Here is a 72089-nt window from a genome sequence, read left to right as displayed (position 1 = left end):
TAGTGGCCCCCAAATATATTTGGACATGTAAGACACTTGCAAAGAAATACACCATTAACAAGTTTGTTCTGGTTTTAAATGATATATTAGTAATCAGTGTTGGGTAAAGTTACTTTTAAAAGAAATGTGTTACAATATTGCGCTACTTCCTAAAAAGTAACAAATTTCAGGCATTTGTCTGCAATTGTGCAAAAATCTGTCGGCGAGTGAAAATCGGGTCTAAAATCGTGCACTACAAACTCGGCATAAGAGGAAAAGAAGCTCAAATGTGTGTGCAATGTGCAAGAATAAGCACTTTTGTAACTAGGGTTGGGCGATGTCTACCAAATTGGTATCGGATGATGTTTACAGTGAAACATGGCAATGAACGATGGCATCTGGGTGGGGGTTAATTCATTGGAATGAATTAAAAGTGTTCGCTCTGCTCCACGTCAGTGGACATGCACCGTTAATGTGGCACGCGTCTGGAGAAAGAGAGGACACGCATGGAGCTGGAAGGGCTTGAATGAAGCGCATTTGGCTTTAGAAAAAACTACTAGAGGAAATAGCACTGAAATATCATTACCACAAATGATCCTGAGTGCTTGTGGTGTGATCCACACCGCTGTTTTGACGCGCTGCTCACTTTAACTAAAAACAGTAAAATGGTGCTACCGTTCTGTCTTGCAGTCCGGATGGAAACATGCTGCGGAGGACCGCAGTTCGCCATTTGAATATAAGTGGTTTAGTTCGAATCACGTGGAATCACGATGCCGGCTCAACAGTGTTAATTTCGTTGACGAATAATTTGTCATAATTTTCATCAACGGCATTTTTCACAGACGAAAATGAGAGGATGACTAAATAAAAATGCGTTTTGAATGACTAAAACTATGAATCGTCAACGAATAAAAATGACACGAAAATGAAAGAGAGGGACGATTTGGGAAGATATCCAGTCTGGACTGCTCTCCTGTGTGGAAGATGCGCACATTTGAAGTGTAACGTGCTGATCTAAGTGCGGGAAAAGCAGCGCTGTTGCGCGCCCTACAGGCTCGATCAGCAGCACTTCAGACTGCTTCACAATTAATGAATTGTGCACATTTATGCCAAGCGATTACTTACAAGCTAATGTTGATGAATTATGAAAATGTTTACTACACAATGTTTATATGGTAGTATGTTTTAGACAATTGTAAGAATGCATATTTTATCTCCCTCATCTGAACTTAAATGAGCAGCCTGCTACAGTGCAGACTGTAGACATTTCAGAACAAGAGTCACGGTGTATTTTGGGATGATTTCTAATTATAATTTTTTCCTGGTCATTATTGTTATTTTGTTTACAAAATAAACTGTATTTAATTTAATTTCTATTTAATTCATAGTAAACTACTGTATACTGTACTAATATTTAGTCGACTAAAACTAGACTAAAACTAAAACAATTTCCGATGACTAAAACTAAATGGCATTTTAGTCAAAAGACTATAACTAAAACTAAATCAAAATTTGCTGTCAAAATTAACACTGCTATCGGCCCAGTCCTATTTGTAACAAATCACTCAAAAGTCATTTATTTACTGTTTATTTTTATCTGCATTTGTAGGATTGAAAATATCTAAAGATATTTTAAAATGAACAAAGACATTTGCTTTACTGTTTCAACCTCCTCTCTTTTGCTCTAAGGGCCATTTGGAAGGCACAAATGTGTTGATAGTGATCAAGCCCTGTAGGCCAAGATGTATGTACATCGGGGGTCTACAAATGGTCACACCTTTAGTACAATGGGGGAAGGTTTAATCTTCTGATTGGTCAGTTTGAATGTCTCACACTTAGGTTTATGCGTTTAATTCCGTCATTGGTATAAGTAGCAGTGGGAGGTAATAGACAAGAAATGTACAGTTTTCTACCATCTTGCTGATAAAGTTTCTTTAGTCGCTCGGCAAGCTTACAGCCTGAACCCCTGTAGGAGTTCTAAGTATCTAAGACATTATTGCCATAAAGTGTTGCTATGGGTTCTGTTTTGCTTTGGACTGACAGGTTGGCATTCTGACACCGCAAGCTTCATGCTTTCTAACCTTAAATCCACTTTTTTTTTTCTTTTTTTGGCTCACGGCCCAAGCAAATGCTACACTCCCTTACTGATCACGCTCGCCAGTAAAACGACGTTCGCTCAAATCACGCTCTGATATTAAATTTTTCTGTACGATACATCTTTCTGTTTGTATTGAATTTCTTGAATAAATGTCTCAATTACAGTAGACCTATAGATAGATGATATTTGTGGCTTTAAAGCAATATTTTATAAAGTAGAAAGCTAAAAATAAATGTGACGTGACTTGATAATGCCGAATTGCAGAGCTTGTGCAAACATACATCACTATGATCAGATGATTTCTTAACTGCTGTTTTCTCACAACTGTTATTTTTATTGTATTTTTATTTTGTTATTGAGAGGAAAGCGCACAGCATATGTTAACATATTTGTCTAAACTCTTATCAGTGTGGATGTCGGGCTGTTCAACAACAGTGTTAGTGCTGCAAAGGTACTTCAGACTTCTCATATCCATAAGCAAAAAATGAAAAAGAACTTTGCTGTTATATCACAAAATGAACTTTTGCTAACTCAGTTTCTCCACACTCCATTTCAATTTTTCTTCTCCTTCTTTTAAATTTGATGTTTACTGTGCATTTAGGCTATGTATAAGGTTCGCAACTTCATTAAAACAATATTTGAACTCCACAACTTTAGACCTATTGCTTAATTTCACATATTCTCAAACCAGCATATCACAAAGAGCATACAGGGTTGAGCAAGTGGCCCTGAGCGAACTGAGGGAGCGGAGCGGAATCTTCAGAAAGGCGTTCTCTGCTCTGGAGGAAATATTACCGCTCCACTCTGGTAGTGATAGATTCCCCTTTTATACATTCGAGGCCCTGCCCCTGAGAAACTCTCTGTATGTCCCTGTATACATTGGATTGATTTTAATAACTTGAATGTACTTGAAGTGTGCACTAAGCACTAGGAAAATATCTGATTGGGACTCTGTATTTAGAAAAAAAAAAAGATATATAATTTAAAATTAAGACACAATTTTAAACATTTTTTTTTGGTGGCACATGTCCATTTATGTATTGAACTACACCTGTAGTTATTCTACTTGAAAACTTGTGTGATCTTAAGTAGGTAATGGCTTCATATAGGCCTATCTACTAAAAATAGCCCCGGGACCTATTGGTTAAAAGGATAGAATGCCTAAGACAAGAAAATTTTGTCCAGCAAAGTTCTAGCATTATTTATTTGCAAATGCCACATGATTTGATAGTGTGATTCCTACACTCTTAGAAAAAAAGGTTCTTTGGGGTTCTATATAGAACCTTTTCTTCTAAGAGTGTATGCAATAAAATTCACATATTTTCAAGTATAACAAGTTTCCTGATGCTTTTTGGGCCACTGTATATATGCTGCCCTTCCAAGAAGAAAAGCGAAACTGCCTATGCACTGGGTGTGTGAGTGACCATCAAAATCTATGCTAATGGTTGTCTATTGCTACTGTCCATTATACTTTCAGTATCCTTAGATACTTTCTAACTGAATCCTGTGAGCCTCGATAAACAGGTTACTGCAGATGTGATTTTCCGTGTATCTGGAGATCATCAGGAGACAGCACAACACCCACACCAACACCAGAAGCAAAGTTAGTACAGTAACTACAAAAAATAGGTCTTAACACTTCAACAACGGTAGGAAAATACACCTCCTTACTTTCTTTAAACATAACTCACTTGATGTCCTGCTCCTTTGAAGCCTCCCAGGCCACCCAGCCTCAGCAGCACCATATCAATCTTCACCAACATGTTTCTCTATTGGTTTTTCTCTTCATTTCTCTTCCGACTGAGCAGGCACCAACTCTGGAGTCAAGGTCTTTTGTTCCCTCCATTTCACGTGCCATAAAAACAAACAGAACTCAAGATGGCTGCCATTGCGATAAAGCAGTAAAATAAACAAATGTATGAGCGTTACCTGCTGGCTCAAGAATCTGTGAGTGGTTTAGATGTTTAATGTTCAGTGCAAGTTGCTTTATTTTACTTTCAAATGACATGACCATGTCTTTGAAGCCAGTGAAGGAAATAATGCAATCGGCTGAAGCCAACAGTGTGTGGCTGAGTGCTTGTGTGTATATCCAATTATGTGATGACTTTAAGATGACTCCAATGCAATCAAAAGTAACAGGTTTCTTCACATTCAGTATCACGGTGTTTGACAGCATCTGCTAAACCAGATGTTTAGGGCTTACTTTAAATGCTTAAAATAAAATAAAATAAAAAAATGACAGAGAAAAATACTTGACATATTTATACATATTTAAATATTTGACAATTGTCGATACTTTGGGGTCAGATGATATGCTCTTAAACCTATGATATAATGCTATTTTTACTTCATGAATGTAAAAATAGATCGAAAACTGGTTTGTGTGTGCCTGATATTCAACTTAATAATTTTTAATCTGTCATTTATTGATAATATTGTATTCATCGATTGATGGTACCATATTATGGTTCTTTAAAGGAACACTATACTTTTTTTGAAAATAGGCTCATTTTCTAACTCCCCAAGAGTTAAACAGTTGAGTTTTACCGTTTTCGAATCCATTCAGCCGATCTTCGGGTCTGGCGGTACCATTTTTAGCATAGCTTAGCTGTTATGATCACCGTCTGTTCCTGTCAGTTCCCGGACTACATTACCCATAATCCTCCCTGCCTATCACCTGCACTCACTCCACCAATCACTATCACCAATCACCACACCCAGCTGCAGTACATTAACAGGACTATAAAGGACTCATACACACACCACCTCACCGCGAAGTCTTGATTCACCCTGTGACAATTCCGAGCGTTATTTCCCTGTCTGCCTGTCTGTTACCGTTCCTGTCTGTTCCTGTGTATTGACCCGTTGCTGCCTGTCCTGACCCTTGCCTGTTATACTGTTCTGTGAGTGATATCCGCCTGTCCTGACCTCTGCCTGTACCTGGATTACGATTCTGCCTGTCCCTTGCTGTTCTCGTCTGCTCCTGTTTGACCCTGCCTGTACGACCACTCTCATTTGAATAAAAGCTGCAAATGGATCTTACCATGAGTCCCGCTACGTTACATTAGCATAGATCATTGAATCTGATTAGACCATTAGCATCTCGCTCAAAAATGACCAAAGAATTTCAATATTTTTCCTATTTAAATGATAAATTACGTAATGATATTACGCACCGCCTCTCACAAATGTCTCCATGGTTGCAAGGCACGCTCCCTGTGCAAGCAGGGGGTCACAGCCGCTGCTTAATATCATTGCGACTGCTGCACTCATGGTACAGCAGCAAAGTTCCTTGATTATTACGCCGGAATGAGAATATAGTTCCAAGACATTTTGGCCAAGAAATCGCAACTTTTCACTTTCCGTCAGTCTTAGTAAACAATGTAACTACAGAAGAGTCAAGTTTTAAATAGGAAAAATATCAAAACTCTTTGGTCATTTTTGAGTGAGATGCTAATGGTCTAATCAGATTCGATGAACTATGCTAAGCTATGCTAAAAGTGGTACCGCCAGACCCGGATATCGGCTGAATGGATTCGAAAACGGTAAAACTCAACTGTTTAACTCTAGGGGAGTTGGAAAATGAGCCTATTTTCAAAAATAGTGTCGTGTTCCTTTAAAGAAAAGCACCCAACAATGTTATTCACAGTTAAAGATAAATGAATTAAATTAAATAACAACGATTCATTATCAAGTGAGAAAGCATGCATTAGAAAGGTCAAAACAAAAACAAAAATAAAGTTTGACAGCCACTGAGATACAGGTAAGCATGTAATAATAATAAAAGTAACTAAATATAATAATATATTATTATTCAATAATATCAATAATATAAATATTTAAAAAAAAATAATTATTTAAACTCATTTTTACAATAATGTTCAATAATAATAACAATAAACAAAAAAAAAAATGTTTTGGTATCTTTCAGTGAAAATAAATATTGTTCAGTCTATACTTGTAGGCCTTAAATCAAACTGTGAAACAGTTACTGAAACAGACAGGAGGGATTTGTGGTAAGTAATATATCAGAGGTGAAAGGATGAAGAAACTACATCCATCTTTCTTGAGGGCAAAGGTTGAGAAAGCCTGAACCTCTATTGCCACAGGGGTGGCAGCTAAATTCAAATCCCAGGCGGATCAAGTCAAAGTGGTGTAAGCTGAGGTGAGGACACCCTCTCAGATCAGTCCATCAGTCTCTCAGATAGACGCCTAGAAGCTCTCAGTGGGTAACACTAGGACAAGGGTACTGATTGTGTAAATAAAGTTTCTTTATTCTCACATGTATACTGATTGGAGCGTAATGCTTTTTAATAACCTTTGGTCACATGAAAATCTTTAGGGGAAAATTAAATGTTCCATCGTATACAGTACAACAGACATTAAATCGTTATTTTGCACTATGCCACTATGCCAAAGGCTTAAAGAGTCCTCTAATTACAATAAATGCTCCCAACATGAAAAGGTGTCTCCCATTACTAGCCACGGGGAATGTTGGGTTGGCGGGATGCTTTTGTTTACAGTATGTGTTCAAGGTGAACTTCACTTCCCATAATTCAACTAAGTCGGACATGCCTCCACTTCCTCAATGTCTGTCACCAATCTGTCACCGCAGTAATAAGTGGCAATCAGTGTAAATCTGGTCAGCTAAAGTGCGACTGTGAGGGTGGCACAAGCCTGTATTCAATCATGGGGAACAAAACTGCGGCCTGCTTTCTATCAAAAAGATTTTTGCTTCATTCTGTTTTTCTTCTCTTTTTTCCTACCTCTCTCTATATTGGATATTTGATACAAAAAAAAGGCAGAGGAGGGCAGCTGAGGGAAGCAGGGCTGGATGAATGAAGAAAAATGTCAAGAATTAAAAAGAAAACCTTGAGGCTTAGCAAACTGAAAAGTCTGGATTGTCAAGGAATATAGGGAAGGGCTACATTATGGACCAAGACGACAAAGGTGATCATTTTTCATTATTACAAAAATTAAATTACATCCTCTAATGGTGGAATAAATTAGTGTAATCATGCTCGAATGGGTTGTTCATCATCTGCCCCCTGGGGGATTTTCTGATTAATAGAGGACTGGCAGTCATCACTGACATTTTACATGCACGTCACACCTTTTAAAGCTGATACCTAAAGCCTGATTTACCAAGCCGACAAACATCAGATGAAGACAAAACTGTCTGGACCAGCCCAGAAGTACAAAAAGTACTCATCAGTCTTCATCAGAACACGATGCGTTGAGATAAGTGGAGACGCATAAATTATGAAGATTGTAATATAATTGGTTCGACAATTTTAGTGATGCCCACAGAATTGTCTGGGGGGAACATCATCCAAATTCAGCAGAAAGAAATTATGATATTGTGATTATGAAAAAAAAAAAAGAAAGAAAAAGAAAAAACCAAACCATCTAAGAATTTTGTGTTATTGTGAAAAGCAGTTTACACCTCAGAAAACTCACATGTGCATTCTACAAAGAAGTTAAAGGATAAGTTCACTTTCAAATAAAAATTAGTCCAAGCTTTACTCACCCTCAAGCCATACTAGGTCTATATGACTTTCTTCTTTCTGATGAACACAATCGGAGATATATTAATTAGGGATGTCCCGATCATGTTTTTTTGCCCTCGAGTCCGAGTCCGAGTCATTTGATTTTGAGTATCTGCCGATACCGAGTCCCGATCCGATACTTCTATAATACATCAAAAAAAGAATAAAGAAGAGCGAAAAAAAACAGATCCAGGACGTTCCTTATTTTTTATTTAATTACAAACAGAGCACTTCTGTGAGGTAGCTTGAACAATCAAGTAATAAATAACATAAATTCTTCACTTCACTTTAGTGCAACAGTAAATATAAAAAAGGCTAATATAAAAACAAATATATTTGGTTTGATTTGGGTATGCTGCAGTCTGTGTAATAACTAAAATAATGTTTATATATATCATATTTTCTGGCTAGTTTACTTTAGTTTTTTATAATACACCATAACCAAACTGAATAATAAAAAACAAGTTTAAATGGGTAAATCTTCTATTATTATTTTTGATTCTTAATTTTCTTTTCTGTCATACTCAAATTCTTGTTAAAACACATTAGACATGCGTATTGTGTGCATTTTGAACACTTTTTGTGTGAAATTATATTTATTTTGTCCATCAAAAGTGTGCTTTCACTTTAATTACGCGTCAGCAGCGCAGCGTGTGTCTCAATCAGCTCCCTAGTTCAGTAGTCAGGGCACTGATCAGGGTATCAGCCACATTCACTTTCATTATATACTGATTCACGACCTAGGGAGCTAGGGAGCTGATTGAGACACAGGGATAGACTCGGTGCCGAGACGATCGCGGCACTGCTGCTTACGCGACGCTCCTGCCTGACGCTTTACGAGCTGCTCCTGCTGCCTGTGTGAATGCATCCGTTGGTTGACATGCACGCTGAAAAAAATATGCGCTACTCACGCGCCGCTTACGCTTGCAGTGTGAAACAGGCCTAACTCTGTGCCACCGCATCACTATAGATGTGTTAAAAATAATGAGAATATATATACATATATATCCGAGTCCTGATCGGGAGGTAACGTCCGATTCTGATCGAGTCTGAAACCACATGATCGGGCCCGATTTCCGATCACTGGACATCCCTAATATTAATAAATAATAATTTCACTTTCTTCAGCTCATACTCGTTGATATCGCTCATTGCCATTATAAAGCTCAGATGCGTCAGGATATTTATTAATATATCTCCGACTGTGTTCATGAGAAAGAAGAAAGTCATATACACCTAGGATGGCTTGAGGGTGAGTAAAGAAATTTTCATTTGAAAGTGAACTAATCCTTTAAAGGAGCAAATGCTTGCTGTACATGTGTCAAGTAATCAAGTTATTTTTTCGATCTGTTATTACTTCTGGAATTTTAATTACCAATAAATAAAAAAAATAAAATAAAAATAAACATTATTTTAAAGTAACTGCACAAAAAAGAATGATCTTTTGGACAGAGTGACAGACATGTTTAAAAAGAAACAAGTGTGTCAGAAGTAACTCATGGCAAAAGATCTAAGAGGAAGTCAATAGAACAATTAGTCTGTCTCATATCCTGCAGAGGATCAACTGTAGACATCCATCAGTAATTCAGCTCTGGAAGCAATGAAGTCGTTCTCTCTGAAAGGTCTGCTAGATGACCTTGGTTACGGTGGGCTTAATCAAGCACACTTCTTTAATACCTTGTACTTCTGCCTGCATTAATCATGCACTACAGACACGTGGAGTGCATGAGAGTTTAACTTTGAACATGCACAATAGTTGTGAAAAACTATATCTGAATGCACCAACTTGAAAAAAGTAGAAAATCTCAACTGAATTTATAGTCTAAATAAAAATGCACTGTATCTGAATGTGCATAGATGAGGCTATCTTAACTCAACAAGCTTACTTAAAGGCGTTTCACTGTCTGTGAGATGGAGAACGTGTCTTGCACATGAACAAAACTCATCGCTTTATTACATTAGAGCTGTTTTTAAGTGCAGCTCAAGGGCGTTTAGAGCAGGCATGAGAGAGAACAGAAAAAGATGAATGCGTCACGTTGTCACAAACTCAATGACAAGAATGGGGACACAGACAGACTTTCAGTGCACATTGCATGCACTTAAAGAGATACTTGAACTGAAACATCCTAATTTCCACATGCAAGTTCAGCATGACCACCCACATGCTTCAGTACTAAAATATCGAAACCTTCAGTATTGCAACATTGATAGAAGACTGATATGTTACATATGCAGACATTTAAACATTTTTACCCTTTAATCATTTCTCCTCTCTTTCTCTCTGTCTTTTGCTCTTTTCCAAAACCTAATAGAAAAAAGGTACAAACTAAATGTAAAACTAAATCCATACACTTGATGGAACCCCTAAAAGGTTTTATGAAGCAACTGACAGAACCCTTTAAGATTCCATATACAACCTTTTCTTCTAAGAGTGTATGGAAGCAGCATTTTAAGGCCCATTTTGCAATAGTGGGTTTTCGTTTTAAAATGCATAAGTTTTGCTACGGTTACGCCTGTTGTTTACACTATGCCGGCCAGTGATGGGAATAACGGCGTTATAAATAAACGGCGTTACTAGTCACTCTTCATAGTAGACGCGCCTTGAGAGATAATGCACATTTCTTTCGGTTTAGTCTACATAATCAGAAAATTCATTTAGCCTAGCCATAAATTCATTTAGCCTATAAGACGCGCTCAGTTCACGCGCCAGTGATCGCGTCCGCGCCTGCCATGATTATATTGTCTTCTATATTTGCTTCGTATTTATTAAATCCAGGTAATTGGTTGATGAAACATTGATTAAAATTAAGATACAATTTTTACAAAACGAAATTCACTTTAAAGAAAGGCTTTCTACAAAACAGAACTTAATGAAGTGGTCAAAATAATGTCTGACACACTCCATGTCTCCCGATATATTGCGCATCTTATGATGCATCTTAATCATGCCCTTCACTTTTCATAATCAAGTAAATTAATTTAAAACATAACATAGGACCATTTAAGCATAAATATGAAACTACATTTTCTTTAATGGCTACTAACATGTATTAGAGTACAGAGAAATTTCATAAGCAAGAGCGGATCATGAGTCACGAGTCGGATCAAGAATATCTTATTCTTATACTTAAATTTAATATTGGGGGCATTCAAGTTATTTGACATATTAAAAAAAAAAAAAAAAAGTAACGCAATAGTTACTTTCCCTGGTAATTAGTTACTTTTAAAATGATGTAACTCAGTTACTAACGCCGTTACTATTTGTGAGAAGTAATTAGTAACTATAACTAATTACTTTTTTAAAGTAATGTGCCCAACACTGATGCCGGCGTTTTCAAACCTCGAAAACTGAGACTTTCGAAAACACTGCAGAGCCCGTTTTAGGTTGAAAACTCCGGGTTGCGTTTCAGTATAAACAGACCAAAACGGAGACTTTTGAAAACGATGCTGTGGCTGCCCACGTTCGCTCTGACGACCGTGTAAACAATAACATGGAGACTGAACTGCAATCTTTGCTGGCTTTGTTGTCATTTTTAGCATTCATTGTGCAGTTAAACTCAGCATATTTTGAATACTGCAGCTGCCCACATGCGCAAGAGGCAACTGTTTACACTTGCACGCGCATGCCCAGTGTGCATGAACGGTCATGTGACACGCGTTTTCGGTCATGTAGTGTAGACGGAGATCATTTCTGAAATGCTGTGGAAACGCCAGTGTAGATGAGTATCGTTTTCATTTTAAAACGCTGTTTTAAAATAAAAACGCACTAGTGTAAACGGGGCCTAAGTAAAGATGTTCGGCACCTGCTAAGATACTTCATTTTAGCCAAATTATAGAGAAGGCAATCCCAGAATGAAAAAGAAATTGACACTCTCATTTTGCATGCACCCATATTCACAACTCTACTGTAAAATATCTTTTTAGTCACATCTTCAGACTCTTTTACTTCCTCTCTCCCTCAGTGTCTCCTTAACTACTGTTTTAGTTGTCCTCAGTATATTTTACATAGAGTTCATACAGTTTGAGCTGTCAAAATTGTATCAGAACCACATAAATAAATAGCTCCACTGGAACCAAAACAAAGTAATTACACAGATCCTAAGAGACTAACCCCTCTTCCTGAACATGAGGACCCCCCAAGGACCCCATGCAATGGGAGTTAGGTATTCCACACAGTGCCTGGAGAGGAAGACCAAAGTGCAAAGCTGGTTTTGTTTTTGGTTTTACATCTTCCTTTTCTCTTCACGTCTGCATGTTGAAGGTTAACCGTTTTGACACATAGAGCGCAGCCAGTCATCAGTCAATTCAGTTTTCATAAAAACTTGATCTGGCAATGGATCACTAGACCCCTGAGTTGTCAGCAGACGGTCCAGAAGGGGTCTTTGTCCATGATTTCAGCCCTAACCGCCCAAGGGAGTCTTACCTTTCCCATGTCCCCCTAAACTCTACATCAACCCTTCTCCCTTACAGCATGTGGTGCTGGAGCATGCTGGGCTAGCTGAGGTGCTCAAGGTGTTCTTTGCATGTTATGGAAATGTTGTGTACCCCCTAGGAAAAAGTTTGGGGTGTTGTTAGTGCAAGTAAAACACTGCAAAATATGGCCTGAGATTGCAGTTTGTCCCCCATGTGTGACCTCTGACCTCTGGGTCACTGAAAAAAAAAGCTTTGTTTTCATTTTACAGTAGGTAGAATGTGCGCAAATGTGTGTGTTTGTATGTGTGTCATGCTCATCTGGAAGAAATGAAAAGTCATTTTGAATGTTTTGACAGCTTGAGTGAGTTAGAGTGTCTGTTAATCATAACCACACTTGGTTATAATATTCACTTGATACCTCTTGAATAAACAAGCATATGCATACATATACACATACGCACAACAGGCCATGTAAGATCTCAAATTATGCATGAAGGATAGATTTGGCCACAGCCATATCTACATCAAGATAAGAATACATATGATTAAAAATGCACAAAATTCTATTTTATATATTTGGGGCAGTACATTTTTTTTGCTTGTTTTTGAAAGTCTATTACGCTCACCAGGGCTGTATTTATAAGATAAAAATGACAGGAAAAACAGTAATATTGTGAAATATTATTACAATTTAAAATAACTGGTTTCTATTTTAATATGTATTAAACTGTAATTTATTCCTGTGATGGTAAAGCTGAATTTTCAGCATCATTACTCCAGTCTTCAGTGTCACATGATCCTTCAGAAATCACTCTAATATGATGATTTGGTGCCCAAGAAACATTTATTATTATTATCAATGTTGTGCTGCTTACTGTTTTTGTGGAAACTGAGATACCTTTTCAGGATTCTTTGATGAACAGAAAGTTCATCAAAGAAGTGCTTTTATTTGAAATATAAAAGTCTATACTGTCATTTGTGTTCAATTTACTGCATCCTTGCTGAACAAACGTATTATTTTTTTTAAAAAAACACAGCTTTTGAACGCTAATGTAGTGTCCATACCTGCCAACAGATTATTTGAATTATTTTATTCACTAAGATAAGACAGGCATCTACAGAATATTCAAGGTGTAACAATGTGTTCTTTCCTGCATCCTGTGGGCATTGCTGCATATATAGGTTTATGCTATTTAATGTGGTCAAAAACTTGTCTTGTCTTATTCATGCTCTTGTGTTTCACTTTCTACATGATATTTCTAGAAGCAAAAACAAATAAAGAAATAACAAAAATAATGCAAATTAAGTACAATGAGGATTAAGTGAAAACAAATGTTGGAGGAAGGAAGAAAAAACAGATCTTCCAGCACAGGATGTAATAAGAACAAACATGAAACTCCCGCAGCAGTCTACAGATGAGAGCAGCCAAAGAGGACAGGTCAAGCAGAGGTGCTTCTGGTATTGATGAGACAAGAAAGCCAACAGATTTCTTTGGATTGACAGAACATTTATGCTTTGTGTGTGAACAACTTTATAGTTGGAGCACGTACAAGGTTAAGGTATCAAAGAGTTTGAGCCAAAGTCACAATTCTGAAGGAGATTAAACAAACAAACAAACAAACAAACAACAAAATACATTTAACACAGTTTACTTGTAAGCCTATGTGGTGTGGGCACTGAAAATCAGTTATCTTGATTTAATGTAAGATAGCATCCCACTAGTCTACTCAAAACAACATCTGCTGACTGTTTTTGCTGAAATCTCACTCTCTTCTCTCAGAGGTCTGCCACACTCACCAATTAAGAACAGAAGAGGGATGACAGATTAAATGACTGCCTCTGACATTTCTCTCCGACATTCAACATGTAGAGCCCCATTTTGGCATGCAAATGGAATAACGTTACCCTGTCAATGTGTTTGTTCCTTGAGGGATTGTCAAAGAAAGGTGCAGGTTCAGTGGAAAAAGATTTACATTGAATATACACTGAATGATATTCTATCCTTGCATTCATATTTTGTTAGTGATTAAAGAATGAGAACCCCAGTAAAATGCCTGGGAACACAATAACAATGGTCAGCAACAGCAAAAGTAACGTAATGCAAGTCAGTTCATTCAGTGGCTTTATTGGAAACAGCAACCTTTGGCGCACAAAGGGAAACCCAGGCTCATTAGAAAAACGTATACTTGTGGCAACATTTCTGCAAAATTACATTACGTTGAGTTGTGCATGCTTCGCAACAGTTTCAAACTGAAATGTCCAGTGAGTGTTGCTAGAAGCATGTTCAGTTTTATACAAAACAGATAAACGTGAATCTGGCGTTTTATTACATTGTTTTTTTGTACGCAGTTCTGAATTGAAACGTCCTGTGAGTAGTGCTAAAAGGTTAATCCTCCATCGCATTTTAAAATAACACACACCTACAATTACCTACAATTACCCAACCGTGTTAACAAAAGCAAATGTGACATAAAAACACAATTGCTGAAGCAACCTTGCCATTTTAGCTTGTTTCTACAAGTCTTTGAGCTCTTTTGTCGTAATTCGTGTTTCACAGGACTCATACTCGAGCACTCTGCTGCACCAGCTGAGCTACCGAGCAAGCTTAGTATACCAGAAAAGCCATATGGAGCTGGTTATGTGATGCAAACTCCAAAATGTATTCGTTTACAAATCATACACTATGGTAAAAAGTGTTTTGAGATCATAATATAATATTTTGTTATCCATAATCTGTAATCACAATTTTGTATAAAAAGGATTAAAAGTGCTTGCTGTTTTACTGCCTGTAATGTTTATTTCTGTTGGAAACTGCAGTAATATGTATGGGTACTTATTTTGCGTTTTGCAAAAATGTTGTCACAGGTACGCATTTCCAACAAGACTGTGTGTTACAGAAGGGACATGCACATGCATCACCTAAAAAAATTTTTTTTTCTGTTAATCAGTCCTATTAGGCCAAAAAATGATCAATAGCACAATTTTATTCTATAAAAATGTAATTAATTTAGTTAATTTTATTTATTATTTATTTTTCTCAACTTTGGCCCTTAAGGTCCACATTCCTGAGTTTAGCTCCAAACTTGATCAAACTCGCCTGCCTGTAGCTTTCTACATGAAGTCCTTGGGTGCATCTAAATCAGCTCCGTAGCTTCCTAGGCTGTGAATCAGTATATCGCGAACATGAATTCGGGCAATGGTAAGGACATTAAGGACCCTGGCTCACATGACAATGTCCTTATTGTACAACATCACTACTAGTATTTATGAACAACAGCATAACTAATATCATTATTTGTTTGTTATTTAAAGTACATTATGATAAATACTTTGCTTGTTACATATTCGTGCAGCAGCTGTAAATAAATTATAAATGTTAGCTAGATTATGTTCATTACCTACCTAGCGATGTATGTTTATGATGAAATATAATTAAACAATGGTTTGTATTTTTTTTAAAAACAACAACAACAACAACTGTTGGTTCACGTGATTTCTGTTCTGCACTTCAGAGCTTCCACTAAGGGAACATACACTCTAAAAAATGCTGGGTTAAATATGGACAAAACCAGGGATTGGGTTGTTTTCACCCAGCCATTTTTTTCAACCAATTTTGGATATATGTATTTTAGCCAGCAATATAGTAATATAGTAAAAGGCATGTTTTTGCTCACCCCCAAATAGGGGCAAATTTGTGGGGTATTTTAAGCTGAAACTTGACAAGACCAGAGACTTATATTACATCTTGTGAAAGAGGGCATAATAGGTGCCCTTTAACCCAACCTGCTGGATTTGTCCATATTTAACCCAGCATTTTTTAGAGTGTAGTGAGAATTGATGTTCCCTGGATTTCACAGTGCACTGTGGGACTTTTTATGGTGCGAACAAGTCAGTTCACTAGTAGGATTTTGCAGTTGAGACAGCCCTTAAAGTGGCCGACTCCCTGTTCAGTGCCCTCCCTGACTACTGAATTGGGGAGGTGATTTGAGACGCACCCCTTGATTTGCTTGCCTTGTTCAGATGTGTTTGATTAGAATTGGAGCTAAACACTGCAGAAAAATTAGCCTCGAGGGCCAGAGTTGAGTATTTTTTTGCAAACTTTAGGACACAAGCCTAGATTTTTTTAAACTAAAATGTTTTAGTGTATAAAGTTCATCAACATTGGCAACAATGGTTTCATACACTTTAACAAATAATGACCTTGATGCAGCCTATTCTCCTGCTTAAATGGGGGAAGCCCAAAATCTCCAAAACTCTTTGAAACAATTCTGTTTCAATATGATATTTCAAATCAGCACTAACATTTGACAACAATGGCACCATCATTTTTTTCTTTAGCAGGAAATTAAGCTGCTTTGGCTGTTAACGCTCTCCCACTGTTATTGTGTACTGTAACTCCTGATTCTCTAATGATTTTGCAAATGATGCTTACAGCTGAAAATTGGATGGAAAATCAGGTAGTGAGACTTAGCCAAGTCACTGAACACATGCTTAAACATCCTCAAACATCCATGTATTCATCTTCAAATAAACAGTGCCTCTTCATTAGTAGGCTAATATACTTCTGGTTAATGACATTCAGGAGTTATAACAAAATCTATTAGGTAAATAGTAGGTACATGTACTATATAAGGCATGAAAAGCTGCTCCTTGCACGTATGTGTTACTTTTTTTTCTTTTTTTTTTGCTGGAAAAGGTCAGCTTGGTAAAGACTACAGTCTACCAGGCATCTGAAGATGTATTGTTACAAAAAAAGAACAAACCTATTCACAACCAACAGCATGATAAATATTTACATTTTCCACAGTCTGTTTTTGCAGTCTCATTGGGGCCACAATGAAAAGCTGTAAAGAATTACATTGTGCATATGGAAATAATGTACTTGACACTTTGTAAACAATTTATGGCCAACATGCTAAACTGACTGTTGAAATTACAGACTGTATAGACAAAATGGTAATTTTAGCTTTTTATGGTCATGATACACAGCTCCTATGCCAGAGTGAGGACGAACAACAACAAAATCATACAAGACTAAAGCTACCACACCCCAAAATGCATCTGTATAGAGTTGCCACCCATCCCGTAAAATACAGGTCCAGTACTTGATGCGAATGATAGGCCTACACATAGCTGAATAAACACATAAGGATTTTGCAGTGTGGCTAACACTAATAGCAAATTTAAAGAAATTTAATTTCACAATAAGTAGTAGAGAAGTGCTTTTGCATGTGATTGCATTTTAGTGTCTTTGTTTCCCTAGCGATGGAGTCTGGAGATCATGCGCATCTATTAATATAATATTATCAATTAATATAATAATCCATACATTATCAGAGATTTGTAGACAGATAATTATTATATTTTTTTAGACTTTATTAGATAGAGAATTAATTAATATTAATGTTATTTAGATTGGTATTAAGATTATACATGTTTTATTTTAATGTTATTAAGATTATAAATAATGATATTTTATTTTATATTGCCATTGCTAGCATAAACCAGATGAAACAAAAGCAAATATAACCCAACATAATCAGTAAAGCTGTCTACAACACAACAAATATCTATAAAATGGTAAAAGTAAGGGCAATTATACAAATATCTGTGATATAAAAGATTATAATTAAATGAACAGCAAAACTCCATTTTGTTCGTGTACCCCCTCTGTCATCTCACGTACCCCCAGGGGTACGCATAACCCAGTTTGGGAACCACTGGTGTAAGGGATAATCTGGGTATGTTTTAGTTCTGTCCAAGTTTTCAGTTTGTTTGTACGATTTTTCATGGTTTGATTAATTTGCGCACCTGTTAATCATTTTGTTGATTGGTATGTCGGTGAATTCAAGCTCTGGTTTCTTTCTGATCATCATCTGTTCTCGTTGCGTTTCAATCAGTGGTTCTGTTTCTTAGTTTTCTAGTGTTCTGATTTTTTTGTTTAATATATCTATAACTGCTGTGAATAGATCCTGCTCTTCTCATCGTTGTTGCAACCGTTCATGACACACAAAAAAACTACAAACTTTTTATTGCTAAAATCATAATCAGTTATTCAAAATACTGAATTAGCCCTGCATATCCAGTGCTTGGATGCTTATATTCAAAGCCAGGATGAGTGATGCGAGCAAGTGTGCGCGTGAAACGGCTTTGCTCTGATCATTCAACCTCAGTGGACCTCCCTGCACTAAAAGCTTTTTTTAATTATGAATTCCATTAGTCTTTCTATCTCTCTCTTTCCCCACCCTCTACACCCCACCACGAAAGATGCATAGACCTAAACCTGACTGTGCATACTAACCAATTTGAAACACACAAGTACACAAATATACAAAAAAAAATAATAATTCAATATAACAAAACAAAACAAACAAAAATGCTTATATATGTCATATGGAGCATTTATACAAAAATGCTCCATATGTCAGTGAAGATGCTCCTTTCCAAAGTACCCATCTTTAAATAAACAAAAAACTGCATTATTAGAGATAACATCAGAACAGGCTCCATAGCCCTTAACGGCATGAGTCACATCAGATGGAGATAAGTAGCCGGCATTATTGATTTTTATATGAAGTGTATTCACTCGCCTTTAACCAAAGTCTCTTAAAGCCATTTATCCTCATCGACAGACATTAAACATGCAGCACTGTTGTATTAATGAGGACTACTGTGTCTGGTTCCACATCTTTGACAGTATAACAGAGTCAGAAAACGAAGAACAGAGATGACCTTCATGCTTAAAGGATCTTGGTCAAATTTCCTGAGAAAATTACTGGGGTCTGGACTTTTGGATGGGTTTTGAACATATATGTAAAAAAAAAAAAAAAAAAAAAAAAAACTATCACAAGCGCCATGGTTTCTGCTTTCTCAGACATATGAAAACACTAATTCAATTGTCAGCATTTAGGTTGCGTCTAACCCTTTTTAGAAGGTCATGGCTGCTTCCTGTTTTGACCTGATCATGGCAAAAGGGCGATGCGGGAGCAATACACACAAACACACATACACAGAGATCTCTCCAATTACACTTCCACAGAGGCCCGGAGTGCATGTGTGCATGTCTGTGGCAGGGGTCAGAACTATTTCAATAGGCTCCCCATTCACCTTTATCAAAGGATTCTCATCCTCTTTCAACAGAGCAAAGCATATCTAAAGGCTACTCTGCATGTGTGCATCTCTGTCAGTAAAAGACCTGTGGTCTGCCTCTCTCTCATGAGATCCTATTACTTTTGTCAAAAACGCTAACAGAACAAAATGTTAGCAGAATAGTTTCAACTTGTGCCTAAAACTGAAAATTCTCATAAAAAAAATCATTTACTCACCCTCATGTTCAAAACCCATAGGACTATCTTCTGCAAAACACAAAAGGAGAACATTAGCATGCAATTACAATGAATAAGGACTGAAGCTTTTAGATATCAAACAAAAAGCTAAAGGATGGTAAAGGCCATAAAAGTGTCAGGAGAAATCTTTTTAATGCTGAAGGGATGATAAAATGATATAAAAGGCCCCAAGTTCATTTGAAGAAGGGAGAGGACAGATGACAGGCATCACTGTTAGAGAACTCAAAGACTTTTTAAACAAGAGAATGTATTTAAACAGAAAGGTGATGCTGTTAGGCTCTAAATAAGATGGTATAATCTTTAATTAGCCTGGAAGAACTATGATCTTTACTTATGAGCTGTATAATAAACAAAACAGCAAGAGAATGACAGAGACAGGCAGAAACAGACAGACACAAATGAAATAACTATGGCGACATTGCAGTTTTATCTCTATGTTTTTATGTCTTCTGTGGGCATCTGTGCTTATATTTAGCATGCTGATGCAGTTTATTGAAGTCCATTTAAGGCTCAGATCAATAGAAGCCATAGAGGACAGACCTGCCTGGCCCTCTGGCCCCATCTCATGATCTAACCCACAGTTGGATTCAGATTCAACCAACAGAATATTTGCTGGAGGCTACTGGTTCATTGTCATATTGATTAAGTTGTTTGGTGCTCTTTAAATGACAGCCACCAGAGAAACTAACAGAAGGATTTGAAGAAGAGACAGAAAGAGAGCAAGAGAGAGAGAGAAATGTGATGTGGTTGAAGTGAATGAGTGAGGACAGTGTTAACACCACTGCTGAGTTGTGGGCTTGGCTTTGACAAAGTCTGGAAATAATTTCTTCAAAATGAGAGAAAAAGGCAAAATACACACCCATTTCATGCTGGTCCCCTATAGTCTTCACTGGCTAAGTTGGTCAGGTTTCTGATATTCTGTATGTATTAAAAGAAAAAAATTAATTGCATGCAATATTATTCAAACAAAGTAATTCTGAGAACTAAAATTTGCAGCTTTATTGTATTAAAACAAGGATATAGGCTATTCAGTGGTGTTTATGTTAAACACATCTTTGGGTCACTACTAAAAAGCTATCTAATGATGCCAGACAAGCTGATTTGCTGCTGAAGAAACATTTTCTTATTATTATCAATGTTGAAAACAGTTGTGCTGATTATAATTTCTGTGGAAACCTTGATAAATTTATTCCTATTTGAAATCGATTTGAAACAGAAAATCAATTTGCTGAATAAAAGTATTATTATTATTATTATTTAGAGATACACAGATACTACATTTCTCTGCCCATACCTATAGCCAATTATTAAGAATGATATCGGCCGATGCTGATGCAGATACTGATCGTTTTTTCTTAAGGAAATAAAATCTCTTGCAAATAATGCTGCAAACTATACAGGGAACCCTCATGTATTACTCTATATTATTATAGATAACAATTAACAACAAAGGTATTCAATTCAGCTGCTATTTATTTTCAGATAAAATAATTACAAAACATTCCTGGGGTAAATGTGACGTTATCTGACATATTGTTCACAACCTGTTTTATTGACGCCTTTCTGTGGTTCAAATACAGTTTAACTGATTACAAGATCAGTTACTAGACATGACTAGACATGATACATTCCAGTAAGCTGTACTGTATCTTTCACCATACCTTCTGATGTTCATTTTGTTTTTCGAGATATAACTTGTATTCGTGTGGAAGAAAAAACTTGCGCTCCGCACTGCTGCATGAACTGAGGCGATGCAGCGATCTGTCACGTCACATTTAAGAGCGTCATTTATTGTTTGAATTTTGTGATAAAATGGACAGAATTTGAAAACTGAGACTTTGTTTCTTATCAGAACTAACAAAGCACAAAGCTCTTTGTGATTACTGGATAGGAGGTGCTATTAATAATGCTTGATATACCAAAAAAAAAAAAAAAAAAAGCGTTATTGTCAAGTTAACAAAATTTAACACAAGAGAGATTTTTTTCACACACAGTATGAGTTGCAGTCTGAACAAGTTTTTCTGCACCCTTTTGATTGACAAGATATAATCAGCCTTGATCATCGGCTGTTTTTTAAACAATCGGTCAATGGCCAATAGTGATAATAATAGCTTTTATCGGCCGATACCAATTGAATTATTATTATTTAAAAAAATCCTTTTTAATGTCCTTTTTAATGAGCAATAATGTGTCAAGATCATAATGCATTTTAGTGCATTTTGTTTTTAGAATGCATTTAAAGGTGCTAAAGAGGATGTTTTGTTTTATACATTTTTGCAATATTACTTGAAACTGTCTTTACTAACTGATAAAAGACTATTTATTAGGTGCACTGAAAGTAATAATATTAATATACATCATCTGTGCACGAGGTAGGGCCTTAAAAACATCAGCCAATCGTTTACGTGATCATCGCGTAAACGATTGGCCCTCTGGCTTGTCAATCACTGCCGTGACGTTCCTTGCGAGAGACGAGCGCGGCTGCGCGCTCCAGTAACTTTCCACACTCCACAGGCGCCGCATGCAATGTTTTTGTCAGGAGACAGGAGTAACAACTGCAGATTATGAGTTACCTGCGGTGAGTCCAACATAATGAATCCACTAACACGACACAGCGAATGCCGGTGGTAAACACTCGTGTTCCAATACTCGTGCACGAGTTTTAGGAGGCGTTCCTTTGAAATTAGCTGTGAAGGAGGGGGGCTGTTCTTACGCATGCACTCATTTCAAAAACTCAGTAACAGTCTTTGGCTTCTCAGTCGACGAAAAAATCCTCTCTATCACCTTTAAATGCAGCCAGACAGGACAGATTATTCCTACAGTTGTTTCCATCTGACAATCATCCCTCTCACACCTACACCTGTAATGAGCCTGCCAATTAAAAGCAGCCAAATGGATCAAACTCAGTAGAACTTTTATCATCAAAAAACTGGAATCTTGCATTTCTTTTCATTCTGTGCCCTCCTTCAGAAAAGGGGCAGCAGAAGAAACAAAGAAAAAAAGGATGAATAAGGTACTGATGAAGCCTGATCCTCCAGAACTCAAAGAGAAATGAACTCGACCTCTGCAGGCCAGCTCTCTAGTACCTTCATCCCTGCTCTCCTTTTACTGAAAGTGCAGCTCTTTCATCCTTCATCTGCACTTTTCTCACGTCTTTCACGCAGGCTTTTCTTTGCTGAGAGTTTGCTTATGTTTCTTTTTTTGTCCCATCTGTCCCCTGCTTGATGTTATCTTTTTCATCCCACATTCCTCTGAAGTCTTAAGTGTAATTTTGACATTTTACAAAAGCTGAGTATGGGTAAATGCTGGCCTTATGTAGAATTGGGGGGTTGGGGGATTGTATCGTATGTTTCAGCATAATTTGTCACAGCCCAAAACAAACACCAATCATATGCATTTTTTCCCCACTGATTATGTTTACATTTGTGATCTACATTTTTTCCTCTCCTCATCTTCTATTGTTTACATTCATAATGAGTGTGTACCACTGTAGATTTAGCCAAGTCAAATTGAACTTGCCTGAACATTAAGAGGCAGCTGTGATTATATTTCTGGCACTGATGGTTCGGCCACTTCGATTCTCTCAGACAGGTTGCCTATCTCATTTATATCCTGTTTCTCTGTGCTTTGGTCCCTCGTTCTTTTTCTCTCTCAATCTTTCCCCCTGGAAAAACAAAACATAACCATGGGGGACACATCAGTGTAAGTGAAATCATATCATTCACAACTCACTGGTAAGGATCATTTGAGCTGGAATAAGTGAACTGAAGTTTGATGTCAAACCACCTTTTAAAAAAACCCATGCTGTGTCAACTGCTGAGAATAGAATTAAAGAAAACTTTCAAGTCACTTATATTGATATTGGTATATTTTCCTCAAGGCAATGGTGCCCTCTTCAGTTGCTATAGGTAAAACACACCCTCAGATCAGAAGTGGATCAGGATGTACAGGATGAATACATATGTTATGTAAAATAAATAAATAAATCTTATCACTTTACTAAAATGAAAACTTAAACCAAACCTGAGAAAGGAAAACTGAAAAATGCTCCCTTCCCAACAAGTATATGGAAGAAGGAAGACCTCAAGGCACATCTGAATGTAATGTTCACACAACATCCTGTCTATTAAGATGCCTCCATCTGGATGCTGTTTGTAGGCAGCACGAGGTTGTAGGGAAAAGAAAGATACACAGAGGACAATTCTGAGTGCATTCTTGGTTGAATGCAATAAAAATGGCATTTGATAAAATGGTTGAAAGTAGTAATTATGATTAAATTTCTATAGATACATAAGCATTCATGAAATATTTTCTAGTCTCACCGCTAAAGCTCAAATTTTTTCTAGACATTCAACATGACATTATCATGAGCACCAAGGCAGCAAGACAGTTGTTAGTATTTCAAACAGTCATTGACAATCAGTTGGACCATTTTCTCCAGCATGCCTGTAGTAACAAAAATCAACACAAGATGGAGGTAAATACCTTTCTATTTTACATAATTTGCAGGCACAGTGTCTCCTTCAGTGGATTGCCCACTGTCTCCAACACAGCACACTCAAATGACATTAGCATTGTGAAACCAGATAAAGCCACTAACGCCCTCAGTCCTGATCCCTACACTAATGCAGGCTCACAGACATGCTATCGCTTTCAATCACAGATACACACACTCTGCATGGCTTGTAACATCATCCTTATGCATCATTTCTTTTGAATACTGCAGAAGAAATTGAATTGGATGAATTTTATAATTTCCCCACATGTATATAGATGTATAATCTATGTAAATGTATATACTGAATAACAAAAATGAAGCCTGATTTTATGACCAATAAGATTTATTGAAAATTTAGCATTTTATAATATAGAAATAAAAATTTTATAGTAAAACAGAGGCATGAATCTGAGACCATTTTAGTGATGTAGTTTGTCAAGTTAATTGCATTATTTTACATTAAAACTAACTACTGAATGAAAATATTTCAGGCCTGCAGATTAACGGGTTATATTTATATTACAGTGATGCATTTGGATGTTTGACGTTTACATTTTTTGTAATTACCATTATTTTCATTAGTCAGAATGTAAAACAGCGTTATTATTTAACTCAACATAAAGGCATATACAATGAATACCATGATGTAAATAACTACATAATTTATTTAGTTCTTTGATTTTGGGGTGAAATATAACCTGGACATGTTCTTGTCAGTTTTCATGAGAGTCAGACAAAAGTATCTCACTATGAATAGCAATACACACATTTTGATGGACGAAAGCATGTGTGTGTTTTATCACTCTCTATTAAAAGTTATGTTAGTGGAAACAGCTGATTTGGAGAAGAAATGGCTTAATCAGTCTATTGCTTTGATCTTGATCTTGTGTGTTTTTTCCTTTTCTTTCTTTGCATTTTCTCTGATTCATTGCTTTTCGATCTTTACATTTTGTGTCTCAATCTCCAGGGTTTCAATCAGAGAATCTGACCCTTTGCCCTCTCGCCATTCCATTACCAAGCCAACACACGCTGCTTTAATGCCCAATATTAATATTTGACAAGGGATGCACAGTGACCTTAGAGGGTCAAAGGTCACTTTTCAAGTATGCACACACAGAGGGAGGGAAAAGCAATAACATTTAAAAAGAGGGAAATTATCACCCCGGTCCCAAAAAAGACACAGACAAGAAAATAAATTATCTCAGTTGGCTCTATAGTGCAAGTGATCTGATTTCATATTAGACTCACATAGTAAGGCAGAGGATACCGGGGCTGTTTCAAATCAATAAGGCTAAACAAATCGCATCCCAACACACACAGTATGCCTCTCCCAGGGCCAATTACCAGTTAGGTGGAGGGCAGAGTATCTTGGATGGCAAACAGAGCCAAATAACCCAAAACAGATAACAGAGGTATGCTGATGCTGACAAACCAATAAGAATGACTTGTTCCTTGTGTCAAAGTACCGCTGGCATCAGGTTTAATAACCTGTGACGCTCCTTCTGTCAGCACAACGAGAGAAGGACATGTTCCTAGACAAAGGTGCATGTTAGTCACTTATCAATAGGTTATCCAATAACATTCAATATAACACCTTAATGTTGTTCCAAAACCATATACTATTTTCTTTTTCTGAGGAAAACATATATATTAGGCAGAACGAAAGCATCACTATTGGCTTTCATTGCATGGGGGGAAAAAGATGCAATGAAAGCCAATTGTGACTGAGGGTGAAATAAAGTTTGAAATTATATGAAGGTAACTAAATGGAAATATACTGTGTGAACTATCCTTTTAGTTAATGGGTAATGATTGGATAACAGGAATGTTGTTCCTGGAAGAACAAAGAATTCATATCCAGGGATATGTATTGATACATTTACCAAGCAATGCATCATTGCGGATTTTGTCATATAAAAGACTGAAGCTGAGTATTGTGATTTAGGTTTAGAAAAGAGAAGGAATGAAGGGGTTGACAGGGTGAAGGAAGAAAGGAAGGAAGACAGAGAGGTTGGGGAGAGAGAGAGAGAGAGAGAGAGAAGGGGAAGAAGAGAAAGAGTGAAAAAGGATGATTGGGGCTCTGACGAGGGAGAGAGAAAGAGAGAGGGGGGTTTAAAACGTCAGCGTATGTAGGAGCCCTGCTGCCAGTCTGCATGTACTGATATGCGCGACGCTCGAGGAGTTTGCGCTCCGGTCAGGCTCGCGCACTGGGATCCTAACCGTCACCAGCACATAAAAGCGCGGATAACGGAGATGATTCCCTTCACACAGCAACACGAAACGGAGCAAAGTGTACGCAGATTGCAGCGATGAAGTGCCCTGTCAGTTTCCACACACCTTTGGATGTGACGAGCTCCAAGTAGCGGGAGTTTATCGTGACAGACAGCAGGTGGGATTCCACTCAGAGGAGAGCTCGCGCTTGACTTTTTGTTGGACATGGGACCGGGTCTCGGCTGTTTTGGATACGGTACCGGAGGAACCGCGTCTTCTTGAACGAAGAGCTGTCGACAGCAGGACAACGACGAGATGCGCTCCGACCACAGCTTCATCCTGCTGCTCCTCAACGGGACAGCGTGCTTGGTGAGCGGCTACGGGGGTGATTTGAGGTCTAAAGGGTTATATTAAGTTTCAGTATTGTGTTTATTGAACCGAACGGGGTCTCTGTCAATGGTTGAGTGGTGCGCTTCACGTGGCCGTCACCTGTGCGTCAAGGGGTGGTCGTTATCGTCTTCCCGCCGTGCGCTCGAGGGCGGGAGTTGAGGGCGCGAGCTCTGGATGGACTCGCTCGAGCGCGTATTGACTCTTTCTTGAACGTCATGGTTCGCTTCGCGCGCAAGGGGTCCCATGCCTATTCTGCGTAGTTTGTGTGAGTTTGTGTTGGAGGAAAAGGATGGGGAAAAGAAAGATACGGTGAGAAAATTCAGGGGCGTCATGATCCTAATTTTTCGAGGGAGCGTCAGTGACCGAACATGACATGACCAAAAATGTATATATTTATAAAAAATAAAGAAAGAAAAGAAGAAAAGAATAAAGAGAGAGATGAAAAGAAAACACAACGTAACAATGCTAAAAACTTTTTTTGTAGAAAATATTTAAGCAATATCACACGATCAAGTGTGCTGAATCATTTATTTACACAGCTCAGTTGTGAGTGTGATAGTGCTTTTGTACAGTTTTAAAAGTAATTCAAATGAAGTAACTTGAGTTTCAGACCAAAATCATCTTCTTCTTCTTCTGTCAACGAAAATATTTCCAATAGAAGTTAAAGTCACCATGAAATCAAAATTGACAGTTCTTGTTTTTCTTATGGATTATTGCAGCATTTATTACAAATTATTTTTGAATCAAAATAACTTCCCCTCCAATTGCAGTGACATATCTTCTCTTCTCTGATTACGTGTTTACTGGCGCGAGGGCGGGACAACCTGTCACTCATATGAGATCACTGCAATAGCAAACAACAACAACAATCTAACAATCCAATCAATTCCCGATGGCCCTACATTTGTTCTTGTCTAGTAAGTGTTTAACTAGGATATACATCACAATAGGGAATATTCTATCACTAAGAAAAGCACAGCCTGAAGCCGGTCTAGAATATTCTACTCCAGGTTTTCCATTTTTCCATTTCACAAATAGTGAAATAAAATAGTAAATAGTAAATAAAAATTCACTTTGCACCACTCACATACTCTAGTCTGCAAGACCATGAACACACTCAAGCATTCTGCTACATACTGATATAAACTGAAAGTATAAATATAGTTGTATATAGTTGTTTTTCTCAGTGCGAAGAGACCAAGTTTCAAATTCCTGACCTAAAATTTGATCAGTCAAGTCATCTACATTTATATAGCGCTTTTTTTTTCTCTTTTTTTTACAGTACAGATTGATTCAAAGCAGCTTCCCAGTGATAACAGGAAAATTATCATTTGGACATTTGCAAAAATTTTGTTTCCATTGCAAAAAAGTGTTAAAATGGTTGCATGACAGTTAATAATGATTTATTATTATTATTATTTAGGTGAGGGCAAACAATTTGTGAAAGGTATGACTCAATTGAACTAAAATTGATTTCTGTAACAGCATATTTAGACATTTTTTTTCTGACATGACTTGTGAAACTAATAATAATAATTATTATTACTATTATTTAGCAGCTCTCAAAATCCACTTTGCGCAACAGTCTGAGGGCGGCATGTGCCTCCTTTAAATAGGCATGGCACTTCTGAGAATAAGAGCTCTGAGAAAATCTCCACCGCTAACATTTTAATGAAAAATTCCTGTAGGGGTTGGAGTCAGTTGTTGTCTTGACACACTGTACAGAGTCTTACGCTGCTCTTGGTGTCCCTATGGCTGATATCAATGAGCAAAATATCCATAATTTAACTTTAGAGCAAAGGTTGTGTACGGTGCCTGTTTTTTATGCACCTGCTGTGAGGGTGTTATAGCTTAACACCCGCAGTCTAAATTTAATCCCCCTCTGGCAGTCTCTGTGTTACAATTATCTGCTGTGTAGCTGGAATAATTCATGACTTCTTCTTTGACACGTTTTAATCCTCTTGTATTCTGCAGGGATACAAAATTATGTCATTAAAGTGGAAAAACAGAAGCATATCAGAATTAGGAATCTAAACAGCAAACAAGCATTGCTTTATTTGTAGAGTTTAATTATGCCACATACAGGGTCTTTTTTAGGATGTTGCATTAGTACAAATCCAGCTTCCTGCTGTAAAGCCTCCCATTTGGCTACTTACATTTGTCTATTCGGAAGGGGGCGGACAACTAATAACCATGACAAATCTTCCTTAGAATAATTACAAAACACCTACGTGTAATTAACTGAGCGGGGATGCCAGTGAGAGGAAATTTAATAAGGTCACATTCCCTTAAATATGTAACCCAAGTTTGGATTTGATGGGGGGAAGTCCTGAGAGAAATACGTAGCATACATACCAGGGCATCACCAATCTTCTGGGCTTGACAGTTTTAATAAAGAAAAAACACAGTCTTATAGAAATGGTTCATATTTTACTTCATGATTTGAAACATATATATATATATATATATTGTCAAGAAAAGAAACAGACTGAAAAGAGCAGACTCATAAAATTACAGGTGAAGGTTATAAGGAATTTAATTAAAATGCCATACTTGGTTTTCTTCGTGTGGCCTGCAGAATGCTGTCAGTGAATACCTTCAGATAAATAACCATACTTTACATCAGGAAGACACTAATAATGTAATTATCCAATTTAGCTTACGGCGTTAGGTCATTTATCTGCCACATTACTTAAAACCTGAGGGGAGTCAGACGCAAGAAAATGGCTTGTGTGTTCGCACACCTAAATTGGGCATCATGGGTAATTCATTTACCATGTGACAGTGATAAATTATAGAGCAATCTGTGAATTATCCCTTATTAAACACTATTATGCCATTATTATTAATAGACATGTAGAGCACATTAATAATCAACCCTAATTTTCAGCGGATTTATTGAAACTAAAGGGCCTGCTTTAATAAAGCCTTTAAGCGTTCACCTAGTTAAACTCAGGAGCTTTTATTAAATCTGTGCCCTTTGCCATGAGCTGACTGAATTTAGCAACTAAGAAAATCAACTGATGCTTATAAGGTTAGAAACATCTAAAACCTGGCCACATACACATTACAAGTTATGGGAGCGAATCCACAAAATTATCATTTTGTCTGAATACAGAAACCAATCTCGAAATCCTGACAGCTGACATATACTGTTGAAAACCATAGCAGTGTTTTTGCTATTTTGACCTGTTTGATGTTTTCTATATTTTAATTACAGTAGTTGTTCAGTTTGATTCTGTACACAGTACATAGACTGAAAGTCGTTATGAAATACCTATACCTAATGCATCTTATTGATCTGTTTGTGAATGATTCATCTATCCATGTTTCTTTTTTTTTTTTTAAACTTAATCTTGCAGTGAAAAGGCAGACTTCTCAATGGCAACATCTCCAGACTTCTCCAATCATTTAGTCTGCTTAATCCCTGCCTTTTTCTTACAAATGACTGCAAGCTTGCATTCAGATCTGCCTCTGTACAATCAACAACCGTTGGATAGAATTAAAGGGTGAAATCTTAATCTTAACCCTCTTCGAGGGTGTTCTTCGAGTGTTGGTCAAAAATGACAGATTTTTTATTTCTATTTTTAATGAAATGAATGTACTATATTTTAGTTTATTTAATATTTTGTAATAATTTTATGGTAATAAATTATATTTACGCTGTAGTTATAATCCATTTATTCACTTTTTGAGCATAGACCGGAAAATTAAATTTCCTGTCATAAATTTTGAATGCTTTTAGAGCACAGACTTAAATTTGATCTCTTTTCAGAGGTAACACATGTTATCTCTTTGTTAATTTTTGCTAAAGTGAAAAAAGTTTTAAATAATAGTTTTAAATACTATTTTCAATTTTTAGATGAAATATATATTTTAAAAGCATGTTTTACTCTAAAATTGCAAGAAAATCAAAGCCATAAATCTAAACAAGTTGTATTCCAAATTTCAGCTTGATATCTCAAAAAATTAGCTTTCAGTAAGATTTTGTTTGGCTGCATTACCAAAACTTTTCACAAGATGAAATTTGTCTCTCATTAATTTTAAACGCAGTCATTTTTGACCACGAGGAGTACAAGTGTGACCTTCTCGAATCATGTCCTTGATTTGTGTGCGTGTTCACATAGCAAGTGCCAAAACTTTACCAATTTTCGTACCATACCAATTAAGTAAAATATTTGAAAAAAAAAACAAAGCGTAAAATTTTTCAGTCAAAAATGACTGAAGAGCACCAGAAGGTTAATAATGAAATCTGAGAGATGTCTGTCCATCCATAGACTGCCTTTGCAACAACCACTTTGATGCTTCAAAAAGTTAATAAAGAGATCATAAAACTAATCCATTTGAATCGAGCGGTTTAGTCCAAAAAATATTTAATTTAGGCTTTTACTCGCATGTAAACATTGATCAGCGAACATAAGCAGAAGCTCAACCTAACCTGAATGATGCACAAGAACCTCTTCCGGAAGCTCAAATGTGCTCCACAACCAATGAGGTTCATTCTCGTGTGTTACGCAGCTCATTTGAGCTTCCAGAAGAGGTTTGTTCTTGTGCGTCATACAGGTTCGTTTGAGCTTCTGCTTATGTTTGCTGATCAATGTTTACATGTGAGTAAAAGCTTAAATTAAATCTGTTGGTCATAAAAAGAGATCAAGTCTCTTCAGAAAATTTGGACTAAACCATTCATATGGATTTTTTTTACGATCTCTTTATGAACTTTTTGAAGCTTCAAAGTGGTCGCTGCAAAGGCAGTCAGTGGACGGACAGACATCTCTCAGATTTATCAAATATGAACAAAAGTATTATGAGTTTGTAATAACATGAGGGTGAGTAATTAAGGACAGAATTTTAATTTTGAGGTGAACTAAGCCTTTAAGTCTCCACCCTACTTTTTTTTTTTTTCTTTTTCCATAATCCATATCACTCGGGTATACTTCACAATGTGGAAAGAAGATCTGCTGCTTCTTGACTTGACAACGAACCGAAATAAGCACTCAGATAGGAAGTGACAACAATATTTTGCTGCAGTGTGAACATACACTGAACAGATCTATACTGCACACATCTCACTAAACACACCAAAATATAAAAACAACAAAAACATTTTAAATAACAATACACAACAGTATAAAATAAAAAAATGTCCATACTTGCACATTAAGGTAGCCAACTCCTTTCTCTTCTTTAAATATTCACATAATCAACAGTCATCCTTTTCACCCTCTTTCATTCTTTTCACTTTCACTGATTGTGATGATTTAAGTGATTTCTCCACAGAACAATGTCATGCAGTCAAGAGCTTATTGCAGGCAATTACCGCGTTAAACGCGTTTATGCTGATGATATTGGCCTAGCATCATTCTCATTATGAGCTCATTAAATTAATACAGTTACAAGATGTCATTTTTCAGTGCCGGCAGTCCACTTTCTACACAGTCATGAGGGAAAATAAACTAAACACTGACATTAAAATCAGACAACTCCAGTCCATCTGTCTGGGTGAGTGCAGTAAGCTTTGGTTTTTGGCATACACAGAAAAGATTAAAAGACTGTGTGTTAATGTGTATGCATGTGTGTGTGTGTACAAAACATCAAATCACACACTGTTTGTTTAATGCATGTGATCAATATGAGTGAAAGCTGTTTGTGTTTTCAGACCCATTCAGTTTACAGGGACATTTCTTATTGGACCGACATACTCCTAAAACTAAATTACTGAAAAAAGCCAAGTACACAACAGACCCAAAGAGAGAGTGTTTGAAGTCTGACAGTGTCCAATTTTGATGTTTCTTAAACAGCTCTTAAAAATCTGTTTGCATGCCATAAACCGTCAGATATTCTGTGACTCACCTGTTCAACGAGGCCTCTCTTGTCCCTCACGGTCTGCTGCCTTGTCTGGCCAGATTTACTGTACAAAAAAATTCTGAGACTGTCCCCTAGATCGACCCACAGTTCATCTTGAGACAGTAAGTTAGTCACTCAAAGACAAACAAGTCAGACAATGCATAGTACCAAAGGTACTGTGAGATACAGTTTCATTAAACACTGCTGTTTATCTGTGTGATGTGTGTTGAACACTGCTTTTTACGCATTAGCACAGACTGGCTGACCCCTGGTGAAGCCCTAGTAGGTTTCCAATCCACCTCCTTCCCAGAGATGGGCATCATTGGCATGGCTCTCCCTTTTCAAGATAAGCTACAGGACAACTAAATGGCACAGCTTCTATGTATAGATTATTAAGCCCTACTGTCAACATCCAATTATATCTCAGTTAAATGCCACTGTATAAATATTAAAACACTGCTTAATTGAAACTAACGCTATGGTAGTTATCATGCTTACATTATACTAAGCAAGAAAGGCAAGATGTGGACTTTGTAACGTTCTCTTGTCATTGTGATTAGGACCATTTTCTTAAGACCAGAAACACTCTGTGCAAACACAGACACAATGCATCGCAAGTGCATATTCTCTAGGGTTACTGTGGTAAAAAAAAAACCCAGAAAACTCAGTACTCAAGGGGGCGACAGAGTTACCTTTGTCATGTCATGTCATGTCTGTGATATTAAACCAGATGTGTTGTTCAGGCAAACAGCTATACTATGACAGTAGCTGACATGATATACCATACTGACTGTAGAATGACACCGTTTATGGTCAAATGTATGTCAGGACAGAAGGCAAAGTAAAAGGGCCATCAAACTAGACTTTGAGCATGTGAAATTTTCTTTGGACACTGCAATGATCGCGACGTGACGGTCATGAAGCATCTTTAAAAAAAAAAAAAAAAAAAAAGAAAAACTACATACATTCAACATAAACAAATAATAATACATCCAAAATGTAAAAATATAAAATCGACTCCACTTTCCTGCAACATTGCTAACCTGCATCTTTAAAGTTAGTGTTCTTTTAATTTACCAAAGAAGTGGTGCCTTGTTAATTTATTCCCTGTTGTTAAATGTTGATGTTAGTTCAAAATGTGTACATTTTAATGTTAACTTATATGCAGAAAATGAGAGTAGCAGTCTATGGAAGCCATGGAAAAAAAGAATAAAAAAGTTTGTGAGACTTTTATTTCTCACAAATCTGAGTTTATATCTCACATTTCTTAGAAGGAAAAACAGAATTGTGAGATATACTCATTATTCTGACTTTTTCCCCTCAGAGATATGAAATAAACTCACAATTGCGAGTTATAAAGTCTGAACTGGGAGATATAAACATGTAAATGCAAGAAAAAAGTCAGAATTGTGAAATAAAAATGTTATAGGCTGTGTTTAAAAGTGATCTATGTAAAATGTTATAGGTTTAAATATTATTATATGCTGTAACTACTATGTACGTATGTCCCCTATGAACTGCATATGTGAATATTATGTAGACTTACTGTTTACATCAAATTCATGCTGTAATAGTAGACTAATAATTGCAGGTTTTATCAGTCCAGTCTGTGACTTGCAACATAAACGTCTGCGTTTAGTTTCAAAGGGCGTTTTCAGCGATGGTATTCTATAAAAATGAAGACTATCTTCATTTGACATCCAGAGGCACAACAAAATATTTTTCTTTTATTCTGTGGATTTTGCACATTTTCCTCCACTTGCTACCACTATACACGCACAGCTGCAAGTGACGTAACTGTGACGTCTGCTCCAAATGGGTCTATACAATTTTAAATGTTAAAAATGTATGTGTATGTTCATACATTAACCAACATTGCTAATTTACATGAACCTGACAGAGTTTATAAATGTGTCTGTTTTTGCATTTACATACATTAAGGAAAATAACTAGTACTTTTGAGTCTTTTAACATTTTTGCTATTCAAAAACGCGTTCAAATTATGCTTAAGGTTTACCTCTAGTTTGGATTTTAATCAATCCATTTTCATCGAAAGCAAATGATCTGCTGGACCAATTATGATTTGGAAAGCAGGACATATTTGTTTATGTCTGAGGAGGTTCTGGACTTCAAATAGACTTGTAGAGAGGGGCAAAGATGAGTTTCTTCATGGATGCAGTGCTACATCCAGTTTATTTGAAGCATGGACATCTGTCACCATCTGTGAAAGTAGACAGATGGTTATTGTACTACCAGAGCATTGCAGTGACCTCATCAGGGTGTGACAAAGGCATCTGCTGACATCATTAGGGTGTGACACAGGCATCTGCTGGCGAAACCTTCAAGGCTGGATGAAAACAGAGTTATATTGCTTTTCTTATTCCTCCCCCATGGTGTCCACTTAATTTTTAATTCTTGAAATTTTAAAGTCTTTAATTACTAAGCGAGTTGTCAGTTCAAGGATTAGCTCTGAGCCTGGTAACAAATACTGTTTGAAAACATTAAGAATAGTATGTGTTTTAAAGAAAAGTGTATACTTATGGCTTAAATAAATAATGTCAATACGTAAAACACAAATAATTAATATTTTAATATACAGTGCTCAGTGTAAATGTGTACACCCCCTTTGAAAAGTAACATTTTAAACAATATCTCAATGAACACAAAAACAATTTCCAAAATGTTGACAAGACTAAGTTTACTATAACATCTATTTAACTTATAACATGAAAGTAAGGTTAATAATATAACTTGGATTACACATTTTTCAGTTTTACTCAAATTAGAGTGATGCAAAAATGAGTACACCCCACAACAAAAACTACTACATCTAGTACTTTGTATGGTGTCCATGATTTTTAATGACAGCACCAAGTCTTCTAGGCATGGAATGAACAAGTTGGCGACATTTTGCAACATCTATCTTTTTCCATTCTTCAAGAATGACCTCTTTTAGAGAGGATGGAGAGTGATGCTCAGAATTCCCCATAGGTGTTCGATTGGGTTCAGATCAGGAGACAGTGAATCACTTTCACCCTGTTCTTCTTCAGAAATCCAACAGTGGCCTTAGATGTGTGTTTAGGATCATTGTCATGTTGGAAAAGTGCATGACGACCAGGGGCACGGAGTGATGGTGCATTTTCTCTTTCAGTATAGAGCAGTACATCTGTGAATTCATGATGCCATCAATGAAATGCAGCTCCCGACACCAGCAGCACTCATGCAGCCCCACATAAGGACACTGCCACCACCATGTTTCGCTGTAGGCACCATGCATTTTTCTTTGTATTCCTCACCTTTGCGACGGCATACAGTTTTGAAGCCATCAGTTCCAAAAACATTTATCTTGGTCTCATCACTCCAGAGTATAGAGTCCCAGTAGTCTTCATCTTTGTCAGCATGGGCCCTCGCAAACTCTAGATGGGCTTTTTTGCGCCTGGGCTTTAGGAGAGGCTTCTTTCGTGGACGGCACCCATGCATGCCATTCCTCTGCAGTGTACGCCGTATTGTGTCACAGGAAATAGTCACCCAGTTTGGCTTTCTACTTCTTTAGATAACTGCAGTGAACTTGCATGCTGATTTTCTTCAACCGTTCTCATCAGAAGACGCTCCTGTCGAGGTGTTAACTTCCGTGGATGACCTGGACGTCTCTGTGAGATGGTTGCAGTTCCTTCTTTTTTAAATTTTTGTACCACTTTTGCTACAGTATTCTGACTGATAAGTAAAGCTTTGCTGATCTTCTTGTAGCCTTCACCTTTCTGGTGTAAAGAAATAATTTTCTTGTGACATTTCTCTTCCATGTGGTGCCATTGCTGACAGCATGAAATGGGAAGGGGTTTTAACACCCTTTTATAATCAACTGTCTGCTGGACACCTGTGTAATGAATAATTACACTAACCTGTAGTTAAATTAAACATTTGTAGTCTAAAGTTAAGCTTTGCTCCAGAGACTTTCAGTGGGGTGTACTCATTTTTGCATCACCCTAATTTGAGTAAAACTGAATTTTTAGTTCTCTAAGTTATATTATTAACCTTACTTTCATGTTATAAGTTAAACAGGTGTTATATAAAACATAGTCTTGTCAACATTTTGGAAATTGTTTTTGTGTTCATAAAAACAATTTCCTGTATAATAAAAAATTGAAATGTTGTTAAACTGATGTACTGGGGACATAGAGAGTTTAAATTCAGCCTTGATTTTTGCTATATCAGATGTGAAGAACATCCCGTTCAGGCCTAGAATGGAGCAAAAAGTGGTTAGTGATCTTCAGACATTCCTGAATGATGTAAAACATTGGTGTAACAGCACTGAAATTATCATGTTCATGATACTTTACCTTTGAAATGTTATCACTTCAAGAGTCATCCCTTAATACCAGACATTTCTTACTAGAGAATTTATCAAAGGAGTGCACAATTTCATTTCCCCACCCTTCTTTTTCTCCTGCTCTCTGCATCTCTCTCTCTCTCTCTCTCTCTGATTCTCAGTGCGTTCCATGAATGATCCTAACAAGTGCAAATGGGGTCAAATAGATGAGATCTAAACTGCCTGTTAGAGCCTGTCCTATAGTGTTATGGAGAATCCCATTACTTTGCGCATCAGCTGTGCTCTCGGCCGTGGAAGAAGGGAGAGAGAACAGATGTAGTTTAGGATGGTGTTTGTGTCGATGACATAAAATCAAACCTCTTCCGTTAGACTGTCTTGCACTGCTGCCACACATAGCCTTGTTGGATCTTACTGTGTCACCCAGCCCACCCAGCCTCACCCTACCTCACTCACAGATCCATCACTAAAATTCACAGGGCCCAGGACAACATGTTTATGGGTACAATGAACAGTGGTTCTGAACTGGCTTTGTTTCAGAAATCAGACTAAATAGGCCCAACAATGTGCACAGTTAACATATAGTTCATATTGTTGTAAATATAACCAATATGTCAACATAGTTTTGATTATGCATTTGGCTCTCGGCAAGAAAAAAAAAAATCATAAAACACAATATGGTCTGTTTTTACACATTGCAAGTGAATGCACACTTAATTTACATTATATTTTCTTTCTTGTTTAGTTTTGTTCGTGATTTTCTGAAGATGTCACACAACACGTTTGAGTTTAATTGGATGCACAGCCTTTGGCATCAAGAACAAAAGATATGGAAAGCGTTTTCCCTCCCTTTTAAAAGTTAATTATACACTACCTTTTAAAAGTTTGGGGTCGGTAAGAAGTCCCTTATGCTCACCAAGTCTGCATTTGCTTGATTAAAATACAGTAAAAACAGTAATATTATGAATTGTTCGTCAAATTTAAAATAACCGTTTTCTATTTTAAGAAAAAAAAAAAAAAATCTATTTTATTCTTGTGATGGCAAGGCTGACTTTTCAGCATCATGACTCCAGACTTCAGTGTCACATAATCCTTCAGAAATCATTATAATATGATGATTTTCTGCTCAAGAAATAGTTTTTTTTGTGCTGCTTAATATTTTTGTGGAACCTGTCACATTTTTTTTCAGGAATTTTTGATGAATAGAAAGTTTAAAAGAACAGTGTTCATTTAAATTCAAATCACTTTTGATCAATTTAAGGCATACCTGCTGAATGAAAGTATTAATTAAAAAAAAAAAATCTTGTTGATCCTGGAAAAACATTCCAATCAACCAATCAGATTTGAGGGAGTTAATGTCAAGATTAGGCTTACAACAAGGTTAAGGGTTTTCTTCACAATTCTTTTTCACCTATAATTTCCCTCTGATTTTAGAGATAAGTTATGGGTAAGGTTAGATTTATGGGTAGGGATAGGGTTATGAATATGTTTTTGGACAGGAATGTTGCTCTGGGATCAACAAAAGATTCACACACACACACACACACACACACACACACACACACACACACACACACACACACACACACACACAGGTTTGTTTTGCTATCTTTGTGAGGACATTCAATAGGTGTAATGGTTTTTATACTGTACAGACTGTACATTTTATCCCCCTACGCTACCCCTACCTCTAAACCTACCCATCACAGAAAACATTCTGCATTTTTAAATTTTTAATAAAACATTGTTTTTAAAGCTGTTTTAAATATGAGGAGTCATGAAATGTCCTCATATTTCATGTTTACGTCGTAATACCAGTGTAATACCCATGTCATTATACAAATTTGTGTCCTCATAAATCACAAAAACAAGTACTCTCTCTCTCTCTCTCTCCATACCCAGCCCACCTCTCTCTTCCTGGCCTGTATATACTTGCCTCACCTTGCACAGAACAGATTGTGCTGATTTGCACCCAAATGCACATTCTCTCTGTCAATATAACATAATGCAAAAAAAATTGACAGCCAATTCATGCGCCGCCATCTCACCATGAATACTGAATTAGCCCTGGATCCAGCGAGCATCACTGAACTGAACCCATCCAAATAATTTCAGATGGTCAATTCAAGTGAGATGGGCCATGTAAAGGGGCACGTAGACAGAGGTGAGGAGGAGCAAGGAAGAGACTGATGTTTTTGGCTGGGACTGAGGTCATAGGTGGGTGTAAGGGTCTGCTTATTGGGCTCTTGTGACCCCCTTGAAGCCGGCATAAATTATTCATTAAGAGTCAAACGGCTTGTTTCTTGTGAAATTACCTTTCTCTCCCCTTTGTGTTCTCTCCCTCCCTTGCGCCTCTTGTCTTGGTGTGGAATAATTAGTTCTAAGGGCAGAGCCGTTTGCAGATTTTAATCATGTAACAGAAGGAGAAATCTCCCAGTGTGAGCGGATGAGGTCTGTTGCAAAGAGTGAGAGAAATAAATGTGTCGGCGAACACTCAGGAATCTGAGTGGGATCTGGGGCCTTTAATTAAAAATTGATGTCATATTAGAGATGGAGATTTCAATCCAACAGCCTGAGGAAACACAGGAGCGCACGGCTCTTATTGAGAGACAGAGAGACGGAGAGTAAGAGCGCGAGAGAGAGCGAGAGAGGTAGTTTTCATTGCACCCTGTCTGCTTCCCATCCTCTCCCTCAATTATAGGGAGTGATTTAGAAAATGAAAATCTCATCTCATACATATTGTTTTCTGCATAATATTCAAACTTAATTTGACACTCAGGTTAACAGCACAGTGTCTTTCCACTGGGACATAATACAGTGTGTGTTTGTCGGTGTGCAGTACCTTGAGTACTCAGAGGAGGTTATCATCTGAATCATACCACCAAATTAAAGACACATTGTCAGACTTATTGACATGCACTTGTCAGGTACCTTGATTCATTTTCGACTTTCCTCTTTGGAGACTTGTAAAGATCACGAGTCTGGCAATATATTTCTTTCATGGATTCATATGCAGTGGCTGGTGTTATTTACTTCTTTCTGGCTGACAGTAGCGCTTAACTTTTTAAGCTCGGCCCATAGTGGAGGAAATGTACTGGAATAGGGACCTGTATTTTGTAAATACACAGTAAATAGTTACTGTTTTAAATTGTAATAATATTTCACAGTATTATTATTATTACTGTATTTTTGATGCAGCCTTGGAGAGCATAAGAGACTTTGTGATGCGATTGGGGTATATTTGGGCTAGTTTTGAGTAGCAATTGGGCAACAATTGTTGTGAAAACCTGGCAACGCTGCTGCAAAGGTACTTATAGTTAGTAGAATGTCTAAAGTGGACTGTCGAAATAAAGTGTAACTGGGACTTCTTTCAAAAACATTTTAAAAATCTTACTGACCCTAAAAATTTGAACAGTATGTTCATTTGTATTTGTATTTGTTTCTATGTTGTATTACTGATTTTTCATGTATTAACTGGCAATTATAAAGAATAAAATTAATTTTTATTTACATGTTAATTTTTCGGGACAACCACTAGGGGCTGGGCTTATATGACAGACAATATAAAATGACAATCACAATACATTTGACTTCCATAATGTGATGCATTTTTTTAAACAGACCCAGTGGAAAATAGTGTCTGGTGAACCTTGAACCTTTTTTTTTTTTCGGAGTGTCTATTTACATTAAGTGCAAATAGCGTCCCATGATGGCAAGTGCTATTTACACTAGCTCCACCCGCCAATGTCTGGTTGGGCCCCTCAAGTTTTAAAAAAGATGCATGGAATTCAACGTCTTCAGTGGCGAGTAAAGCTTACATACCTGGCTTTTAACGCGATCAACGCGGGTTCGAATCTACCTTTTTCCGAGCTCGTTCTTCTCCATTTTCCCATCACATATCACATCAGAAAGGCAATTATTTAATAAAAAAAAAAAAAAAAAAAAATGAAAATAATGTTCTAAAAGTTGAAATAAACTGCCTAACAAGTGTTTAATAATATTAAAAGTATTTATTGGGTAGGGTTAGGGAAGGTGTAGAGAGGCAGCATCCTTTTAATAATTTTAATAAATATAATCATTTACTCTCCTGTTAATGTACAAAAATACTGAGGTGCAAATATTAGCATCTAATTAAAATGTACTCATATATTGAAAAGAACTTTTACACTTTTACAATAGAGTATATTGCTATTTTTACTTAGTGTAAATAGCATCTAAATTCTATTTGCACTTAGTGTGAAATTATTGGTGAATATTATTCTTCCTCAGCATTGGTTAAATTAGTAGAAAAGAAAGGTTTCAGAGAGAGAGAAAGATATTGCATTTTGATTTAAAGATTGTGAAAACATACCTTTAGAATAACATTCTGTGATATACTGGACTGTAAGATCTCTACACTAAATTTTGATTCATGTTGCTGTTCAAGTCTAGTCTGGGTAAACCCAGCCTGATCTGCCGGCGATTTGATTTTGCTCGGCAACTCAGTCTGGAAACCCGTGCATTCATTTCTGCTGCGCTTTTAAACTTTTGCGGGAACCAATCACAGACTGGCTTATCCACCTTGCTCGCTATTGGCGGGTATAACACGATGACGATAGAGAAGCGACGGCAAGCAGCTTTCAAACTCTATCTGATCTACCCGTCTCTCGCACGACCGTCACTCCAAAATAACAATTCACAATCACATTGACGCCGATTGTGTTAAGCATTTGCCTTATCTGAGAGAAATGTAGCAGAGCGTTGATCCGACAGTCTCTTCATAGGAAGATTACAAACGGCGATTAATGACACACAATGATTCTCTGCTGTTATTTTGGTGGTTTGCTTGGCGATGTGAGTACAGGACTCTTTTACTTCAATGCCCCTTGATGGTAGACAATATTTTTATTATTTGCTCTATATGTTTCGTCTCCCTGCTTCTTGAATCTCGTGCCGCCTGAGCTGACTGGAATTCTTTTTGATTGTCATGACAATGACGTAGTTTAGGGCGGCTATATTCCGCGTTCATTTACACTGAACCAGAACAGTATCAGAGTCGCCTTTTAACCTCTCGACGATGCTGAATGATTTCTTTAGTTAGCAAACAAATCGAGTTGGTGTAAATACCGATCACTTTCATGTTTTTTTGCACAACCTGCAAAAATCGCTTGATGCCATTACTGGTTCTGCAAACCGCGGATCAATGCTACAAAACAAAACAAACTAACCCTGCGTCTCAATCAGCTCCCTAGTTCCCTAGGTCGTGAATCAGTATATCATGCAAGTGAATGTGGCTGATTCCCTGATCAGTGCTCTGACTACTGAACTAGGGAGCTGATTGAGACACACGGTAAACCTGTCTGGAGTTTTCGCGTCGCTCTGCAAAGTACGTCACCCGGATCGTTGATCTGATTGGTTGAAGGACTATCCAATTGCGTGACTAATGCTCGTTGATCACGCCTCTTGTGCAGTAGGAAATACATAGCAAACTCCCCAGACCAATGTTCAATTTTAAATTGAGCTTGGTCTGGTGATAGCCAGACTAGTTCAAGTCTGAAAAAGGTATATAACAAAATTGCAAAGCTCTTTTATAGGACATTGGAACAAACTGGCATATTCTTTGTTTCAGAAAGGAATTTGAGTTAGGGAACATCGCCTCTCCCCTTCAGGAAGGTTTACATTAATTGCAGTGCCTGTTTCTTTAAACGACTAGGCAAAAACATGTACCTCTTTCTCCAGTGCTATCAGTCTGAAACTCTGTAATAGTGTATCTGTCTGTTCTACTATTGCCAGGGGAGATGTGATTCAAAGAGCCAGAGCTGGCTACACACTCTCACACACTCGTTATGGAATATTTCAGCCCTCTGAGGCCAAAAGGTTGCTGTTTTAAAAGGTTACCCACAGCAGCTTGCAATCCTACCTCTGATAGGAGCTTAATTTAAATCCATATTGAAAAATTCACTTCAAAGACGACAAGTTATTATATGCAAAGTGTTTTTTTCCTTGAACAAAGATTTTTCATAACAATATGATAATAAGCACACATATTTAATTAACAACTGCTTCAGTATTTTGCAATAAAAACTGAAAGTGCATGCAGTATTGAGAAAATCAGACCCTACAGCATTATTATTATAATTAATATTGGGAAAAAATGAAAAACAGTTTGCATATTTGTTGCTTAGAATTTCTTTTTTCATGGCTGACGGGACTCTTTTCATTTATGACACCTTAGTCTGCGACAACATATATTTAATTAGAAAGCTACAATAAGCCCCATTACTCAATTGTAAAACATTTATGAAAGCGTTATTCAACGTTTTCAGACAAGAGCCCATGGAATACAGATCCTCATGGCACTGAGAACAGTCACAGATTCTCCTATACGGATAAATCAGCAGAATCAGTGGTATTCCCAGATGCAGTCGCTTGAGCTCTGCTGAGTAAAATGATGCTGTCGTCTCTTTAATTGGCCTCGGTAGAGCACTGTAGCTGTCCCTTTAAAAGACTCAGGTAGATTGTTGTGCCAGTCTGTTTTTAATTGGCTGGGGTGAAACTGTGTACCTGTCGCTTTAAATGCCTGTTTATTGCCTCTGGAGCTGACAGGCCCACACCGGTCATCTCCCTACTCTTCTCTAAACTGCTTGCATTGTTCTCTTTCTCCCAGCTCCCACTCTCTCTTCTTCACTTTACTGTCTCATTCCGGCTTTGAATGTCATCTGCCTGCTCTCCGGATGCCTTCTTCATTATCGGAGATGCTGTTCCTCCAGCTCTTCCCACCTTCTCTCTCCTCAGGCTATGTTTGGAAAGCCATACTATACTGTTTTTGCAGTGTGTATACAGTATACAAGTTTTCAGATGTGCAAACTGTGCAGTATAAAACTAGAGTAAACTATTTGCAATACTTTTTCCTCACTATATATATATATATATATATATATATATATATATATATATATATATATATATATATATATATATATATATATATTACAATTATTCATCTAACAGACAACAAAGCGATTTATCTACTTTTAATCAGATCACTTTTAACTTAACCAATTTTATTTAATAAAAAAATTGAGCACCAAATCAGCATATTAGACTGATTTCTGAAGGATCGTGTGACACTGAAGACTGGAGTGTAATGATGCTGAAAATACAGCTTTGACATCAGGAATAAATTACATTTTAAAATATATTAACACAGAATACAGTTATTTTAAATGGCAATAAAGTTTCATATTATTACAGTTTTTGCTGTATTTTTTAATCTAATAAATAATTTGGTGAGCACTATCAAAACATTAAAATATCTTATCGACCCCAAGCTTTTCAACACTAGTTTACATACTGTAGAGTGCAGTACTATAGTATACTATTCTCTCTGTCAACGCATCCATTTTTGCTCCTTCAACACCTCCTTCATCCCTGCTTCCAAAACATGAAACCCTAAAAATCATCTTCTCTTTCTGTCGCCTGGAGAAACACCTAAGGCTAGTTGTCAATAACTCTAAATGAGTCACATTTACCACAATGACAAATACCCCCACCCCCATTGCATTCTCTATGACTCACATGACACACACCAGACGGCAAAAACACAATTTCATTATTTATATAGCATGTACTGTTTAAGGCCTTGTAAAATTGTTCAATGAGTGTTTTTCATTCCTGGTGTTTTCCACTGAAACAGAACGTTGAGGTGGGACAGATGGTTTATTCTTTTACAGTAGTTTATTTCTAGTAAATTTTCTCAACTTCTAGGTGTACACTAGCACATAGATGATGGACTAATAGCCACAAAACTTAAATTATGTTTTTTTGTGGAATCTAATCCAATCCTCTATTTAGATGTTACATCATATCCTGAACTGCTGGCCTCTGTGTTTGTATTTTCTGTGAAATAAGATTCTGAGGTGTTACCTGTCCTGATCTGGCTCTGCACTCGTCAACATCATAGCAGATCTTTTCAAATTGTAAAGCCCACATGGGCTCACCTCTAAAGAAGCTTTCGCATTCACTCACTACTTCTCTTTCCCTTTCGCCCCCCTCTTATGCAACCTTTAGCTCCGTGACTCAGTTGCTCAGCTCTTTCTTTAGTTCTTTTTTCCTTCTTCTGCTCAGCTATTTACCATCTGCTGCCTAAAGCAGTGCTCTTGTCCTTTTTTTGTTTTATCACCCAGCTAATCATCCATTAGGTCTCTTTAAACACACCGACCGGCCAGATGCTTACATTGCTAACGGCACAAAAGGAAAGAAACCCCTCCATGGTGCAGTTACAGAATGTACCAGCAGGGGCTATCTGGACCCTAACCCCCTGAAAAACATGAATTCATTATAATCATTCGTTCATTATAATCATTCATCTTACACATTATAATTTATACTGTATACGATCACTTTCCTTTTTGCACTGCTTCAAAAATTGTACTCCTTGTTAAACATCATATTTACTGAGAATAGGTAGCATTTGTGATTGAATTTTCAAAAGTAATTTTTTCATAAGTTATTTAGGCTTATTCACTGTTAAAACTATTCAAACCATTTATGTTTTGGTCCCTGAGCGTATATATATATATATATATATATATATACACACACATACACACACACACACAAAACATTGTATATATATATTTTGTTTTTCTGTTGGTCATATTTAATTCACAGTAATACTAGAGGAAAAACAGAAAATAATAGGAAGGACATGATGTGAGCTGGACTCAAAAAGGTTGAAAATCTCAAAAAATGAAAATTCTGCCATACTTTACTCACCATCATGTCATTTCCAATCTTGTACTGTAAGCATTTCTTTCTCCTGTAGAACACACACACACAAAGATATTTTGAATAATGTTCCAGCTGTTTTTGTCCACATATACATATTGTAAAGGTAGAATGAAGCAACGCAATTGACACTTGTGATAAACAGTTCAAAGTGTATGCCTATTTTTTAGATTGACATGCACTAACCACAAGGCTCAAGCAATTTTGTTTTAACACTTTCCTATTCCTGGCATCAGTGCTCATTATGGGCTGTATCATACACCTGGCACAATGTGGCGGCAGGCACGACACAAGTGCTTTTTGCTAGTTTCAGCCCGACGCAGATATAATTTTCACACCACATGGGCGAGCTGGTCTGAAAACGAGATGTGTTCAGGTGCATTGTTGGCGCATTGCTATTTTGAGCCAACTGAAATTGACCAACAAATACCTGGTCTAAAGTCAAGTAGTAGTGCAGTATTTTTTTATTATTTAAAGGGTGCATTATTAATATGCGGCTATAGGCGGGTACACAACGTGCGTACACTCTTGTTGCACACACAGGGACGTGCAGCAGCACACAAACATTTTTAAATATTAAAAATAAAAGGATTCCTCTCTGGAGAAGTGTTCAGTCTTTCCGCTTGCAAATCCCGCCATGTAAATAGCGAATCCACCATGGTGTAAGCGCAACTGGATTTTAAAGGGAATGAGAGATGGGACTCTGATTGTTTTACTGCACGTTATGCCTGAAAAAAACTCATGACTCATTAAGAGACTAGGAACAACCCTTTGGACCATGCGCCTGGTGCGCCGACCATTTTTTTCTGTCATTAAACTAGCAAAAGTCAAAATAGGACCCTATATGTTATCATTTGTTTTGGCGTTTATGCTTTTTGTCCTTGTGTGTAACAACAGAGGTTTTGAATTCTTAGAAAACAAGTTTTGCGACTCAAAGCAAGTATAATCGCCATAAACTCATTAAAGTCCAGATTTATTTGGGATCCCATAAACAAGTCACTGGTGCGTAAAGACTTCATACAAATTAATACTCAATGAATAAATGGGATTTACTGTGCTTTTTATTACAGAGAACCTCTCTCCCCTAATTGAGCCTGCACCACAGAGCTATTTTTCATCCTTGTCTTTCCTTTTCCCTCCTCTGTTTATCACATCTAGCCTTTTCTTTCTTTCTCAACCCACCGTAATTCACATGAAAGCTGAGTGTAGGATTAGAGAGCTGGTCAATCTAGACAGCATTACACTTTCAGTACCAATGCCTCCAGCTGCGTTCCTCCCCTCCCATGAGAGTTTCATCTGGCAAAAAAAACATATTGTGTTATTCCACCCGCAGTGTTTAGCATGCTGCGCTGTCTTGCACTGCTCACTTTAAGTGGTTGAAGGAAGCGAATGTAGTCAAAACCACATCAAGTCTGTAGGATGATGAAATGGTTGATTTAGTTACAGATCTTATTAATAACAGGCGGAGGAACATCCCTGTCAAGAGGTGCAGAAAATTACAGTGATATTGGATGAATCATGTCCTTAATTTCTCATGGAGGGCAAAGAAGTTATAAAATCCAATTCATCTCATTCAGAGATGCTTTCATTTTGTCACTTGATTCGTAGTGTGGATTATAATATCCTGTCAATTCCCTACCGTCCCCTCCTTGTTATTTATGGTTGGACATTTCTCAACAGAACCCTTGAAATGAAGTTTCCTTTACCAAAAATAATCAAGGATGTCTCCATTTTAGGACTCGGAAGTGCTTTCAGTGTCTCTTCACTAAACACTTATGTGCAGTAACCATCCACCAAAAAATAAGAAAATGTATCTCTTTCTCCTTTTTTCATTTAATTTCGTCTTTAGCATGTGAAGTAATCTAGTATTCTAAACCTGGCATTGTGTACTGCAAATAGTGTGGCTCTTATTGTGGCTATAAATATTGACAATAAGTACATTTATTAGCCATCAAAGTTACAGCTTTTAAAACAAGGAAAGTTCAGCTTTTTTACTTGCTCTTGATGAGGTCAAGGCTTGTAAGCTTGTTGGAGAAAACTGGCCGCAGATCAATATGCGAAGTCAACTTTTTTCCCAACATATTGGGAGTAAAGGAGAGAGAGATAGCAAGAGAGAAAGCGAGAGAGAGAGATGAAGACTGAAATTGAGATCAGGTTATAGGAACAGGAGGTAATGGTTGCTCCTCACCCCTCCTCCATTGAATCTTCTTCACATTCATCCTCTTTTCTGTGAGGAAAAAAGAAAGAGAAAGAAAATGAGAGTGAAGTCTGAATAGATTAAAATCAATATGTCTACCTGCTTTTTATTTTTGTTCATTATTAATCTGGGACTGAGATGCTTCTCCAGGGAGATATGGGAGAAATGGGATTTACTTGCAGGGCCTCCCTGTGTGCCATTTCTGAAGGTGGTTTGAGCGGCACAAGTGAAATAAGCTCTGGAAAAGAAAAGGATGCAAAGAGATGAAGAATTGCGACATTCCAAAATCTTAACTTTACTTGAAAAAGGACATGATTGATTGATTAACTGATCATACAATACATTATAGAATTACTTCTGCCTTCTGGAAGAAACATCACTCGAATCAGAAAAGTGTATCCAGACTGGAGTGTTTACTCCTCAGAGAAGTATGGGATGAAGAACAAAGCTTTTAGTTGGTGAAAACAACATTGCATCATTCAGCAGAGGGACGCAGAAAAGAATGTGTGTGACTGTAGAGCACTCATAAGCAGTAGTATTTGTCAGTTGTTTTTAATTAAATAATGAATTAGAAATAAAAGAATTTAGAGTTTTAAGCAAATCTTACAAACCGTTTTGAGATTTGTTTGTAAGACAGGACGCCACAAAACAGACTGTGATATAAATCATTTTCACACTGCAGTCTATTATGTCAATGCAATCCACAATCAATGCCATAAAACCTTTCGGTCACACTGACAACATGGGATAATGTACAGTACAGTCAGCTGGTCATCATCACAAAATAAACCTTGACAGAGTGATTAGGGCATGCTGAAATAAAATAAAATATACTGAAATAATTTTAATATGTCAGAAAAATTGGCCACAAAGTGGTGCGCGAGACTAGCACAGCACTGTAGGAAATCATTTACCTGGGATAGCAGTAATTTATAAAAGTGATCATTATACAAAAATATTTGTATAATATATAATATGTCTGATAATACTTGAACACTTTCATAAGATTTAGGCAGAATTTGACAAAACTTTCAGCACATATCAATATGCATGTCGAATACAATGTCTCATCAAGACAGGTGTTTCCAAGCAGAATAATGCAATTTAATATTTATACTTCCAATTAGCCAGCATGACATTGATGCAAGACCTGCTCTGCATAGCTGCTGAGCAGATTAGCAGCTCTGCAACGGAGCTAATGTAGAATTATTCAGTCTGTAGAGGCGTTACACGCTCGTCAAGGCCGGTTATTAATCCACACGTTCTTTTATAGAGACCTCTTTTATAGAGCACAAAGAAGTCCACGCAAGATCCAAGCAAAGTGACTGAGAACCTGAAGAAAAACGGGCACGACCACAGAAGACTGAATTAGCCAGAGCGTGTTGCGCTAATCCGTACTGTATAAAACTGAGTCTGTCTTATCAAGATTGGAGATAGGCACTTAGAGTAAAGTAAAATGAGTAACAGGCATGAGTAAGCTTGATTAAGCCGGAATAAGCCTGCGTAAGACGAGATGAGATGGGCGGGAAGCATCAGAGTGGGCTGAGGGATCAGGGTTGAAACAGGGCAGCATACATTATGGAAGAGAGAGATCCTTAAGCTCAGTGGATCAGGCCTTCCCTGACAGTGAGAACAGACTCATACACACACACATACACACATCAGACAGTTACACACAGTCTGAATATACATGCTTATATAGTCTGGCAGCGGGATCTCTCTCACACACACAAAGATAGGCAGAATTCTCAAACACTGACTATGACTGCATACATTTACTGTGAGGGTGGACTGGCATATATTCTGGTTGGAATATATAAGTCCAACCTGCTGAGAAATAAATGTGGGTTTCAAATAAGGTCTCTAAAAGTCCGTATTCTGATCTTTCTTCCCTTCCTTCCTTGTTTTTTCCTTTGTATACTCGGCATTCAAAACCACCATCATATACCTACTCATAGGAAAATTCACTTTTCTCTTTAATATCTCAGTTGTTTTTTTGGAGAAAACAAGAATAAATGTGAGAGCATAATGGTTATATGTTTTTGTCCAGAGAAAAATACTCCAGTAATTTCATAATCACAACAATGTCCCAAACTGTACTCAGATTTGCTGAAAGATTCCAATTAAAAAGCCACAGATTTCAATATGAACCCAAACTTTTCACATCAAAGTTTTCGCAAAACATGATTATCTGAGATATGCTATCCACAACAATTTTATAGCTTGTCTACACTTACTATCAGTCATCTCATTCATGTCTGTTTATCATGCCTGGCTTGTCTGTCAGGACATTGTCTGTTAAGTTTACAAACATTTCCTTTAACCCTTAAACACAACACAATGCGTAATTTAAAATATGGGTGAAACACCTGTGAAAAATCTATGCAATAATTTCTTTCATATGACATGTTGGAACCAAACAACACTTTGCACAATCTATGTAACTTATTAAAAAACATAAATGCTAACATTAACTATAGTGTTTATTTTGCTACAAAAAGAGCATTTAAAGTGGAACTAAAGGTTCCTTCAGTGAATCACACTGTCGTAAATACTCCAAGCGCAGCTCTGGACTACAACGACTACAACGCTCACCAGCGCAGTAGTTTTGCAAATACATTAAAAGAAATCTCGATGGAGGTGGGTAATTTTCAAAATTGTCTTATAAAGTCATAATATATACATTGTTTTTGAATTACCGTAAAGCATTTTGTCACTCTCGCGTGAACGTGAACATGAGGCGAGATTGTGTCGGGTCGATGCAGCTCAACTTGCAAGTGCTGTTTTCTGGCGTAGACGTGCCAGAGGGGGTTAGTGCTCGCCTCAAACACACCACTACAAGTCAATTAACCATCGTCAGGACTTAGAAAATTATTTATGAAGGTAAAAAAAGTTACTTAGCTCTGCTTTAAAACAAGTGATTACTGTTAAAACGATCAATCATTTTTCAAGTAGTACACTGAAATACACCATCCAAACACATACACCGTCCAAATACACTGTTGGTTTGCTAAAATGTTCACCTTGGTGAATCAAACTAAAACTGTGTCCTCCCTTTGAACCTACCTCAAGCTCAGAGACACTTGGCACTCCAGAGGCAAGTCTCAGTTATATTTTTATGCTCTGGAACAGATGGAGGTGAAGACAGAGGTCACAAGACTATAGGTAGTGTGAGATGGCATCAGTTGACTTGGACACCATTGGAAGTGGGAATTAATTTTCTTGGTTGCGATCCATGTCGCCACAACTCGCAAGGTCTCTGCAACCCATAAACCTCGAAGTGAGTTCTGTCTCTGGTGAAGTTAGAAAGCTTCTGTACAGCATGAGACTGTTTCCTAGAAATGAATGTGTCTTTTGGGGAAGTTTTCGCTTTGAACCTGACCATGCGGATACAATGCAGCTCAGGCCCATGGCTCAGAGAAACAGACCAAACAGAATTTACAGATCATCAGATAATAAACAATACATCAAAGCATCATTGTTCTCTGACACGCTGTAACACACACACACATAAACTTGTGAAGTGTTACATCCAACTATTTGATCCAAGGTATAAGAGCTCTTGTTGGATAATCTGTGTATGAGGTGTTTCAAATAGATCATTACCAACCCGTAATTACCAGTTACACCCACTCTGGGGCTCTTCAGCCATCCATGAGCCCACATAACGAGGCATCTCTTCCACCTCCACAACTCTCTATAATACAGTAAAAACACAGAGACACACACACAATTTTATCTAAGAACACACTAACACCCTTCTCTCCTCTTGGACTACTTCCATCCAACCCCAACCCCTGTTCATGGCTTTGCTTTATAAATAAAATGTTAAAATATATTAAAATTAATTTTAAAATGAATATTAATTTGAATACAAATGCCCTCTCTTCAACACTGTGTTTCTTGAGGATGGCGTTAAAATCTAATGATCTCTCTTTCTCTCTCTCTCTCTCTAAGTTAAATTAACTCTGGGAGTCCTAGAGATCTCCTGTAAAACAGATAAGCCATAAAGGGATCGAATCATTCCCACGCAATATCTAAAGCAATATCGTGAACCAGTGAGAGTAGAGGACAGGTCAGACTGCAGAGATTAATTCCTGTTGACGGGAGTCTAATGTGTCCTGGACATTTGTGTGAGGTGTCAGTGACGCTTTGCCGTGGGTGAATGTTGATTCAAGTGCTAATGATGTTTCCCTTTTAGCAGCTCTTTTTCCTTCATTCAATTCAGTCATTCAAATCATGCTATATTGCAAGGCAAGCACTGCATTCAAATTCCTCTTCCTTGTATCACAGTGTTTAAGGCAGCCCTGCACTGATATTTCTCAAACATTCTATTATTCTTCATCTTCTCGACAATTTTCTGCAATCAATTCAGCTTGAACAGATCAACATACATTCAATAATTTCACTCTATTCAGACTTTGTTTTTGCAAATTTCAGCCTTAGGTGCGCAACCTGTTTTGGCTTTAATAAACTTCACATCTCACTTTTGTGAGTCTAAACCCTAAGCATACGTAAACTTCAACACTATTCGTTTGCTGCCGTGCAAACAGCACTATTTCCTTTGAGAAATGCAAATCTAGTTTATATTGAAATTCCTGTCTGTATAACCTCCTCTGTCTTTAAATGTCATCATCTCTATAACACTTTCACTCACCGGCTCACTCCTGTTTTCTTTCCTCCAGCTGGCTCTAGGACAGGAAGATACCCACTTGTCATCTTCTTCCTTCCCCTCATCTACGTCAAAGTCCTCCTCCCCAGCAGAATCCTCCAAAACTCTAGGAGTTCTGGGATCTCAGGGTTCGATTTCACCCCTGAGTCGCTGGGTGATGCACAGCCGTGGCCGAGCCGCCAACACTTCCACAATGGAGCTACCCTATCGTTCTCCGGTGCCCTTTTCCAAACAGGAATTTTGGGAAATGCTGGGTAGCGACCTCCTCAAAACGGACACGGATGCGTCGGGGAACTCCCGTGTCAAGCGCCGTCCCCCGATCGTCAAAACAGGCAAATTTAAAAAGATGTTCGGCTGGGGCGACTTCTACTCTAACATCAAGACGGTGCGCCTCAACTTGCTCATCACGGGTAAGATCGTGGATCATGGGAACGGCACCTTCAGCGTCTACTTCCGTCACAATTCCACCGGCCAGGGGAACATCTCAGTCAGCCTGGTACCTCCGGTGAAGGCCGTGGAGTTCGATTTGGAGCGCCAGAGCGTGGTCTACCCTAAAGACTCAAAGATCTTCAACTGCCGCATAGACTACGAGAAGGTGGACCGCAGCAAACGCACCTCGCTCTGCAACTACGATCCCTCCAAGACCTGCTTCCAGGAGCAGACACAAAGCCACGTGTCCTGGATCTGCTCCAAACCCTTTAAGGTCATTTGTATCTACATTTCATTCTACAGCACAGACTACCGACTGGTGCAGAAGGTCTGTCCAGACTATAACTATCACAACGAGATGCCCTACCTACCTTCAGGGTAGAGCTGTGGGGAGCAGTTGTCTAGAGGGACAAGGAGGGCTGGATGGGGGAAGGAGCTAGAATATGAGGGTTCGGTTCTAATACGGATGTGAAGATGAATGTGAAATGTTAATTTGGGATGGGGGCTTTAAAGAACACATAGGTCTTCAGCTAAAGACTCTTCAGAAACTTATAACTGAGATGTTATGGAACACCCCCTCATGACCTGAACATCACAGGTGGTTCAAAGGGTGAATGTACAGTATTTAATGTGCTGCGGTTTATGTCTTGAAGAACCTCTTAAGCAACCTGGCAAATGTGACCTGCAAAAACAAATATATGCAAAACCAAATGGTCAGGCCCAGGTGCTCAGTGTGGGAGGATCTGCTACATCAATTCGAGTCCCTGATTGGCTGTGCTCATCAGTGCCCAGTGTTACGATCTTGTAATTAATACCTATGAACAACAAATCATACAGAATCATACTGGTCACGACAGGCTGATAAGTGTTCGCTGATTTGGTATACACTCTTAAAAATAATGGTTCTTTTTTTAGCAACTATGGTTCTTTAACATCAATGGAACCATTGCACAAAAGGTTGTTTAAAATGGAATGTTCTTCACGCTAATAAAAAATGGTTCTTTTAAGAACTGTTAATCGAAAGGTTTTTTAGTGAACCAGAAATGTTGGTTTCAATGGCAAACAACCTTTTAGAATCTTTGTTTTTTAAGAGTGTAGCTTATTTTTCCAAAAAATAATAGCTTACACAACCCAACACAAGACATTAACATACAACATGCCTCATTGACACCTTTTTCCAACTCTGAAAACAGTAAAGAATGTCAGAAAGAAAAAAAGTTAGTGCTGTAGGAATGCAGTGTAGCAAGTAAGAAAGAGCAAAATTACCAGATTTAACAAAAAGATAAAAGCCTCCCCCCTTAATATCAATGAGAAAGAACGAAAGCAGGACAGAAAGCACTTTAATTGAAAATACAGCACCAAAAAAGAGATGTTGAGTCTGCATTGAGCCCAATCGCTCTATTGTTCTGACTGTTACAGAAGAGCAGAAAAGAGGTTTTGTTTGCTCAGGATTCCTGACTTTGTGCTGTGATAACTGTTCTGCTGAACGCACGATTGCTTCGTCCTTGTCTGAACATTCCCTCACAGTCAGCTGGTTTATCGTTGAGGAAAAAAAAAAAACAAGTTAATTTTGCATAATTTAATCACACTGCTAAATGGGAGATCTTGTAGTACATTTTGAGAATTACCTGGCCAAGGTCTTCTCTGGATGTAAAATGACCACATTAGATGAACAAAATTCAAGCTGACCTTCAATGAACACACTGTTTATTGAAAATTATTGTGAAGGAAAATCATTCATATAAACTTCAAGTGGATTTAGATAAAACAAGGGCAGACCTTTTATGTTACTGGCCAAATCAAGACCAAGTGAAAACAGACCAGACGAACTGAACTCATCAGGGGGAGAAATGAGGGAAGAGAGAGGACAGAGAGGAAGGATGGAAGGTAAAAGAGAGCAGTGGGTGTTATGACGTCTGCAGTGACGAGCAGGTGTACATGACAGAGTGAAGAGGAGAAAAAGAGGATATGAAAGGGGAAAAAGGTGACACACAACATGAGCAAACTAACAGGAGATGGACCAGGAACAAACAGAAGAGGAAGGGACAGAATGAATGTAGAGGAGTGGAAAAGGAAAGAATCATGAAAAAGGACTGAAAAACAAACTCAGGATGCTAAACAGAGTAACATAAAAGCACAATATGGAACATCAAAGTGTCGTCTCACCGAGAGAGTTGGGGGGAAGAAGCTTTTTATGAGCCCACGAAGAAAAAAAAAAACCCTCTTTGCCTGAAGTTAAATTCAGTATGGTGAATATATCCCTGTGGGTTTCCACGCAATTTAGAGCGTTACAAAGACGGAAATATCCTGCTGGATAGATCAGTTTAACCATGTTCTTAAAAGACATACTATTTATCTCCATCTATTCTGAAATTTATTGTTTTACATACAAGGAAAGAGGCAGTAAAATACAGTGACAATAGCCTATGTACCAGTGTCATTGTGTGAAGAGTCCTACTCTAATGACAAGTGCTCAGGGTCCAAAATTACACATGAAGTTGAATAAAAACGTTAGACATCATAGATAAAGCTGTGATAGTCATTATAAGACATTAAACTTAGTTCATTTTTACATCACTTACATCTACAATCCGACTTAAACCAATTCCTGCAACTCCTTCTCAGTGTTTATTTTGTACCAAGTAATTGCTAAAGCAGGCAGAAGAAGAGTCACCCGTGACTCCTCTAACAGGTCTGTGTCTGATCTGTGTAACTGAACGTTTGATCCAGACTGTGATGGTTTGATCTCTCTCGGTTGCTTCTTAAACATGCAGCCATGTCGAAATGTTGGGCCAGTCTAGTCATATCAGATTTGCCTCCGTCTAATTCTCAGAACAGACACGTGAAAATAAAACACCTCTGTCAGTGCTCCAGGCTTTGCCCAGTGCAGCATGTCTTGCCTGCCCTGCTGGTGAACTGAGCACTGGGGCTCACAGTGTCTGCTCTCTTCTCCCTCAGGCGCTGGTCTGGACTGAGCTTCCTAATCTCCTGCAGCTTAACTACACTACCGCCTGCACAGAAGTGCGCACACACACACACACACTCACACGGACACGCGCACACACACACGCAATAGTGTAATTGCTCAACTTTGCAGGAATATTTCGCTTTCTTTTTTCATTAGTTCTTTTTTGTTCATTCTTTTTCAATTGTTTGACTTCATTGTTTGTTTCATTCATTTTCGTTTCTTTCAGTCTTACTCTTTCGTTTGTTCATTCTTGAATCTTTTTCATTTGTTAGTTCTATTTCAATCGTTCAACTTCATTTTGTTTGTTTCAATTTTCATTCGTTAGTCTCTAATTCTTTTCCTGTTGTTTGCTCTTTGACATTTGTTTTCACATTCATTTGTTCTCTTTCATTTGTTCGTTCCTTCTTTTGTTAAAGTACTTTTCTTTGTTTGTTCATTTTCATTTTTCTTCCTTCCATCTTTTTTCCTGTTCCTTCTTTCACTTTCTTTTCTATCTTCTTTCCTTCTTTCCTACTGTTCCCTATCTCTCTTTCTGTCTGAAACAGAAAGAATATTACTTTTTCATTCATTCATTCATTCATTCTTTCTCTTTTTGTTTTTTGTTTGTTCACTTCTTTTCATTTGTTTGCCTCAATTTTCATTCATTCTTTCTTTTGTTTTTACTTTCTTACATTCAATCTTCCTTCCTTCTCCTTTCCTACTCTCTCTCTCTTTCTGTCTGATCCTCAAGAAACATCTTCAGCAATCCCCCAGTGGTTCCCTTCACTCTTCTCATGGCCACAGAGTGCTGTGGATCCCTCCTTTATACTGCACTCACACATAGGTAATAACAGAACATTAAGTGTTCCCCTGGTGCTCTCGTACGAGAGTTCGCTGACTATTGTGTGTCTATATTAAACCGCTGAACATGAGCACAACAGTGCTGCACAAAAACGTACAGTTTAGTAATCAATTTTAATTTGCTTCTAATTGCTTTCAGGTAATAGCCCCACTTTGAATGCTACTTACCCACAAAGCGGGCTACAAATCTGTTTATACCCATACATTACACAGTCTCCTACAGGACTAGATACCACTATATCCAAGGGAAATGCCTCCAAAACAACTCAGAATCTCCCTCTGACTACAGAAGAGGGATAAGAAGGCTACACTGTCACGCACTGCTGGGCGTTGCCAAGACAAGGATAAAAGTTGAAGTGGAGGAACTCTTCAGTTGTCATAGCGACAGGCTCCTTGGCTGGCCTGTCGGGCTTGGATGGAGCATCGGACACCTGGTCAATCCATAGAACCAGAACTGAGCTAGCAGCCTCTGCAAGCAAGAAATTGTATAATGAAATGTGGTACAAAATGTACTGAACAGACATATACTGCACATACATATATAAATAAATGAATATTTATAAATATATATATGTATATATATATATATGAAAATATATATATATATATATATATATATGAATTCAGATACTATATACAATCTATATACACTCCCGGGAACTGGATGAAGCTGTATTACATGTCAGACATACAGTGGACTTTTCTCTGGTTCATTTCAGGTTTATCGTTTATTTCTCTATTTTTACATTGTTTATTTTCCGTGTGTGTCATATTGATATAGTGTATGGATGACAATGGTGGCATTTATTGTGGTTTTCTGACATCTGACAAAAAAAAAAAAAAAAAAAAAAACTGAATAAATTAGAAGGAAAGCACTGAGTTTGGCTCCTGAGCTCAGAGGGCTAAAGTGACTGTCGTCTCAGGTCTCATCTTGTTTTGACTGCTGATTGACAGAGGGGATGACATGAGTATGACATGAAAGTCTATGTTATCACTCTATTTGCATACTTGTATTCAGTGCCCATGGCAAGAAGCGGGGAAAACAGGAGGCAATATTCCACAGGGACACGGAGAAAGAGATGGAATGAGAGAGAAAGAGGTGACAGAATTACTGAAACAGTGTAACTATACAATAAATTGCACTTAAATGGTGTCAGTGTGAACTTTAAATGTCTACTGCTACAAAGTTTTTTTCTCACTTTCTCTCTGAAAATGTGGACATAATTGGTATTAAATCTGTCCAGAATCACAATTAAACCTGACATTCCATAACATGCAAATGAGCTGAAATGATCGTCGTAAAGCAGAACGATTACAATGTCGTATCTGACAGCAACGTCCGCTCCCCCTTTTGTTCTCTTTGTCTTTATATATATTATTTCACGTCCCTAACCACCCTCCACTCTCTTCTTTTTTTCTCTCTTTCCTCTCATCTCCCAATCCGGCCTCTTGCACAGCCTGCCTGAGGATAACCTTGGAGAGAGTGATGAAACCGCTCTAATTTCGGCTGTGAGCTCCCGCTCAACCCAACGTTAATAACATAATTCAAAACAAACCAGCGGTGGCGCCCCACAGCACATCAGACAGCAAAGGGAGAACATAACAGAGAGAAAAGCAGAAAGAAAATGACAAAAAGAGTGAAACATAAGAGGGCATATAAACATGCTAAAGAGGGCAGGAGTACAGGAGGTCAATAAAAAAGTAAAGAGAAAAAAGAAGAAGATAGTTTAAATTTCTGAAATGTATGCAATGAATAAATAACAGAACATCAGACCACTAGTTTGAATTATTTCCTTGGATCATGTCACGGCCTACGGTCACTTAAAAGCTGGCCTGTATTATTAAACGAATATGCATGTAATCTGATGATAAGAGGGCAACTATGCATTATTATTTGTTTCTGTCTTCATTTTGTTATTTTGTGACCTCGGGAGAGCTGTTTTCTCCAGATCTCAGCAAAACTTTTTTCTTTTGTGAATTCGACCTAAAGTTGTTATTCTTCACGATCTTGTTTTAGTTTGTTCTGGAGGTCACAAAAGCCATTTCTAAGTGCAATATAAAAGCTGCTCAATGTCTGTCAGTGATAAACCAGTTCAAGTTCAGTGTCTGCCACTTGCGAAGGAGGCAAGACTATAGAGACTCTGAATATGTGGTCAGTTTTACTGCCAGTCAAATCAAGAGACTGTGAACGACCAGACAGATTGGTAAAAGAAAATCATGAAAAATCAGTTAAACAGCTTTGTAATACAGTGATCACAAGAAAAAAAAAAGACAAAAATAATAATGTATGGCCTCTTCGGGCTTCGGTATATTGTATATACATATTTTTTGATGAAATACATTTTTTGCATGCAACATATAAATTAACACAATTAATATTCTTGAGCACACCTTATATGTCTTATAGTTTAAAAAAAAAGATGTCTGCCAAAGTCACGTGAACCATTGAAATTTCAAAACACTTATGATGTAACAAAGCCTCATTTACTGAAATCATGTGACTTTGTCAGTTTGATACGCGCTCCGAACCACTGATTCGAAACAAAAGATTCGTAAAGCTTCGTAGCTTCATGAAGCAGTGTTTTGAAATCATCCATCACTAGATATTGTTGAATTAAGTCGTTATTTTGTCTTTTTGGTGTACAAAAAGTATTCTCGTCGCTTCATAACATTAAGGTTGAACCACTGTAGTCACATGAACTTTTTTAATTATGTCTTTAGCACCTTTATCTTGCTGTCAATGCAGGCCTCACTGAGCCATCGGATTTTGTCAAAAATATCTTAATTTGTGTTCTGAAGATGAATGAAGGTCTTACGGGTGTAGAATGACATGAGGGTGAGTAATTAATGACAGAATTTTCATTTTTGGGTGAACAAACCCTTGAAGTTTATCTAGAAACTTTAAAAATTCTGATATTTAAATAAACAATACCACAAACAAACCATGAAATCTGTCCATGCAGCATGAAGCCAAACACTAACCCTTCTTTTGGGAGTTTTAATAAACACGCGGTGAGGTGTGAAATCAGGAATAACACTACAGCCTCAGGAGCGCAATGAGAGGAAGCCCACAACAACAATTACAGACCGGCGTTATTTAGGATACACACGCTGTTCATTAAAGTGAATAACTAGCACAGATTATTATGCGCAAATTTGTTGGATGGGACTTTGGGTTGAGAACGGCACACAGAGGAAGATAATGGATGGTATGTCCACTTCCTAAAGGAATCTTCTAGGTTAAAAGCTCTATTGGCTTGTTCTTTGTTTTTTTGTTATTAAAAAATAAATAAATATGTTTAATATGACAATATAGAGAAAATAAACTGCATAATAAATTGCAAATAAATCAACTGCAAAATAAAAAGGTGCAAACTAATTACATAGTTAAATATAAAGGCTAAATAAAAAGGTGCATAAAATGGCAACAAAAAAGCTAAATAAATAAATCACAATTAAAGTAAGTCACTTAGGTGTATACATTAAAATACAGTGTGAAAAGTATAATCACAAGATTAATATTATGCATGTTGGCATTAGACAGAGTTGCTTCCTGTCAAGCTTCACATTTCTGCTTTCAAACCTTCTATCGTAAGAATCTTTACAGTTTGGATGGATGTGTCTACAATCTGGGAGATTGCTTCCTGTTGTAACAGACATTATGCCACAAATTCCGTCTGTTTATGAACTGTGACGTGATGGAATAGATTGACAAATCTGGGAATAACAGTGGGCAGAATTCAGCACTGTTGGGCTGAGAGCTATTTTTCCTTTGCCATGAGCCGCTGGCCTGATTTTCATAACGAATCATCAATATTGATGTGCTCTCTCTAGTTTATGATCCAACCTGAAGGATCCACAAAAAGGTTCTCGAATGCTCAAAGGAAAAAAAAAAGGCATCAAACGAAACGGTCCAATGCAGGAGAAAAGAAAGGCGAAGAGAGTGAGCAAGAAAGAGGATGAGTACGACGACGAAGACCTCCATGCCTATGAAAACCAATTAGGATAGCAGTTACCTGGAAACCAAAAGAGTCCAGAGGCTAGTCATTAGCATAGCTCTGCTCATCAAATTCAAATATGTCTGAATATATTTTTTTCTGTCTTGTACTTTCTGTAACGATATTTTGCCTCAGAACTGTGAACAACGCAGAATTCTTGTGCACTAACACATTCGAAGTGTTTCCATGTATAGGCATTTATAATAGCTTCTCCAGATCGGCGTGACACTGGGAAAGGGCCGAGGCAGGGATAGGTGAATGTGACGTCAACAACAGAGATTAGCACAGCCTGGGTTTACAAAGATAAAGTTACTAGCACACAATCCAACAGCTACTTAAAACCCTTCCTCAATACTCAATATTTACTCAAACACATACTGAAAGATTGAGAAAGAGAGAGAGAAAGTAAAGGCTGATTTTTAGTTGGCCAGAAAGCGAAATGGAAGGAGAGAAAAACCAACGGCCTGATGAAAAAATATGAGAGAGCGTGAGAGAGAGAGAGAGATCTGGCGTAAAGTAAAAAAAAAATAAAAAAAAATGAAAGAGCATCTGTGAGGCTGATAGGAGTAAAAGAAGAAAAACAGCCCCAGGGGCCAGAATAAGATGACATGAATAAACTAATCAGTCTAATTTAATTAGAATAATCTCCCACAGACCTTGCAAATTCAATTAATGGCTGGATTATACAGTGAGAGTACAATATACCATTGCTCTGAAAACTCAACCTCACAATGGTTGTAATAAGATGACTCAAATTGTAATGATGAAGATTTTAATTTTGCTGTCAAAAGATCTGAAACCATTTAAAACCTACCAGAGACTTGAATCTTTTGACAGATGGTTTGGAACAGCTCGTCTTTCGGTGAAATAGAAAATTAGTTTCTTCCGACAGCTTCATTAATGGATAATTTCTATTTTTAAATACATTTTAGTGAATTTTGATGGGTACAATAATAATCTCATTAGACCTTCTTATGTATTTATTACCATTATACTGGCCATAAGACCTATGTTTCTAGATATTGCATTAGCCATTAAAATCCTTTGACCATCGGAAGAAACATAGATTAAGATTATATAGCTTTTCTTTTTTTTTTCTTGTGTGTTTGTCTCCACAGTGTTACACTACCTTTCACCTTGAATCAATGACTTGGTCTGTTTTTAATGATCTGGCTTGACAAAATCTCCTCTAGAGACTACAGAGGAGGCCAACCAAACACATAACAAAGCCTTGAACAATTCCTGTACCCAACTCGGAAACTTTAAAATAACTAAGGGCTTGTTTTGGTCTACTTCAGATGCTGAAAAGACAATTAATGTGAGCTGACAAATCATTAGAATCATAAAAAAAAAAAAAAAACATGCAGTGATTTTACAACAGGTAACGGATGTTTCTTGGGCATGATTCACATTGGAGTGCCTAAAACCCCTTTAATAGTGGTAAAATCATTATACAGTAACTCACAGAATCTCATGGCATATTTATTACAGAACTCCAGTAATACATTTCCCTCTAAGTAATACAGTTCATTAGCATAACTGTAGGATCTTGATGGCTTCCAATCAAAGTAACAACTTGCCAATTTAATGTAGAATGTGCGATCACAGGTGAGTGTTAATTACGATTTAGGGTTGGAATGATCCACTTTGAAAGTGTTTTCTGATGCTGAATTCCCTACACTGTTAAATGTCGCTGTAGATTTAGCAGCACATTACTGTAAAAACCTACAGTACAATACTGCATTTTTATATAACAGTACAATACTGTAATTTGTATTGCATTCTGGGTAATTTTGTTTGAGCGGGAACATTTTACAGTATATTTTAGTGTTGCTGTAACCTAGCTGTAACTTGGCTGTAATATGCCAGGCAATAATACAGGATTGCTGTAAACAGCGCCCCCTGACTGACGTCAGAACACAACTGCAGCAGCTCACTCACGGATATCTGGATGCCTCACTCGGTCGATATCTGGAAGTTCGGTAAGTTAATTTTACATTTTATAATTAGGTTTTAGGATTTTATGCTATAGTGTACATAACTTGTGAAATGACAGTGGAAGTTCAGCCAGCAAACGTTGCAAAAACACTGTTAGAATTAACTAGGTGTCAGTTTCCCGCTTGTCCCGACATTTTCAATTAACTCGGTGAATTACATCTGGTTTATTTCGACCAAACCAGACCTTGCGATTGTTGAAACGCTGAAAAGACAAGACGGTTTCCGTCAGTTTTATTTTGTTTCTGTCAAGTCAATTGACGGCACCCATTGACTCCCATAGTACTTTTTTCCCCCACTATGGAAGTCAATGGTTACCATCAACTGTCTGGTTACCAACATTCTTCAAAATATCTTCTTTTGTGTTTAGCAGAAGAAAGAAACTTATACAGGTTTGGAATAACTTGAAGGTGAGTAAATGATGACAGAATTTTCATTTTTGGGTAAACTGTCCCTTTAACAGTCGTTAATACCTGTAAATTGCTGATTCACTGAACATGCAATGGTTTTAAATAAAATGGTTTTAATAGTTCAATTGATTGAATAAAACATATTTTTGACAAGAACATTGTTTGGATTGTCTTTTGATTTGCAGGTATTCTGTCATCATTAATATTACTTCCTATAAATTTAGATACTGTAATAACTACATATTATATAATTATAATATTAACATTATTAGTTATTTTGAAAATTGCAGTAATATTTAGCAGTAATATATCAATATTGATATCACAGTACAATATTGTATTATTAATTACAGCAAAAGCAAACTAAAAGTAGAAAATGCAGTAAAAATACAGTACAGTACTGTTTTGTCGAATTACAGTACGGTTCTTGTGTACTGTAAATTGAATTACAGTACAATTACTGTAAATCAAATTACAGTAACTTGCTGGCAACCCTGCTGCCAGTACTGTACTGTAAAAATACAAGAAAATCGTTAACAGTGTAATTTAACCTTTATACACACATGGACAAACTTTACATTCTGTCAGACAGACCCTATGATAGCACTGCGATCTCACACCACACCTACATGCCTCCAGACATACAAAGCTAAAAGAGGCATCGTGAGTCGATCATTGTGACAGCAGTAGAGATCTCTCTGTCTCTCTCTCTCTGTGGGGCAGCTGTAAAGGACATCTCCACTTCAGAGTGAGGTGCCGTGAATCAGAGGAAGTGATTTAAATTCACTGACGGGACTTTAAATACCAGCCAGGGATCATAGCTGTGCCCTTTGGCAAAGTAATTATTCACTCGACTAAAAGAAGCCTAGGTGTGTGTGTGTGTGTGTGTGTGTGTGTGTGTGTGCATGCAAAGAGACATTCTATGAATTCTGTATCTGAGTGAAGGGATTTCTATCAAGTATGTGCTTATTTATAGGAGTGGTTTATGTGCAGAGGTGAGTGGGTATATAGTGCTCTACAATAAATGAAGGTTTGTAAGTAAATAAATAAGTTTGTAAGTGAATCACTCTATAGAGTATAAAGCTCCTGCAGTACAATACGTTGTACTACAGACTTCCCTAGACTGAAGAATGGCAGGAAGAGAAAAACTGCACTATTTTTCAAAGGTTTAGGGTTCTGCAAGATTTTTATAATGTTTATAAGTATAAAGTATAAGTCTCCTACACTTACTAAGATTGCATTTATTTGATAAAAATACACCAAAAACAGTAATATTGTAAAATATGATTACAATTTAAAAATATAGCTGCAAACATCGATGGCGGGTCCAAGCCCCCCACCCCCAACCTTAATTTAATTTAAACCAAACAATGATTTTGCGCAATATGAGACACTTCCTGTTTCCTTTTTTTGTCATGACTTTAATCCCTTGTCATGGCAGCACTTTTCGAGATATCTTATAATTTTTCACAGTTAGTATCTTCAGTGTCTTTGTTTCATGTTGACTGAGTTGGGTGGCAATTGCTTGAATCTCCTACGAGGAGTACTTAAAAAAAAAAAAAAATCAGAGCCTGATTATTCAAACAATACCAATTAAAACCAAAATATCTGACTTCTTGTTGGTCTGAGCTGTTCCTACATGTGAGCACACGATTCCTACATGTGTGCAAAGTTTCAAGAGTTTTTGAGCATGTTAAAGGATTAGTCCACTTTTAAATACACTTTTACTGATAAATTTACTCACCCCCATGTCATCCAAGATGTTCATGTCTTTCTTTCGTCAGTCGAAAAGAAATGAAGGTTTTTGAAAATCCTGGAATGTTTTCCTCAAAAACCTTCATTTCTTTTCGACTGACGAAAGAAAGACATGAACATCTTGGATGACATGGGGGTAAGTAAATTTATCCGGAAAAGTGTATTAAAAAGTGGACTAATCCTTTAAGGGACCCAAAAGTGCCCGAAAGGTTGATTTTTTTTATTTATTTTTTTTTACCTAAGGAAAACAATAGGGCCTTCGCCCTTTACCTAATAATATTCAGTATTTTTCAGTGTCATGTGATCCTTCACAAATCATTCTAATTTGCTGATTAACAGTTGTGCTGCTTAATATTTTTGTGGAAACTGTGATACATTTTTTCCCAGGATTCTTTGATAAATAGAAAGTTCAAAAGATCAATGAATAAAAGTATTAATATATTTTAATAACTTATCTTTTAGTAAATTCTGAACAGTAGTGTACCACTGCAAACAGTAGTAAGAAAGAAAGAAAGAAAGAAAGACAAAAGAGAAAAAAACAATGCAATGAAGAGAATGAATAACTGAATTTCAGAGAACAAACAAAATGCCAAAAAGAACGAACAAATAAATGGATGAAATGAAACTAATAAATAAATGAAATCAAAAATGATGGAAGAGAGGGAGGGAAAGAGGGAGGGAAGGAAGGAAGGCAGGAAGAAGAGAGGAAAAAAGACAGGTCATTAATAAGATTGAAAAAGAAGGAAATAATTACTATGAGGAAAGAGGCAGAAAGCAGAGAAAGTCAGACAACGTCTGCCTCCTCATCCCTCTATCTATATACTTTATTTGATCATTTCATCATCAATCCGTCCATCTCTCCGTCTTGTAAGATAATTGTCTCTTTGAATAAACATCTGTAGAAAGACTACACATTCACAATGACCCTTCATCTCTTTCTTTCATTCTCTTCTATCTGTCAGCCACATTTTGTTCCTTTTGTGTTATTCTCCCCCACCCTCCTCAGGACACCGCATTTTTATTTACCTCTCTTTTGTTCCTTTCTCTCTATCTCTATCTCTCTTTTATGAAGTAAAGCGGCATAGTTTTGGTAATAGTCAGAAAGAGTGACAGCCTCACTGCCTGATGGGAAGTGACATTTATTGGGAAGCCATCCTTCAGAGAGACACATGTGACAGTTCCTTGGGCCACACTTTCTCCACTCATGTCTCTCTCTTTCCATGCTGTCTTTCTCTACTGTATGTGTGTGTACTGATGGATACGACTGCTTCTGGTGAACACACTGACTGTGTATGTACAGTAAAGTCAGAGATAAGACACATACATACATAGTACATTAAACTTTCATTCAAAAGGTTGGGGTTGGTCTGATTTTTGTAATGTTTTTGACTTATGCTCACCAAGGCTGAACAAAAATGAAATTAAAACAGTAATGTTGTGAAATATTATTACAATTCAAAATCACAATCAGTGTCACATGATCCTTCAGAAATCATTGTAATATACTGATTTGGTGCTCAAGAAACATTTCTTATTATTATCAGTGTTGAAAACAGTTGTGCTGCTTAATACTTTAGTGGAAACTGTATATTCAGAGCTTTTTGAAGAGAAAGTATTTATTTGGAATAGAAATAGAGTATCCCTCCTGAATAAATGTAAATTGGATTAGGGCTGTCAAACGATTAATCGTGATTAATCGCATACAAAATAAAAGTTTGAGTTTGCCTAATATGGTAACACTTTAGATTACAGCCCGGAAAGTACTGTGTAATTACAACAAATTTACAGCGTAACTTTCAATAATTATAGTGTAACTATACAGTAAGTATGTGTAAGTATAGGGGAACAATATGTGAAGTATTGGGAATAAAGGGGTAACAACCAGGAAAATAACAAATTATTTTATACTGTAAATATTTTATAACTAAGGGGTACTTATGACATTACGGGCCGTAAATTAAAGTGGAGCTTGTTACCCTCTTGTTTCATGTAGTTACAGGGTAAGTAATTAATAAAAAATAAATAAATAAATAAAAACGCAAACAGTCACTTGGAAAACTTTATTTGAAAAACAACTTATTTCAAAACAGATTTAAAGTTACAACACTTCTTATTCGTTTCTCTTGCTTGGCTTCCTCCTCCTCTTGTTCCTCTTTTTCTTTCTTTCCACTGATGAATCTTAAGAGGGAATCCCATTTGCTATTCTGTATTATAAGAAAATACAGTACACCCGGAAATGTGTTCACCGTTTACTCATGTTTTACCCTCATGCCATCTGAGATGTATACGACTTCTTAAGATGAACATAAAAAGGATTTTAGGAAAAAAAATAAATCATCTGGGAACGCTTTATAATGCAAGCTCACGTGTTCCTAAAAGTCGAAGCATCAAACAGCACAAACAGCAATAACTACAGTAATCCATACGACCCCAATGGATGAATCGATGTCTTCTGAAGTGAAACGATACGTATTTGTAAGAAAAATACCATATATTTTAATATTTTTTAAAACTTTCGACCAGCTGTCTTCTGCGCGTGCATGCGAGGGTTGAGAGTTCATGCTTGACGTAACTTGAAGCGTGACGTAGCGTAAACTCACGCAGATGTTGGATGCCGTCAGTTTTTTTTTTTTGTTGTTTTTTTTTAGTTTTTTAGTTTTTAATTTTATTTTTTTGCTCACAACAAAATATACAGAATAACAGATAATGAGAATGAGAAACAAACAAGACAGAATAACAGAGACGGCAGTTCTCGTCATGAAAGCTTCACGTTGCTCATTTCAATGTGCTTCATCGAACGCGAAGTCGACTCTCATGCAGGCGCTGGTGACAGCTGGTCGGAAGCGAAAAGATGAATAGCCTAAACCATGAATTTCTGGGTGTACTGTATTTTCTTATAATACAGAATAGCAACGGGATTATTTCTTAAGATTCATCAGCTGAGAAACAAGAGCAGGAGGAAGCCAAGCGAGAAACAACAACAACCAAAAAATAGACAAAACTTGTTACTTTCTGTCAGGACTTTAGAGTTTGAAATGAAAAGTTGATTTAAAAAAATGAATAATAAGTGTTGTAGACCTGTTTTTAATAAAGTTGTTTTTCAAATAAAGGTTTCAGAGTCAGTGATATCAGATTGTTTGCATTTTATTAATTACTTACCCTGTAACTACATGAAATAAGAGGGTAACAAGCTCCACTTCAATTTACGGCCCGTAATGTTATACTTACCCTGTAACTACATAAGAGGGTAACAAGCTCCACTTTAATTTACGGCCCGTAATGTCATATTTACCCCTTAGTTATATGTCATAAGTACCCCTTAGTTATAAAATATTTACAGTATAAATAATTTGTTATTTTCCTGGTTGTTACCCCTTTATTCCCAATACTTTACATATGGTTCCCCTATACTTACTGTATAGTTACACTATAATTATTGAAAGTTATGCTGTAAATTCATTGTAATTACGCAGTACTTTCCGGGCTGTAATCTAAAGTGTTACCGAAATATGTTATTTATGTACAAAATATTTTTATTTATATATAATATAAATTAAATATAAAATATAAATAAATACATATACTTGTAAATATTTCTCAAATATATACAAATAATTACACACAGTACACCCACATATATTAGGCAAACTCAAACTTTTATTTTGTATGCAATTAATCGCGATTAATCGTTTGACAGCCCTAAATTGGATCATTAACATAGGGCCCTTATGTTTGCAAAGACACTGAAACATACATCGTTCGCGTATTGACAGCATCTAAAATTTGCAATTTACGTGTGAACAACTTTAGAGGCATACAAATGTTTACAAATCTTTTTGGTCTCTTAGAAAATCTAGTAATAGTAACAGTAATAGTTTGATTTTATTGTATTTAATCAATAAGAATAATTAAATACTCTCACTGTCAATACATTTAACACAACACTCAAACTATGAAAGTTCTCTGTATCTAAGTATTTATTTTGAAATAATATATTATTATGATAAAAATCTCTGACAAAAATTTCTTTATGTCTGGAGGTCAAAATCAAACATGGAGTCCAAATATGTGCCTCTTTTGCATCCACTATGAAAAAAAACACCTGTACACATCTGTACGCTGGAGAAAAACATCAAAGTTCTTCAGAGAGAATTATTATTTTTTCTATTTTTACCCAGAATAGGATGGAGTGAGGGTTACATGGCACTAAACACGTCTGTTTCATACTGAGCAGACTCTAAATATACCTCAGAGAAGTAATATAATGCATGTAGTTCCAGGAAATCCCTTTGGGCATCATACCATCACTGTAACTTAATAAAAAGAAGATATGAACGCTTTGGTTGATTAAACATGAATATAATAAACACACGACTATGACAATACATGGTTTATTCTGTGCTCTGCAAGCCTTCTCTGGTATTTCCATAATAACAAAGTATATTTATAATGCAATGCTAATCAAACCGATCTAATAAATGCTAATAAAAATGCTATTTAAAACACTCAACTGACCTTATGAAGTGAGTTTGGAGTTAAAGCACGTTATTAAATGTCTTTTTTTTTTTTTTTTTGGAAAAGAGATTCATGAACGCTTCTCATGTTTGGAAAGTTTGTATTTTTGACTCGTGTTGCTTTTTCAAATGCAGTGCTTTCAGACGTAGCGTCATTTACTACTGATCACAAAGCTGCTCTTCACTAACACGCTGTGTACATATTTATATAATTAAAAATAGAAAAAAAATCGTGATGCCTTTGTGATGCATAATCGCACTAAGCCAAAATCGCGATTTCGTTCAATTTCGATTAATCGTGCAGCCTTATACCAGTATATTTACATAAACATTTTCACATGTCAAAAGCTGTCAATACAGCCATGTTGTATGTTGTCAGTGTATATGCAAATATATAAAAATGTGTGTATAATTGTTGACTACGAAAACTAATGAGATGGACAGACAGGCACTGTTCCAAAACTCAGTGAGCTGCCTTGCTGCCTACACAGGCAGCACCCTAACCTTACAAGTGCCTGATTTGGAACACAATGCATAGGCAGCAACTCAGCACAAACAGCCAGCCACACCAGAGACACGACTCATAATTGATTTCAAAAGAGTTTGACATTAGCACGTTGCTAAGCTAACGGCACAATACTCTAATAAGCATAAAATATATCACACACATATTGGGTAAAATAATCCATTTTTAATTAAACCGAACTGTTTGTTCTTCAATACTTTTAAGTATTGACTGAAATGCAAGTTAATTTATAATCGACATTTCTCTTGCCTCATCTGTCATTTTGGACTTATTTTTTCACTAAGCTTGTCACAGTGCATAATGGGATTTCTTTCTCTTCAAAGGAAGCATGCAATGCTGACTTAGAATTTGCTTAAAATTAAGTGTCTTAGAAAGCAGGATAATTAAGTTGCTTACCTTGTTGCCGTCACGTTGGGAACATGCCCATGATAAATGCTGCCTCTGTAGTTTAGGAACAGAACAAAAATGTCAGGACAAAACAAAAGACAATAGAAAGGAATGGATAAAGAAATGAAAAAGTGTCTTTTTGTGCTTTTTTATGACTTAAGCAAACTTTCTGCGTTTATTTTATTACTTACGCACACAGTAGGGCCCTCAATTATTTCCCTCATAGCTGCTTCAAAATGCCGACTCAGCTTCCGCTCTGTCTTTCTATACCCTCCTCCTTCTACATCCCTCAATCAATCTTCATTTTCTCTCACTCTGCACATTCAGTCCTCCCTCACCATTTTTCCCCCTCTTTAATGGGCGACAGTCAAAATCCCTCAAGTAAAACACTCCTCGTCTTATCTCTCCCATCTTTCCCCATTAATTCCCTCTGTTGGTCCTCCTTCCTAATAAACAGGATTTCACATGATACCTTGGAATGCAGTGCCGGCTCCATCTTAATAAATACAATGCTGTGCAAGAATGAGAAAGAATGAATATGAAGATATGTAGAAAAATATGTACAAGAAAAACTGTCATGGTACACTGTTTAAACAGTCCTTAAACAGTCCAGTGTTATGTACCTTTGTAACTTCTGATGAAGCCGTTAGAAACCACCAACATGTTTGTCCGTACAAATTTCGGTCCACCACCTGTGACAGGCACAGAAAACTGCAGCAGATGCCGAGCTGTGTAATGTCAGCGTGTATCAGGATGTCTTGACAATCTCTCGAAGTGACATGACTCATTTTGAGAATAAGGTGAGTTGTCATAGGCTTCATGTGAAGGTGTGAAATCACATGGATGAGGAGAGATGCGTGTGAATTATGAGAAACAGCACATTTAGGACAGAAAGACAGAGGGAAAGAATCAAAGAGCACATTAATGGTGTTTCCACACCTGCTTCCTTTCAGGGGTCTGAGAGCACTTTGCAAGAAATGTGGTTTAAGTGTTAATGGTTCAAATTAACTCGACACAGACAAACTATGACATAGAGCAAATTAGACAATATGTTTATTGGGGTTTTAAGTAGATTTTATATCATTATAATAATACATTTTAATATATAAAGTCAAACAAGCAATTGAAACCATTTTTTCTTTCATTTTATGAAAAATGGTGAAGAACAAAAGGCTACAAAGACATTAATCATTACTTTTCTCACTTGTCATTATCACTAGTTTTGGTATAACTAAAGCATAGAATTTAGTGAGAATAATGATAAAACATGTTAAAATGTCACAGATGTTGATGTATTTTTACTGTAAAGTCAAAGAAACCATATAATGGCCATAAGATGCACCTTTTTTGTAACTCACTGAAAAAAAAACGCTGCTTTATCCCTCCATTCCACCACCCTCAATACACACAATCCCATGAGTCACAGCTCTTATCAGCATGAGCTTTTTAGCATGCAGCCGTTATTAAAGTATTATGTGAGTGTCACATCCGACGTGTAGTATCAAGTAAAATAGATCCACAGAGATATGAAGATAGTAGTGGAAAACCTAGACTTTCCACTTCATCCAATAAGATTTAAAGATAACACTTTATTTTGATAGTACACTTTAGACAATCTATGAATTCTACATTCAACTATAAGTAACTTTGCAACTGCATGTCAAGTACAAGTCATTCGACTGTCTGGTTAATATCTGCTAACACTTTACATTTATGGTCAGGAGTTATTAAACAAGCAGCACACAAGACAGGAGTAGAGAACTAGGCTGCACGATTTATTGGGATTTAAACCGCACGCGATTTGGCAAAGGCTGAGATTATTTTATGCGCAGCTTGTCGGAGCTGTACGGTTCTGTGATCAACAGTAAATGCTTCTCCATCTGAAAGCCAGAGGGCGCTCTCACGCAGAAACTCCAAATATGCCCTGCTGCAGAAGAAGATAACACCTGTCATATTGCTTTAGCAGAATAAACAGAA

General features: G+C 37.0%; 1 protein-coding gene across 1 annotated transcript; it reads left to right on the top strand.

The window, feature by feature from the left end:
• The first annotated feature begins 25641 nt into the window (after nucleotides 1-25641).
• On the top strand, nucleotides 25642-54955 carry LOC125278637 (neurexophilin-1). Its single transcript, XM_048207936.1, has 2 exons — nucleotides 25642-26463; nucleotides 52304-54955. Exons 1-2 carry the CDS (start codon nucleotides 26410-26412, stop codon nucleotides 53099-53101), a joined length of 852 nt encoding a protein of 283 aa, XP_048063893.1. The 5' UTR covers nucleotides 25642-26409; the 3' UTR covers nucleotides 53102-54955.
• The last annotated feature ends 17134 nt before the right edge of the window (nucleotides 54956-72089 follow it).

The sequence above is a fragment of the Megalobrama amblycephala genome, linkage group LG1 (genome assembly GCF_018812025.1).
Source record: "Megalobrama amblycephala isolate DHTTF-2021 linkage group LG1, ASM1881202v1, whole genome shotgun sequence".
Taxonomy (NCBI): Eukaryota; Metazoa; Chordata; class Actinopteri; order Cypriniformes; family Xenocyprididae; genus Megalobrama; species Megalobrama amblycephala.
Note: the sequence above shows the minus strand (reverse complement) of the source record. Positions and strands in the feature narration are given on the sequence as shown.

Bases quoted from the DNA above. Each gene is read 5' to 3' on its own strand.
- LOC125278637 (XM_048207936.1), top strand. From the start codon at position 26,410: ATGCGCTCCGACCACAGCTTCATCCTGCTGCTCCTCAACGGGACAGCG. The intron at 26,464-52,303 runs GTGAGCGGCTAC...TCTTTCCTCCAG, and splicing joins TCAACGGGACAGCGTGCTTG to CTGGCTCTAGGACAGGAAGA.